The following is a 70,739-nucleotide window of genomic DNA, read 5'->3' as shown; positions in this document are numbered from 1 at the left end:
CAAATTCCGAGTGAGGGGAGCTGAGTTCAAATTCTGACACAATTTTTTGCTACCACTTGCTAAATATGTGGCAAGTCACGCCAGCCTCTAGATCTCAATTTCATCTCTAATATGAAGGGAGGTGAATCGAGTTATCTTTAAGTCCAAATCCTACAGTGGCTTTGGAATATTATTCCCATGACTCAGCTTCATTATTTGTCAGTCAATTAAGCATTTATTAAGTGCCTACTATTTATTAAGTGCCAGGCACTGTGCTAAGTGCTGGAGATGTAAGAAAGATAAAAAATAATCCTTGCGTTCAAGGAGCTCATAGTCTGAGGGGAGAATCAACAAACTGTGTGTACAGGATAAATAGAAAGTACTAGAACTAAAAAGGAATGAGAATTCATATTACTACATAATAATATATAAATTGAAATGTAATAGTATATAAATATCAATATATAAAATATGTAATAATAATAATAACCTAACTTTCCTCAGAAGGACTCTGTGAGGTGGATAACACGGATTTATACCTATTTTACAGATGAGAAAGTTGAGAATCAAAGAGACAAATTGATCTATCAACTCTTCAGAAGTCAGAGCTAGCATAGACCTTTGGGATCATCTAATTGCAGTCTGCTCAGGCTATGGCAAATGGGAGGAGAGAGGCTCGGGGATGGAAGAGGACTGGCCCAGGTTCACATAAACGGGTAAGCGGCAGAGCTAGGATTCGAACTCAGGGCTCTTGCCTCCTTTGTCATTTGTTGTCCTGTGTGGCCTCTCTGTGGCCACTCTGTGTGAAAGCTTTGTCTTGGTCCACTTTTCAGCTCCCTTTTATTTGCTGTTTTCTCCTATTAGAAGCTCTGTGAGGGCAGGGATTATCTTTCTAGGATTTAGTACCAAGCCTGGCACATAGTAAATTCTTAATCAATTCTTGTGGCTGTGCACTTGACTTAATTAATTGATTAATAAGAAAGATGAGTCTAAGCCCTCAGGGAGTCTCTGGTCTCCCTTCAAGGAGCTTCCATTACTCACAAGGCCACAGGAACTCCAAGCTACCTGGGCCTTGGATGGTTTCTTCAGGTGAGCAGGTATTAGGGATGGAGAACAGGAAGGTGACCTTGCCTAGAACTGGAGGGAGGCAGATTTGCGCTTGTACATCTCTTGTTGGAGGTCTTGAAACGGGTTCATTTAACGATGGAGGATCCCACTCTCTGGGCCAGCAAGAATATCAGCGTCATTGCCCGCCCGCTCATGTCTCAGTTGCTGCCTGAATCCCTACTGCAGCACCCATTAGTCAGCACCCTCCCTGAGCTCAGATGGGCATCCTGCCCGCCCTTTGGCAACAATGGAGGACTCCTGTCCAGGCCCTCTGCGCCCATTTGTTCCTATTTGAGGGTGAATCTTCTCTTCGATGGTGATGTCAGGATGTGGGGAGTGGAGGGCTATCCCAGATCTGACCTCAGGACCTGGCTAAGTCAAACTCAAGAATTTCTCATCTAGGGGGCCGCTAGGTGGCGCAGTGGATAGAGCACCAGCCCTGAATTCAGGAGGACCCGAGTTCAAATCTGATCTCTGACACTTAACCCTTCCTAGCTGTGTGACCCTGGGCAAGTCACTTAACCCCAGCCTCAGGGGAAAAAAAAAAAAAAAAAAAAAAAAAAAGAATTTCTCATCTTGATTCCCCAAGTTTCCTAAGGTTAGATACTAGCACTGATCCGAGATGGACAAGACATGGAACACAAAGAGGCTGGAAAGGGCAGCTGCTCACTAAGCAAATAGTCGATGAGGTTCAGCAGGAAGAATATTGGACTAGACGCTTGGGTTCTTTCAGGGGTATACATCAATCATATGATCATTTCTTCCTTGTCTACTTCAAAGGGTTTTTGTAAAGATAAAATGAGAGGATAGAGTTCCACATGGGAGATCTCTGGCTAATTGAGTTGAGATTGTAGAAAGTCAAGTGTTAGAAACAGAAACAATGGAGTGTTAAGGCAGTTGACTTTTCACTTTGTAAAGGGTTCCGCCTTTCCAATTTTTGCAAGATTCCTTTTGTAACTTGTAAAGGGTATGAGACTCACACCCTGAGTGACCCATTCGTGGATTATATAAGGGGCACAAAAAACAAGGAGTGGTCATTCACAGCTTGTAAAGAAAGTGTAAAGACGATGTAGTTACATTTGTGGGTCCTTCAGGAATATGAAGAAGCACCTCCATCAGCTTGATGGAATTGTAGCTGGCTAGCCATTGGCTGGCTGAGGGATCACCCAAGCCCCTGGTGACCACTCTAAAGCCTGCCAGCTCTGCAGAGGAAAGATGCTCTCTGTGAAGCCAAGGAATTCATCCTGGAAGCAGAGAAGAGAGCCAGACATGGAAGAAATCACTCCTTGCCTTTTCCCTTGTGCCTTTCTTTTTAAGTAGGGGGCAAAAGGGGAAAACACTTCTCTCTTTTTTTCTTCATTCTTTCTCTCTCTGTCTCTTTCTTTTCTCTCTCTCCTCTCTTCTCTTCCTTTCTCTCTCTGTGTCTTTTCCCCCCCTTCACTATCTTTGTCTGTCTTTCTGTCTCTTTCTGTCTGTCTTTCTCCCCTCATCTCAATGGCAATAATTCTGAGGCTGACTGTGGGAAGTAAACAAAGGAAAGTCTAGGGTGTTGAAATGCTGCTGGCTTTCTGTACTGGTGCTGGAGAAATAATGGTCTTGAAGGGGTTGGGAAGAAGGGCGGAGCAATATGACTCTCAATGTTCCTGGTGTTCCTGAATGGCATCTTTATATTCCTTTATGTTATAGTTGTTTCTAGGGAAGTCTTGAGCACCAGGCTCTGAGATCTGTCTGAGATCTCAAGCAAAAAGAACAATGTCAAAGGACTATTCAGTGATGGCCGGATAACAAAGTCAGTATGTATAATAATTTTAATGTAATAATTTTAAATATTATCTCATTTAAGCTTTACAACAATTTGGAGAGGCAGGTGTTATTATCTCTATTACACAGATGAAAAAACTGAAAGGTTAAGTAGCTTGGCCAGAGTCATACATTTAGTCAGTTATCTATGGCAAGATTCGAACCCAGAGCCTCCATGAATCCAAATCCATTGGCCCACCTGGGCCAATGTCTTCCTCTGTTTTTCTCTAGTGGAATCAGAAGCTATGTGACCCTTGCCTGTCCCTGACCTATCCTCATGTGATTTCTCGTTACCTACATGAAACCATGGCATGTAATTTTACCCCAGCTGATGGGATTAGAGGCTGGTCTATGGGGTGGATTAATAAAAAATAATCTGGGATCAAGATCAGATCTCCAAATATTATAAAGATTAGAGCTAGATCTATCAGAGAGGTTCAGTCTATTTTTCAAGTATGATCTCCATCTTTGAACTTTCCTTTGGCCCCAATTTGTAATTTAAGTCAATTAGGAGGTCAGAAGGCATTGTGTAAGTATTTACTATGTGAGCTTGGTATTGGGGATACCCAAAAGGAAAAGCCAATTCTTGCCTTCAGGAATCTTCCAATCTAATGGGAAAAAGAACATGCAAATAACTAAATACATAGATAATATATAGAGAGTAGATGGATAGACATGCAGAGAAGTCACTAGAATGGGAATCTGGAAAGACCTCCTGCAAAAGATGGAATTTTATCTCCGTTTTAAAAGAATAGGCTAACCTATATTGGATTGCTTGCTATCTATGGGAAAGGGTGAGAGAGAGGGAGAGAGAAAAATTTGGAACACAAGGTTTTGCAAAAGTGAATGTTAAAAAGTATCTTTGCATATGTTTGGAAATAAAAGACTATTAAAATAAATAAGTAAATAAAAAGAAAGAAAGAATTTAGGGAATTCTAAAAAGCAAAAGTAAGGAGAAATAACATTCCAGGAATGGGGGCAGCCAGTGCAGAGACACGGACATGAGAGATGGAGTTGAGGAACAGCAAATGAATCAGTGCACTAGATTTTGGGCTATATAGAGGAAAGTAAAATCTAAGACTTCCTTGCAAAGCCAGGTAATAGAGAGCTTTAAATGCAAAATAAAAGACTTTATGCTTTGTCCTGGAGGTAAATGGGAGTCAGTAAAATGTATTCATTGGGGGGAGGGATGATATGGCCAGACCTATGCAGGGAAGGGCCTTGAGTCCATATTAAGTGAAGATTAGTTGGAAGATCATGCAATGTTTCATTTGAAAAATGGAAGACTCAAGGAAACCATGAAGATGATTGTTCTCAGGTACCTGAAAGCAGTTATATGGAACACATTTATTATTCAGTGTGGCCCCAAAGGGCTGAACTAGGATTTTCAAAAAGGAAAATGTAGGTTTCCCATCAGGAAGTGCTTCCCAATAACCAGAGGTATCTATCTCAGAAGGGAAAAGGCTTCTTTTGGTAGACAGCGGGCACCCCTTCCTGGAAGAGTTCAAGGCTAGAGACCTGGGTTTCTTTTTTGGATCATGATGTGCTTTCCTAAAATTTTGTGATTCTGATATGACTCAGTGCATGATCTTGATTGGGCTTCAGTCTATGCCTAGAGTTAGGTCTCAGGCTAGGACCAGGATTACTGCTCATTCTTCAAACAGATGGGGGCTCAATCTGTGGTGACCCGGGCTAGGGTTGTAACCAGGGGCACAACTCAGCAATTGAACTTTCATTCAGACTCAGTCTGTCCTGTGGCTTAGAGTACTTTATCTCCGGTAAAGATGAGAACTCAACAAGTGACCTGGGGCCATGGGTCAAGTTGTACCTGAAATTAGCCCCTTGGTTTTGACCATTGTTATAATGGTCTCAGTCTCTGGTTGGTTTTAGATCTCCTATAACGAATATCAAACCTCTGTCTTTATAGAGTTTAAGTTCAGTCCCAATAGGACTGTGACTCAAGGTGGGTCCAGTCTATTGCCATGGAGAAGTCCCAGTCTGGGACGTGGAATATGGTTCCACCATATAATTTGACGACCAAGAAAACAGTCATCTGAGTCTGAATGAAGAGAGAGAACTCACCTAGGATTAGGAACAGAGTTCCCCTGTATTCTTCTTTGATTAGACCACATCTTGAGTATTGTTTTTAGTTTTGGGTTGTAACACCCATTTTAGGAAAGCCACTAATAAAATGGGGAGCAGAGAATATATTGATATAATACCTCTCCCATTTGTCTCCTCTACCCTGTTTCTACCACCATCACCACCCAAGTTCAGACCTTCGTCATTCGAACTCCTCGTCAAAGTCTATCCTGCCTTAGTTTCTTCCCTCTCCAATTCATTCAGCATACATTGACTAAATAAATTTCTACATACCCCATTCCCTTATTCAGAAATCTTTAATGGACCCCTTCTACCCATAGGATAAAGTTCAAAGTCTTTAATCTTCAAGGAACTCATCTTATTTTCCACGTAGTACTTAATAAAAATATAACAATTCAGTTGTATAATATTCTAAGACTTGATCAAACACGTTTTGTTCAAGCTACATTCTTATCCTTCCTTGTCTTCCTTTTTCTCACACCATCTTCTCTTCTTGGGATACTCTCAACCAACTCTCTCAGCCCAGGAAAATCCTCCCTCTCTTTTTGGCACAGTATCTCCTCCAGAAAAATGATTCTGTCTCAGGAATACTGGCTTTAAAATTAAAGGCATCCTCAGTTCAAATCCAAGGTCTGTCACTTACTAGTTGAGTGACCTTTGGCAAATCACTTCTGGACCTCAGTTCCTTCTCCTAAACAGAAAAGAGTTGTACTTGGTCTCTAAGATCTTTTCTAGTTTTAAATATCTTGATCCTTTCCTGAAAAAGGAAAAGGAAAGAGAATAGAAGAGAGGAATAGGGGGAGGCGGGGAGCAAGGAAGGAGCCAGTGGCTCATCAGAATTGGGGAATTTAACAACTTGGGTAAGTCTGCCCCTTGACCCTACAGAGGGAGAAAATAATTGTTGACAGGGTTGGAAAAAATGTTCTCATTGTGAACATAAACAGGCAGGCCAGGCTTCCAACCACCACCAGATGTGACTGGAAAATGTTTAGGATCGGAGTCAACATATGAAATTTCCATCAAACTTTTTATTAATCAGGATGCTTTTTTTGCATCCCCAGCTTGATGTTGCTAAATAGCAGAGACCACTCTAGTGACCTTATTGGAAGGACTGCTGCTTTTCCCCCTGGGGTGGGTGAGCCAGCCCCCAAATCAGGGCTAGAGAGGGAGCTCTTTCCTTCTCTGGATCCCTGGCAGCTCTTTAGCTTCCTCGTGTGTTCAAGTAGCATGAACTCCCCGTCCCTGGAGAGAACAGGCTGGCAGCTCCCTGGGTGAGTGGGAGTCAGGGGAATGATGGCCCCAGGGCCATGACCAGGATTTCTTTCATTTGGTGCAAAACTACTTAGGAGGAGGGTCCGGGGAGATGGCAGTGAGACAGAGGGCAGTCCAACCAGAGGGAGAGGTGCTGGGAGAAGGGGTGCCCCCCCATAGAGTACAACCTGTGCCCCGAGAGTTGCTCCCCTCCCTGTTGGCATTCTGGGGCAAAGGGCCAGGTGCCTTCCCCTAGTTCTGTCTCTGGCAAGGGCATGAGGCGAGCAAGGGGAAGATGATGTGGTCCTCGCCTCTCGGGATTCCTGGTCTGTTGGAGAAAGCAAAGGCTACAACTGAAGCTCCTAATGTTCAGATAATGACAGCTTTGGTTACCCATTAAAATAGCTCAAACTAAGGACGTTTAGCTTGGGGGGGGTAGAATTGGGGAGAACATCCTGGTCACAGGGAGTTTCCATCCCATCTTCATCCTCAGGCCAAGGGCTCCCTAAGGATAGGCTGCCTGTCCTCTCAGGTCAGGGGCTCTCAGAGGGCAAGAGCTCTCTCCCACTGGAACCAGGAGCTTCCTGATGACAGCAGACAGTGTGTGTGCATGTGTGGCGGTCAGACGCAGGGAAATGTCCAGTGCAGGCTTTGGCCAACAATGGCCTTTCTTAAGTGACCAGTGGCTTTCCCTCTACAAAGAGGGAGTCCAGGAGGTTAAAAAACCTCAGGACTGACCAGAGCTCCCATGACGAGACTCTATGGCAGAGTCCTGAGCTGTTTTCCCTGATGTGTGGTAACCTTCCCCTTTTCCTTTCCTAGGTCACACACACACACACACACACACACACACACACACACACACACACCCTTCTCCCCCCAAAGCCCACACGTGCGCCTGCCACATGCAGACACACGGCACCATGTCAGCCTCCAGCTTGTCCAGATCCCCTTTGGCCTGGGCAAGGCAAGCCAAATTCAGGACAGCTGGTTCCAGAGGTTCTGGGCAAGAGACAGCGGTGACCTCTTTTATGGGATGGAAGGATCGTAAAGAATGGAGAGAGCCACTAAAGGAGCTGAGAAACTTGGACGAAATTCTCTTCCAGGAGGGGGAGGGAAAGAATCCCAGAGTGTCCCAGCTGCAGGGCCTCTGGAGGTCCCCCTACCTGGCTTCTTGGGCCTGTAGGTCTGCTCTAACCCACTGGTCATAAAGGATAAACTAAAGGTCTCACCCGGTCTGAGAGATCCCTTTCCAATGAGGAACAAGCTTAGAGCATCAAGTAGTCCTCCCTCCTTCCCCTTCATCACTGATTCCACATAGGTAGGAAGTCCCCCTAGCTCCAAACCTAAGGTTCTTAACCCTTTTTATACCACAGACCTCTTTGACAGTCTAATGAACCTATGAACTTCTTACCAGAATAATACTTTCAAATAACTGAAGGCAATGCTGGATTTCAGTTAGACTTCAGTGAAAATTAAGATGTATTTTTTTTCTCATCCAATTTCACAAACTCCTCTGTCATCTCTCCACTGATTCCTTGGGTCAGGAACTCCTATTCTAGATTCTGGAGTCTTTTTTGATCCTTTTCCACCAATCAATTAATTGTTTATTCCGTATCTCTCCCACTCCAAGCATTGAACAATCGGCCATGGGGAGATTGAGCTTTACCCAGATGATCTGATAGAAATTTCTTCTCCCACAGAACTGGAAGATGGTAACTCTTCCTTTTGGTAATTAGCAGTCATTCCTGATTGCAATCACCTCATCTCTTGACCTTCCCCAGGTCCCTAGCCACCATCCCCAGGGCTTTGTAATTGGAATCTTTCCTCCAGGATTAACCTTCTCCCAGCCCTAAGGGGGTGAGGACCAGACTTTCTGAGGGATGGAATTTCCCCCTGTTCTGGAATGACCCTCTCCCAACTTCTTGATAGATGGCTTGGAATGTCCTTTGTCCTGCCATGCTATGTCCCCTACCACAAAATATAAATTTTAATCCTCAGGCACAATTATGGCTTTAGTGCTTAGTAAATTAAACTAAATAGAATATTTGAATCCTGTCTCCTGAACTGGACCTTCAAATTTCTGAGGCAACAACTTATTTATTTCCTCAATAGTTCCCCTTCTCCTTCCTTAGGGCTAGAGAACTTCCATTCACTCTCTCTCACCTCAGTATCCTTCTAACTGCATTTATTCTGCATGCATTGTCATGGTGGAGAAGAAAAGATATACCCAACAGAAGTACCTGCAAGGCTGAATGTCTCCAAATCAGCTTCACAAGTACAGGATGAGGGTGGGATAGGAAGGAGCATAAGTCATGGATTATATAAGAAATCGCACGAAAAATGTCTGAGGGTCTCAGCACTCAAAGCAGCTAAAACAATCCAAAGGTCCATTAAGAAAGACACAGTGTCGACAGCTGGATGGATAAAGGGTCCTGCTGTCCTCTCCCTTGACTGACCACATTGGAACTACTGCATCTGGTTCTGGGTGTAAGTTTCAGAAAAGATATCATCAGATTGGAGTGAATCCAATGGAGTGCAAACAAGATGGTGTCATTTGACACAGGCTTTGAGGAACAGATCAAAGACCAAGGACAGCACCCAGGAAGACATGTCAGATCCTCTGCTACTGGTGTAGTTTCAGAAAGAACCAAGGAATGGTTGATATGCTGCTTGTTGCTCAAAAACTCCAGAAAAAAATGCCAGGAGCAGAAGAGAGGTCTGTACATCTGTTTATCTATTTGACATCTGGGCCTTGGAGGATCAGTTGAATGAAAGGGTTGCAGAAGAGGGAGAAGACTTGTGTTGTGAGGCTTTGAGGTATTTGATCTGTTCCTCAAAGCCAGTGTCTCATGAGCTTCTCATCACCACCACTGTCTTCTGGATTACTTAAATGCCACAAAATGTTATACATGCACTCCCACAGAAATCCCTGGCATTTCACAGATTATGTCATTGTAAGGAGAAGGATGTGTGAGTGACAAAGGCTAGGTTTGGTGTAGGGTGCTGGACTGATCATAGACTAATCCTTTTCAACTATTCAGTCACAAAGGCAAGATGACTATCGGGAGACAAAGTCAACAGATTAGAGAGCTTCTCTGAAAGTGAGTAGCTCCTCGCTAACTGGGAAGAATTACTGAGTTGGCAACAGTGGAGTAGAAAAAGAATAGGTAGCTTTCAGGGATTTGTTGTATAGCACTGAATTTATAGAACACTTGCAAAGATCAGGATTAGTTTGACCAAAATGATGAGGAAATTCAGAAGTTGCTAAATGAAAAATGAGAAGTCCACAGATTTATCAGCAGTATAGGTTGTCTGTATCTAAGAAGGCAGAATTTAATTTCATCTAAAATAAAATGCAAGCAAAGCTTAGAGATATGTAGGATTCTTGGCTCAGTAAGAAGGAACGATATTCAATTTTACGCTGATAGTAATAATCCAAAGAGCTTTTATGATGCCTTGAAATCTATTTATGAGCCAAAGACATCTCAACTAACAGTGGTGATGGAGCCACACTGATTACTGATAGGACATGATCCTGGAGAGATGGGCTAAACACTTCCCTAATCAATCAATACTGAAGTCATCGTCCATTTACCTAAGATTAAAGTCAATTGCTCTCTAGCCAAATTTCCAACTGAAGTCAAGATTGTAAATGCCATTAGGCACCTATCATGTGGCAAAGCACCTGGTGCTGATTCTATTCCAGCTAAGACTTACAAAGCAGAGGGTTCACTGCTCAACAAAAGCTAACTGAAATCTTCTGGATGAGACAGCAAAAAGAGGTTATCCCCCAGGAGTTCAAGGATGCTCCATTGCTCATCTCTACAAAGGAAAAGGAAATTGGTTGTCTGTGACAATAGACGGAAAAACATTGCCTATGACAGTTGTGATGAAGAGAAGGTATTATCTCTCCCTTAGTCATTACTTGCCAGAATCCTCTTTAACTAAATGATTCTTCACCTGGAAGGTGGTCATCTACCCGTGTAGTTTCAGAAAGAACCAAGGAATGGTTGATATGCTGCTTGTGGCTCAAAAACTCCAGAAAAAACACCAGGAGCAGAAGAGAGGTCTGTACATCTGTTTGTTGATGACCAAGGCCTTTGATATTGTCAGTTGTGACTTATAGAATGTCAGGAAAAATTTGGTTGCCTGAAGAAGTCCATCATTATTGTACATTAGTTCCATGATAGCATGCTTGCTTGGGTTCTGGATAATGGACAATGCTACCTAGTTGTCAATGGAACAAAACAGGGCTGCATGCTTGCTCCCATGCTTTTTGATATAATGTTTTCATTGATGTTTTCAGATGCCTTCCATAAGGACAAAATGGCAACAAAGTTAACTACTGCACTCCAGGGAAATTTTAAAAAACTAACTTGGAAAGGCTACAAGCCAAGATTAAAGTGGAGGGAGAGTTAATGTCCAATTTTCTCTTTGCAGATGATTGTGCGTTCAATGCAGTCCCTGAGTCTGAAATGCAATAGAATGTGGATGAATTCTCTGCCGTTTATGCTAATTTTGACCTGACAATTAACACCAAGAAAACAAAGGTCTTCCACCAGCCAGCACCATACCACCCATTTGTGGAACCATGGTTACAGCAAATGGAGAAATTATTAATGCAGAGGATTAAGTTCACTTATCTTAGCAGCCAAGCCCAGCTTCTGGAAGGCTCCAAAAGAAAGTGTGGGAGAGAAGTATCAGGCTGCCCACCAAATTAAAGGTCTATGGTTATTGTGCCGACTTCATTACTGTATCCCTGTCATACCTGGACGGTCTTCCTAGAGCAAGCAGGAAACCACATCTCTTCCATTCGGATTGTCTTAGGAAGATTCTGAAAATCGCCTGCAGGATAAGATACCAGTCACTGAGGTCCTCTCTTGAGCTAAACTGTCAAGCATGCAGATTCTGCTGCAGAGAACACAACTCTGATGGGCTGGCCACATTATTCTAATGTCAAACATATGTTTGCTTAAAAGACTACTTTGTGGAAAACTCATACAAGGCAAGTCTCACATAGAGGTCAGCAGTACAGAAACATTCTAAAGATCTCTCTGGAAGAACTTTGGAATAGATTGTAAAACCGGGGGACATGGCACAGGACCGCCCAGTATGGCCTGCCCACATCAAAGAAGGCTCCGTGCTCCATGGGCAAAGCAGAATTCAGCAGCTCAAAGGAAATATGAGATGCATAAAGACATCTCCACGTGAAATAGTTCATGTGGACTATTCATGCCCAACCTGTGGTGGAGCCTTCCAAGCCCACATCGGTCTGATCCATCAGGTGGACGCACTTTACAATGACCCCATCACAGCAATATCATTTTGGTCTTCTTCCAGTCGGACAACAACTAACCAACTAATAGAAGGAGCAAGGTCGGGGGTGGGGAGGTAGGGGTGGCTGGGGGGGATGGAGATGTGGCCCAGGATGAAGTTATATTGTAGATTCTGACTTGAACTCTTCACTAAGAGATGTCCTGAAGAGATGTCCTCCTTTTGCTGTGGGAGGGACTTTTTTGTAGGGAGGTTGGGCTAAGAAAGCAGCCTGCATTAGTGGAAAGAGAATTGGACTTGGAAGCAGGACACCATGCTTCCCGGGTGATTTGGGGAAAAGCATTTCACCTAAGTTTCTATTTCCTCTTCTGTAAAATGGGAATAATGGTGCTTGTAAAGGAAGGAAACACCTTGACAGCCAAGAAAGTTGACACTGCTAGAGTTGCTGCTACTAGTATAGGGAATATAGCAGAATTAGGATAGATAAAGGAGGAGGAAGAACTCATAGTTGAGAAGTAAGAAGGAGTACAATCTGGTAGTGTTCTGCTTTTAAGCCAATTATTTGAAAAATAGTTGCTAAACTCCCTTTATTTCTACCTGCTTAAATGAAGGAGCACAATTAGCACATTCTGAATTTCAGTCTTCCAGGGAAATGCCTCCTTTGCTGCACCCTAAATTGGGCTCTGATGGTGTGGAAAGCACTTTGTAAATTTTAACTCTGTACCAAAATGGCAACTTTTAAGCCTGTAAGACTATTTCAGCATTGTCTCCCCCAGAATGAGCAGCTTTGTTTACTTAATCATTCAGTTCTTTTTCCAAGAGTTGTCCTGAAGGACTTACAGGATTGCCCTTGGTATCCACAACCAACTCCAGTTAGGAGCCAATCAGGAAGAACATAGAGGAGATGCATGGGGAAAGTTTGCACCCAAGTAAAACTAGTCCTCGCAGCCAAAGCTTTTGTGTTAACAACAAAAGATAAATTTAAGACCTGTTCAGTAGGACGGAGCATCCCAGCAATTCATTTCATTTCAAAACCATTTGGGGACTGCGCCTGTGAGGGATGCTGGGACCATCTTTTGCATGTATGTGGGGAATGGAGGGGATGATGCCTTTGGGGGTGGGGCCGTAGACAGAGGGTCTGTACTTTCAGAACATGGCAAAGTTTGGGGTAGGGGGCTCGATGAAAGGGAAAGGGAGCACTAGACTTAGTACCAGCCTCCAGCTCTGTGAGATACATAGGCATCTCGAAAGCAACAGGTCCAAAACTGAACCTGTCTCTTTTCCCCAAACTAACCCCTCTTCCTAACACATCTCTCTTTGAAGGGCCCCATCCTTTTTCCAGTTTCAGAGTCACCTTTAACTCTTCATTGTTCCCCAAACCCCCCCATATTTAAACAATGACCAAATTCTAGCATTAAGAGACCAAGAGCACCATGGACAAAAGCACTCCACTAGGAGAAGATCAATCAGTCGTAATTTCCTCCTTTACCAGGTTTAGAACTGAAAGAAAACTGAGAGAAAGCAGTTAGCTAGTGCTACGTCTTCATTTTACAGAGGACAAGGCAGAAAGGGAAGAGCAGGGAGCGGAATCCATATGCAAACTCTCCCCTTCTGACCCCAAATTCTGGTTCATTCGGAAACACAAGTCAGGAGATCTCGGGAGAAAACCGGTGCTTATGAGTAGCTCGCCCATAGCAAGTCCAGGTCTCAGTTTCTCCCAGCTGTAAAAACGAGTGGGTCAGACTGGGTCACTACTAGGAGTCCCTCCCATACCCAGCCTTCTCCATTCTCCAGAAACACGGCAAGAATTCGGTCAATCCCAATCCAGTTGTCCTTGTCTCTGGGAAGGGGGGCTGGCCAGCCTGACTATTGCACTCTGTCCCATCTGCGAGGGACAGTGGTCATTTCAGGCCCTGACATTCTGACTTCTCGGGAAGATTCCTTACACACACACACACACACACACACACACTGGAATTCCTCCAAGGGAGGTCAGAAGTGGGGGTACTTCCTCCAGCCCCACGTGCCTCTCCCATGTTCTTGCTCCCACCTTCCTGTATGGCCGTCCAGCCCCTTATCTCTCCCGGCGGCCACGTGTCCCCCCAGACCCACGCCCGCATTGTCCCAGCTTCCGGAGCATCGGAGTCTCTCCCCAGAGTTCCTTTGCCTGTCAGAGGGAAGATGGGAGCGAGGGGGGAAGAAGGTTGCTGATTCATCACCCCAACCCAAGGCCTTCCCAGGCTGACCTCAGAAGATAAAATGGTCCCCGCGTTGGGAAAGAGCACATTGTGATTCCCCTGCCTTAAGTTACAGCCTACCACTCATCATGGAAGAATCATTTTTTCACCCTGCGGGCCCTGCTTTGCTCATTAGTCTGTGGTGGGAGGGTTGAAAAACACAAGGAGGATGGGGAGGGGGTGGGTGGGGAAGAGGGAGGCTGGTTTTTTCGATTAACCCGTGTTACTACTACCCACTCAGACGCACTGGGCAGCTCTGCTGTGTAGCCTCGGTGGAAATAAAAAAACCCGAGAGATCCGAGTTTGAGTCACACTCCCAAGCCCACGACCCAGCTGTGTGATCTTGAGCAAAAACGCTGAAGGTCTCACGTCTCCAGTCACCCCACCTGCAAAAGGCAGAGGTTAGTCAGAGGGCTTCTGAAGCTGGTTACCCCATTGTTAAAGCTGTGGTCCATCCGGGAATGTCAATTTCCTCATCTGCAAAATTAGGGGGTCATGTGGGATCAACTCAAAGATATCCCATTCTAAGATTCTACTGATTTGTTCTGTGATCTTGGAAAGTCACTTCCTCTCTGGCATTCAATTTCTACCTAAATCCAAGGCTGCCATCAGGTCTTTCTGCCTCCTACATCCCACCCAAAACATCTCTCACCTACTGGGTAAAGCCTGAAACGCCACCATTAGCAGCCATATGGTGCAGTAGAAAAAGCACTGAGATTATCATCAGGAGACTAGAGGACCAGCTGGGACTCTAGCTCTTACTAAGTCTGTGGGTGAAACTACTTCCTCTCCGAACCTCAGTTGCCTCATCTGTAGGACTGAAATAATACTCCCACCTCATAGGATTTTTGTTAGGAAAATGTTTTAAATCCTATCGAAGTTGGAGTCATTGAGGTTTTTTATTCATTGACTTCATATAAGTTCTTAATACTTAATTTCCTAATATCCATAAGCCTCAGTGTTCTCATTTGCAATCCTGTTTTTCTTCCCTCTCAGGGGAGTTTTGGGGATCAGATAAGATAGCATGTAAAAATACTTTAAAAACATAAAGTACTTAGTAACATAAGGTACCTTGTTATTATTTACTTGTGTACTGGCATTGAATCCTCCATAGAAAGTTAGAAATAAGTAGAATGAAAGTGAATAGAGATAGAAGCTAAATTGTTTTCCAGAAGTCCCCCTTTGTAATCCTGGTCTCCCCCACTCCGATCCAGGGTTAGCCCACTCATCTACAGTGAACTTCACGCAGAAATCCAATGGAAATCAGCTCATTTATCTGGAGACAAAACCCATTATAGAAGTACAGACAGCAAGTAAACAAGGTTTAAGGACCAGTGATGCTCGTTTGCCAGGCACTTTGAGGCAGGGGAGAGGGAAGAAATGTAACAGGGGATAAATTCACCCTGTCCCAGTTTGACAGCAAATTCTTTCCACCAGATCACTTCTTAAGTAGGTCAGTGAGAAAGACAAGACTCCAACTGCTCATGATTATATTCGGTTTGGGGTAACAGCACCCTTCCTTGCAATCCATTGATAGGCTCGAGAGGACAGGCTAAAAGGGTTCTGAACTTCCCCTGTCTGACACTGGCCTCCATACGAGAAAAACTGCGCTTTCCATCCGTCCCCTTTGCCCACATGGGATGTCAGAGAGAAATGAAAAGTCCTGCAAAGTCAGGAGTAGAAAGGGTGCTCAACTTAAACTGACTTGTTTGTATCATCTTCCACATACTTGTATGCGTATAGGTTATTTCTCTGAGTAGAATGTAAACTTTTTGAGGACAAGGATCATTTCTCCTTTTTTTGTATTCTCAATGCTTGGATCATCAAAAAGACATAATAAAAATCTGATAGATGATTACTGGTTGATTCTATCTGCAGTTATAAGACCTGGATTCAAATACTCCTGCTGCTGGATAATCTCGGCAACATTAGAAGATCCACAAGATTTTTCTGGCTCTAAAATCCTATTATCCACTAAAAACATGCCATGATGTGCAATAAATATAGCATATTTATTGGATAGCATTGGATAGATTGCTCTGAGTGAAGAAGGCAGGACTAGCCAATAATTCTTATGCAAAGAACCTAGGGGTTTTAGGGGACATGGTGAACAACAAAGTGGACTTTTCTTAGGAAATAATAGGGATAGGGAAGCAATAAAGAATCAATGAATAATAGGGGGATTAGTCTAGCTCTATGTGCAGGAAGGAGAGAGTTAGACAGAGAACAGAGGGACCACAATGGAAGAAAGAGGATAGTCAGAATGACCTAGATTCATATGTTTCGGGTGAAAAGAGAAGAGGGTGTAGTTAATTGATAATAAATATATAAACAGATAGAAATGGAGACTGAACATAAATCAATACATGCTATGTTCATTTTTTTCTTATTTTTTTCTCGTGCTTTTTTCCTTTTGTTCTAATTTTTCTTTTCCTGCATCATTAAATACACATAAAGAAATGTGTATTTAAAAATTAATGTATATGTATAACCAGAAAAAAGGAAAAATAAATAAATACTTCTATTTGTCTTAATAAATATTTATAGCAGGGAGGCATTATTATTGTTAGACTTTGTCACTCTTTCTTCACACCCAGCAAACACATTCCCGGCAAATTCCAAAGTATATCTCAGCTTAGGAAAATCTGAGAAATGCTGGCCTAATAATAAGCTCCTGTTTCCAGAACACAGTATTACATACACTGAAAAGTGCACAGCCTTGCACAGCAGGTAATGAAGGGAGCAACAATAATCACAACTCCCATTTCTGTAGCATTTTAAGATTTACAAAGCCTCTTTAGAGTATCTTGTCCCCATTTTACAGAGGAGGAAACTGAGGCACAAAAAAGTTGTTTGAATTGAAGAATGCTACCTTGTGTCATTGAGTCGGCAATTTCAGTAGCAGCAGCATTGTTGTTGCTGTTTAGTCATTCAGTCCTACCTCTCTTTGTGACTCTATTTGGGATTGTCTTGGTAAATTAAATGGACTGGTTGGCCATTCCCTTCTCCAGCCCACTTTGCAGATGAGGAAACTGAAGCAAACTGAATTAAGTGACTTGCCCAGGGTCATATGGCTGGTAAATGTCTGAGAAAGGATTTCGACTCAGGTCTTCCTGACTCCAGGACCTTCTGTGTTCTATCCACTGCATCACCTAGCTGTTCTGTAAACATCTTAAACTCATCATGTCCCAAACCAAGCTCCTTGTCTTTACCCCAGACTCTCCCTGCTCCCCAACTTCTCTATTACAGTCAAGGACACCACTGTTCTGTTCTCTAACTTGGTCCCTTCCTATTTTATCCACCTCCTAACCTGGTCCCTTCCTCTTTTATCCCCCTTCATGTATTCTACAATTCAGGGACACTAGCCTCCTTCCTGTTTCTGACACAAGGCATTCATCTCCCGACTCCAGACATATATGCTGGCTTTCCCCAGGCTTGGAATTCTTTCTCTTCTCACCTCTACCTCCTGGCTTCCTTCAAGTCTCTTACTTTCTCCAAGAACTCTTTCCTCATCCTCTTGGATGCTCATGCTTTCCCTTCATAGTTATCCTGGTATCGATCTTGCTTGTGCACAGTTATTTGCATGTTGTCTTCCCCATCACACTAAATTCCATGAGGATGAGGAATTGTTCTTACCTTTCTTGGTATTTCCAATGCTTAGCAGAGGACCTGATACATTGCAAGGGAGATAATATTATTATCATCCCACTTTACAGATGGGAAATTCAGTTCTGTTCAATAAGTACATATCAAGTTCCTGTAAATACAAAGTAATTTGAGGAGGAAGAGAATATTAGTTAGTGGGGGATCCCAGAGAAAGTGGCATTTGAACTGAGTTTAGAAGTATGATAAGAATTGTAAGAGATAGAGATGAGGAGAATATATATGCTAGCATGGGAGAAGGTCTGTGTAAATGATGCAGAAAATACAGTGTAGAAAAAGGCAGGGGTATACTTGTAAATGTTTCTGGAAAAACTATACACACAATACACCTTTAATTTGCATTTTTCTCTATAACTTAAGTCTAGACAGTTAACAAAACAATAAATCAAATCCTTATTTGTTGTCATTTAGTCATTTCAGTCACGTCCAATTCTTGGGAAAGATACTGGAATGGTTTTACCTTTCCTTCTCTGGCTCATTTCAGAGATGAAGAACTGAAGCAAGTAGCTTGAGTGACTTGTCCATGGTCACACACCTATTAAGTGTCTGAGGCTGGATTTAAACATAAAGATGAATTTCCGTGATTCCAAGCCCTGTGTTCCATCCAATATACCACCTAGCTGCCCCCTCCTTATAACATTTGCTGATTTCCAAAGTGACTTCCAAACTTCCTCTGAAAATTGAACAACCAGCTCTTATGAGCTGGTTCAAGTGGATTCCAGCAAGCCAACGAGTCCAGGAAACAGCTTGTAGTTCCAATGAGGGGGCACACAGAGTGCACGAAGTGATGTAATATGAAACAAGGTTGGAGAGTCTCATTGTGGAGGGCTAGAGGTAGTTTGTACTTTATTTTAAAGAAAATAGGGAGGCGTTGAGCTTTTCTGAGCAGTGCCTTAGGAAGAGTGTTTTGATATTACTACGGAGGATAGACTGGAGAAAGGGAGACTGGGGAAGAAGGGAAAGGAGTGAGAATGCTACTGCAATAGACCACATGAAAAAATTTGATTGTCTGAATCAGGGTGGTTATAGTATGAGAAGAGAGAAGAAAGAAATCGTGGGAAATTTTTTTGAGGTAAAATTGACCAATGTTTGTCAATTGTTAAGTTCTTACTAAGTGCTAATGAGATAATGAGATATTAGGTTCTTACTAGGTGCTAAGTCGGTACTTAACAATTCTCTAGTTCCGGCCTTTGGGGGGAGTTTTACCCCTTTGAACTTCTGGGGAGGAGCTTACATGCTTAGGAGGAGCAAGTTCATTGGTTGAAGTATTTTTTTCCCAGAAGCCCTTGACTTATTCCATGCCCATTCTCTGGGAGGATAAAGGAGGCAACATTGAGCAAGGGAGAGGACTCTCTACTCTAGGTCAGAGTTGGTGGCTCTCTACAGGAAGAAGAATCTGGCCGGGAGATTGAGTTGAGACAGCAGATCTCCTCCCAGAGAGCAATGGGCAGTTTCTGGAGACAACAGAACTTTATAGTCAATGAGCTGAGCAAGAGTGAACAGTTAAGAATAAGTCCTAGATTTCAAACCTTGGATATTTAAGCATTGCTGGCAAATTGAACAGAAATAGGGTAATTTTGAGGAGGTTCAAGTTAGGGTGAAAGATAGTTTCATTATCATGTTCATTTTAATAATGGATACCTCAATAGCCAATTGGACAATGCTAGATCAGAGTTCAGAAAGAGATTAGGATTTGATGTATAAATTTGCATCTAGATGGAGTTGATATTAAATCAAAGGAACAGGTAAAAGATGAGAATAAGAATCAACTTCTCCCTATACCTGAACTCACCTGAACTTAGAAAGTAAGAGAAGTGATGGGGAAGCTGGGGCTGCTGGGTCAAGAACAGTCTCCAGAGCTAGGCAAGAATATTGATAGTATGGTATCCCTCCTAAACATCTGCTTCCAGGCCTTCTTTCCCTTTGGGCCAGGGACATATTAAAGTTTGGTTTTACACTTTCCCAAAAGGAACTTCATCTCCAGAACCCACCGTCCTAATGGGTGGATTGCCTCATATCTTCTCCACTGAGTCCACCCTCCCACCCCCCTTTTGGGAACCAGATTGAATGGCATGCTGTGCCCCTACCACATGACTGGGGGCAGCCATTGATGGACCGCCTGTGTCTTTAAAACTCTCAAAACATTTGCTGTCTTTGGACCGTTCCCTTTTTTTCTACCTTCTCTTCCAGCTGCTTCACCCAGCAAAGATGCCATGAACCGAGCCTTCCCTTTGACCTCAGCTCTGAGAACTGGGTCTGATTGATGCTTGTTTCCATTCTATCCCCACAGGACTGGGACTTAGAGTCGTGATGGCCTTGGAGCCAGGAGAGCAGGTAGTACAACCAGAAGTCAGGAACTCAGGCCCAAAGAAGGGTTTGGACTTGGAACTGGTGCTGTGTTCTATGGGTTGAGCTCAGCTATGAAACTAAGCTGCTTCCCCTGCCCTATAAACTGAGGTGGTACAAAGCATGTTTGTTTATTTGTAATTATGTCTTCTGAAATAAATATTCCTTTGTTTAAAAAAAAAAAAAGTCCAGGATTAGTCACAGAAGGTGCTTAATACATAAATGCTTGGTAGGAGGTAGAGAGGAGATAAAATCTCAATTTCCGCCCTTGGGCTGCCTTTGCTCTAATAGGAGAGATGAGAAAGATCTTGGTCTAATGGGGGAAGGTGGCTGCCCACAGGAGGAGACCCTAAAATGCACACATCACTTAAATCTCTGAATGAATTTGGGTATCCTAATGCCTTGGCATGTGGGTAGAAGCTAAGAAGAGAAGGCATCCATCTTCAAGACTTCACGGATCTCCATGATTCACTTGGGCAAGTGAGTCTTTCAAAGGGAACTGGCCCGTGATGGCCTATTAAGAAGGCAGTAGGAAAAAGCAGGAATGGTTCCTTCAACCAGCACATTGCAACCTCTAGGCACTGGGGGCTTCATAAGTTACTGTGGCCAAAATATTCGTCCTCAGGGGCTGACCTTCCGGTGGCATCTCCTTCCCCAGTTAGATGGGCAGCTCTTGGGTGGTGGATGAATGATATGTCACAAGACCCATACTCAAAATCCTTCCAGCATGGTGGTATCCATTAAAGTTTTCACTCTCCTAGAAATGCTTGCAAGAGCCCAGGGTCACCTCCACACCATAGGAAGGAATCAGGGCTGAATTCCATCAATAAATCCATCCATCACACTATGAGATGTTGGTCGGGGAAGACAAAATGTGACTTCTTAAGAATGGGAAGTGACAGGTCCCCCATCCTCGGCCCTGTTCCCTCCCCTGAAGGCGGTGGGAAGAGGAGGAAGAGGAGGTAGAGGAATAAGAAAGGCAAGATTTAAATGTTATCTGCAATGTACTTTGCATGTATCATTTCATCCTCACAACATTGGGACTTTTTGTCAATGGCATGGTACAATGGATAGAGCACAAGACCTGGAGCAGGAAGACTCATTTTCTTGAATTCAAATCCAACCTCAGACACTAAAAAGTAAACTGTGTAACCCTGAACAAGTCACTTAACCCTATTTGCCTCAGTTTTTCCATCTGTAAAATGGGCTGGGGGAAAAAAAACGGTAAACCTAGATCCTGTATCTTTGCCAAGAAAGCCCTAGATGGGGGTCACAAAGAGATGGATGTAACTGGAGATGATTGAGCAACAACAACAATCATTTGGTCCTCATCACAACCTTGTAGCCATCTCCCCCACAGTAGACATTTGAGGACACCAAGACAGGTTAAGTGACTTGTCCAGGATCATACAGCTAGTAAGGATCTGAGGGAGGATTTAAACTCAAGACTTCCTGAATTCTACTCTACCCCATGTCCATTCTGGACGCCACAATTCTAGAGGGATAATGGTAATTTAGGGAGCAGGCAGAGATCACCCAGGTTGATGAGAGGGACTGGAAGCCATGTCATATGGTTTCATTAAAGTGACTGAGGACATTAGCCAGGAGGACATAAGACTTAAAAGGGACATCACTAGTCTTCAAATATTTGAAAACCTGTCTCATAAATACATATTAAAATGCATATGTTTAACAGAAGTACTTGCCATCTAGGAGAGAGGGTTGGAGGAAGGGAGGGAGAAATTTTAGAACACAAGATTTTGTAAGGGCGAATGTTGAAAATTATCCGTAATAACCTGTTTGGGGTTAGATTTGGTTTTAAGTCCCAGGAGGATCTTCGCCCTTATCTTACCTAAATTTTGCAGGTATCCCAGCACCTTGAACACAGAAGAGACTTCCTAAATAGCTGGTGATCTTTCCCTAAAAGGGGGCAAATAGAAAAAGTCCGGGTGCCAAATGTTCCATATGCTGTCAGATGTATTTGCCATGTCAGCTGGTTTTGCTTAACTTTTTCTTTATCACTGGATGGGTCGGGGCTGGGTGGTAGGGGGAGCTACACAATCCAGATTGCCTGTGATGTCAAAACACCAGGCATCAATAAAAATCTAATTTTTTTTCAGAAATGGCTGCTGAACTTAATTGAATTGAGGTTGACTCTCTAAATCCTTGTCTAGCTCCAGATTCCTCAGTGCTGGGGAATATAGGCTTTGACAGCACAATTCTTTTTGGATGTTTTTCCCATGTTGTGGTGTAGACACACCCCTTGGATGTCCATGGAATTAAGCCTGTCTGCCCTGAGGACAAATACAGAACTCCATCACTTTCTCCTTTACAACAATTTAATTAGATCATTGCAACCTCAGTCCTCCTGACCTGTGGCCCCCTCAGTGCCCACCACCCCATCCAGGAAATTCAGACTCTGGCTTCCATACATGAGCAGCCAGTTCCCTTTCATCCCCTTCTCATGCCTTGTCTGTCCAAGGACCCAGTATTCATCTGTATCCCTCACCACCACTCCCATTGGGGGACAGGACAGATGGAGGGAGAAGAGGGTCAAGCTCTCAGACTGAGAAGGCACTTGGAGGAAGATGCTAGGAAGGGAGGAAAGAGCAGGAGGGACAGTCATTGGGTTCTCAGGACACGGAGAAGCAGCAGTACAGTTGATAGAGTCATCCAAGAAATGGCAATGATTGTTGATCTGGAGATGATCACGGATTGGATGCTATAAGAGATCCATGTGGAGAAGTATGGAACTCGGGCAAAAACGCCAGGGTATAAAGGGATGGAGCATCCTTTGCCCCAGGTCACCACCCCTATCTGGAACCAGGTGTCATTGAATTTGCAGACAAGGGGTCCTCCAGAATCGCCCTGGAAAGAGGAAGGGGAGAATTAGTTAATAATGAGTTGGGGCAGTGGGAAAGCATGAAGCTTGATTCTTGTCATGGGGTCATTGATGAAATTGTGGGGTGAACCTTACAGAGGTTCCTGGGTTTAATCTCCTCATTTTACAGATGATAAACCAAGGCAGAAAAGTTAAATGATTTGCCTAGAGTCACCACAATAATTGTCTGAGGCTAGTTTTGAATCCAGCTTCTCCTGACTCTAAACCCAGTGCTCCATAAGTTCAATTATGTTCATCAAGTTCAATAAAGAACTAACAGTGAATTGGATCTAGAAGAAATATCCAATGAGGCTGAAATCCTCATTCCTACAGTTGTAGGATTTAGTCAGGAGAGATCAGGAGAGATCTTAGACATCAGTCCAACCTCTTCATTTGGCAAATGGGAAAACTGGACCTCAAGTTAAGTATCTTTCCCTAGTGAAACACAAATGCTGAGAATCAGTGTTTGATCCAAGACCTTTGATGTCAGCTCCTATGTTTCTTCATTTTGCCTAGATTTCCACTTGTGAACAACTGTTCCCTTCCCATTCTCTACCCATACCCCATAAGTGCCTTCTACATATCTTTGACCATGACTTTAAGTGGCTCCCTTTTCTTTCATTCAAAGCTCCCATATTCTGATGCCATTTTTTTATCCAGCCCCATCCCCTTTTCCTTCCTTCTATAGACTCCATGTCCTAGCCAGACTGTCTTACCCTTTGTCTTTCCCATCATTCCCTCTTCCTTTCTCTCCAAACCCATCAAACTTCAGCTCAAACATACCTCCTTCAAATAGCTGTCCTTGATGCCCCTATTTGAGATAGTTTTAGATTTCCTCCTAAGACATCTTTGATGCATTTGGTACATATTATGTCTTCTACTTAACTGGAAATCTGCTCCTTCCTCTACTAGACTTTGACTTCCTTCCTTGCAGGAACCACTGGGTAGATCACAGTGTTGTATTTCTGCTTCCCTCCACCTCTCTTCCCAGCAGAGTACACTTTATATTTTAGGCACTTAATACATGACAGATTTATTCATAGTTGGAATAAACCTTGGAATGGAATATTGGAATGAGGTCATCAGATCCAACCATATTAGACTAACCTCTCTTTTTATTCTGGTTTCTTCCATCTTTGTGACTTGGTTCATATGAGGTATTCCATGATTAGAATGGATTTCCCCTCTAGGGTAAAAACTTCTCCATCATTTTACAGAGGGAAAAACTGAAGTTCAGAGAGTTGAATGATTTGCCCAAAGTAAAAAATTACCAGTAAGAGGCAAAATTTGAATCCAGTTCTTTCTGACTCCAATTATAGCAGTCTGTTCACCATGTGTCATGAATACCCATGATTTTCATGAGTTGAAGCTTACCCATCCCACTCACCAGGACTGCTCTGAATCTCTTCCTGCCTTCTGAACTGTCCAACTACATATACCTGCCCAAGGTATATATTTTCTTTTTTTCTTAATTGGCCAGCCCAAACTGAACCTCCTGGTGAACCTGGTCCCTTGTTCCCCTGGGCCAGCTCAGTCCAGCAGCACTTACCTGGCAGGGGCTCTTCATGAGGGACAGGTCAGTAGCACAAATCATGTCTTCTTGGATGAAGAATATGCTCCCATAGAGGATTTGACACAAAAACTGATCCAGAAGAGGAACTTCAGTCTCTTGAAGAATGTCTACCATTGCACCTGGGAGGGTAGTATCATAGAGCTTTAGCATTGGAAGGCACCTTCAGGAGCCTGTAGCCTGATCCTGCTGTTTTCCATTGAGCAACCTAAGGAGCCTTGGAGGGGAAGGGGAGCTGGTCGTGGTCACATAGGAAGTTAGAGGCAAAAACAAGACTCTTTTCTCCACTCTTTCCACCTCTCTTGCAAAATGCTGTTCTGGCCAGGGGTTAACAAGCCCTCTTAATAGATGAGTGACCAGAGAGAGAGAGGTAGGTGATAGAGAGGAACGTGGCCTGGGAGGTAGGAGAGTCAAGAAAAAATAGATTGTAATTTCACCCTTAGGAGCTAGGTGATCACACATTTCCTCACTGGGAAAATGGGAAAAATGATGTCTATAGTACCTATCTGGTAGGGTTATTGGAAGGCAAAAATAATATATGTAAAATGCTTTGCAAATCTTTAAGGCTTACATAAAATACATATTATTATGTTGTTGTAATATATTGTCACATATACGTATTGTTACATATTATTATGATTATGATTAATCACGAGCAAAAAAAAATGTGGGGACTGAAGAAAAGTGTGGAATTTCAAGAGTCTCTAACTGGCTTTGATCCATATGTCACATAAGAGTAGGAACTATACTAGGGTATCTTTGGAAACATCTTATCTTCCTTTATGTTAGTCTCCTTCATTAGAATGGAAGCTTCCTGAGAGCAGGGACAGTCTTGGATAGATTGTTTTTTTTCTATCCACTGCTTACCACAGAGCCTGGGGTATAGTAAATGCTCAATAAATGCTCTATGCAATACAAAACTAGAAGCTTTGGGAGTGAGTACAAGGACTATCTTAGCTCAACTTTCTATTTCCTACAGAATTTAACCCAGTTCCCAGAACAGAGTAGATGCCTAAAATAAATTTTAAGGAATCTCTCTGCCGTCAGTTTCTACCCCTTTAAATTCATCTGGCACATACAGTGCTGAGGAATCTCCCTAAGGCTTCCCTTAGATGCATCTGTGGTGTACTGACAAACCATCGATGATTCTCTATTGTCAACTGAATATTTAGTTTCCCATCATCCCTTTGCAAAAAAAGTGAAGAAATTTACAGAGTACTTTCTTGCCTGTGAGAAATAAAAGTGTAAAATGACAAAGTGCCGTAGTGATTGTATATGTGTTTTTGTGGTAAGTTTGTGTATGTCTGTGTCTGTTGTGTATGTATATGAGCATGTTTATATGTATATATACATACATACACACTTTAAAATTTACATTTCCTCACTGGGAAAATGGGAAAAATGATGTCTATAGTACCTATCTGGTAGGGTTATTTAAAATTTACATACATGCATGTATGTGTATGTGTTGTGCAAGCCACCATTTCCTCATCTGGAAAATGGGGTTAATAATCTTTGCACTAGTTACTCCACGGGTTATTTGTGAGTAAAGTGTTTGGTAATTGCAGGTTATTATGAGGATGCACATGGTCTTATGACAGATGACTAATGACTAACCGATGAATAAATGAAGAGATATAAAGCTAGACAGACAGAAGCATATGTAGATAGGGAAACAGCTTTAGAAGAGATATATGTATGGCTAAATTTATGGATTGGGTACAAAAAGCTATGTATAGACACCCAGAAAACATTGGTAGAATGGGGCTGGCTAGGTTTGCGGATCGAAATGGCTACATGGGAAGAGAGTGATGCCTTCCTGGATCTGACCTTGCCTTCATTTTTGCAAATGTGGACTACAGCATTTGGATAACATGTAACCAATAAAATCTACATGCCCAGGTCTGACTTCCACTAATTTCCATCCCATCTCAATATTCAGAGCAATGCTTAGAATATAGTAGGTGCTTAATAATTGCTCGTTGACCTCTACAGATTCATCTCTCTGCTCTAGTCATATTACTTTCCTTCAATTTTCCAATGTTTCTTTCTCTCTCCTCCTTCCTTTAAGGAACCTTCCTTGGCAGCCTTTCCCTGTCAAAGATCATTCTTGTACAATAGAAGTTATTCACTAATTCTGGACTCAGGGCGCATTATTTCAACTAAGCTTTGTAGAATCACAGAATGTTAGAGATGAAAGGAATCTTATTAAAGGGGGTTAGAATCTGGGGTCCATTTTAAGATTTTTTTTAATTTTGGTAACTATTTCAATATAATTGATTTAACTTTTTTTTAGTGTGGATAACTGATCTCCTTTGTAAACTCGTTTTCTTGAATGCATTTAAGAATATCATGCAAGGAAGGGATCCATGACACCAGTCTACTTACGGGTTCCATGACACAAATGAGGTAAAGACCTCTTGTCTTAAAGAACACAACATGGGATTATGGGAGGGTATTTAAAACACAGAACACCAGTTTTATTGGCTGCAAAGGAAACTGTTGTCCAGCACAGGCTGAACCTAATGACCTGGAGGATTTTCCAACTCTGAGATTTTGTGTTTCCATGAGCATTGAATATCAGAGCTGAAAGTGACCTCAGAGATTGTCAGGTCCACTGCCCTCCAACCTGAATCTCCTGGACATAGCCAACATGAACTCTAATTTTCTTTGAATGTGAAGCACTCATCACTCTACTTTTGCTAGATCTCTTCATCCACAATAACTGCCCCTCTTTTCTCTACATCTCTAAATCTTAAACTGCTTTCAGGACTCAACAATACTTCCACATCTCCCATAGAATCTTTGCTACATATTTAATTCATTCTAATTCAATAAATGTTGATTAAGCAGGCACAATGTATAAGGTCCTATGCTGGTATATAATAATGCATAAGACACCTTTTCCACCCTCAGAAAGTTTTCATATAATTAGAGTCTCAAGAATAAGACTTGAGCCCTAATAAGTGACAGCAGATCACAAGTGGGACAATTTGGTGAAAGAGTGGATAGAGTTTCTAGATGGAAAAAAAGTTTATAATGTCAATTATGTTAGTTAAATAATTAATGAATCATACTAATAGATTTTAATTATGGAACAGATATTCCAAAATGTGTGAGTTTGTGGCTAAGATCTAGAGTGGAAAATTGAAGGGAAAAGAAGAAAAAAGGAGGGAAACCTGTAAGTCTTTCCTGTGCACCCAGCACTGTGCTAAGCAGGTGCTATTATGATTCCCATTTTACAGCTAAGGAAACTGAGGGGGACAGAAGTAAGGGCTTCCAACTGGGACTGGAGAAGAGTATGAGGTAGAACATATCAGCCATTGAGGAATTAATGAGTCCAGGCAGAGCATCAGTTATTGGAGACAGGGCCAAAGAGGGAGGTAGTAGGGAGCTGCAGAAAGTTTTGGAGTGAGGAAGTTAACATGGTCCACCTGTGCCTTAGGATAATTATTTGGACAATTTTGTGGATAATCTTTGGATAGGGAAAGTGAAAGAGATCAGGAATTCCATCTAATGGGGAATTACAGAAGTCTAAACTAGTGGTGAGAAGGGTTTGAAGTAAGATAAAGTGATGCTGGGGGAGGAAGGGATGGAGAAAGACATTTTTTCTGAGGAAAAAAATAATGCACCTCAGCCACAGAACAGGTGGTGAGGAAGAAGGAAATGTTCTCCCCAACAGGCCTCCAGGATAGGTAGTGAGAGGATATAACTCTCCCTAGAAGCACATGCACTCTCCCTCTGGGGCCACCATCCTCATCCTTAAGTCCTGGTCCTATCATGTGGCTCTCAATACTGTGATACCCCTTTCTTCTTCCATAAACTCCCCAGGAAGGGAGGGGGCAGCCTTCTTTGGGGAATAGGCAGTTCCTCTTCCAAGACCTCTGCACAATTGGGGGACCTACTCCACTTGAACTTGAACTCTTCCTACTCCCCCCAAACCCCACAGCTGTGTGGGCCAAAGTAAAAGAATCTGCTTCCTGACCCTGGGGTTTGTGTTGGGGGGGGAGGTGGGGGAACCAGGGTTCAGTGCATTTACCCCCTCGGTGCTTTCTTGTACTCTTCCCAGCCCACCCCCCCAAACTCCGACTTTTATGTCTACCCACCTGATTCTCTCATCTTTCCCCACCCAGTAACCCAGCACGTCTTTGCGGTTTCTAGATTGATGTTAGACTTGGGGAGGCAGACAGGGAAGACGAAGTAAGAGAGTTTCAGAGCCTTGCTCAGCTGCACCAAGGCGATGTCGTTCCCATTTGGGTGAGTGAGCTTGTATTGCGGGTGGATGATCACCTGCTTGATCTCGCGCTTCTGAATGTGCCTGTTGATAGACCTTAGGTCTGTCAGGCCCACATATATTTTGAAGTAGTCCAGCAGATCCAGGGCCCTGGGGAGTTGGGAAGAAAAAGGTACCTGAGTCTGGGGGCGACTCCATGAAGTCCCACCTCCTCCAGGGAGTCTTGCTCTGACTGCTACTAGCCCACCACAGACTATCTTTTCTCTGCCCTTCTATGGCACTAAGACATGGGAGTCACAGCATATACTCTTATAACATTATATCATTATATTACAATATCATATGATAATATTATTATAATGATAACCAAACCCAGCCCATCATAAGCTCTCTCTTTGGGGAGGCAGCATGGATGCTTGGCGGATGGAGTGCCAGTCCCACTGGATTTGGAAGCTGGGATGACCCGGATTCAAATCCTGGTTCGAGTGACCTCAGGCAAATCACAATCTCTGAGACTCAGTTTCCCTATCTGTAAATGTTGGGTTGGATTATTTCTATATGGTCTGTTCAAATTCAAATCTGTGATAATATGATCCTTCCCTTAACTCTACTAGCAAAGCCTGGCATTGATTCAAATGTGTATTGGTGAACTCCTAGAAAAGGCAAAGAATGTGGAGTCAGAAGATGTGAGTTCAAATCTTCCTTCTAATATTGAGTAGCTGCCACCTTGGGCTGGTTTGCTGTTCTAAGTCTGTTTCCTTGCTGTGAGATGCTGTTCTAAGTCTCAGTTTCCTTGCTGTAGGAGGCTGTTCTAAATCTCAGTTTACTTGCCTGTGGGATGCTGTTCTAAGTCTCAGTTTTCCTTGCCTATGGGATGCTGTTCTAAGTCTCAGTTTCCTTGCCTGTGGAATGCTGTTCTAAGTCTCCGTTTCCTTGCCTGTGGGATGCTGTTCTAAATCTCAGTTTCCTTGCCGGTAGGATGCTGTTCTAAGTCTCAGTTTCCTTGCCGGTAGGATGCTGTTCTCTCAGTTCCCTTGCCTGTGGGATGCTGTTCTAAGTCTCCGTTTCCTTGCCTGTGGGATGCTGTTCTAAATCTCAGTTTCCTTGCCGGTAGGATGCTGTTCTAAGTCTCAGTTTCCTTGCCGGTAGGATGCTGTTCTCTCAGTTCCCTTGCCTGTGGGATGCTGTTCTAAGTCTCAGTTCCCTTGCCTGTGGGATGCTGTTCTAAGTCTCAGTTCCCTTGCCTGTGGGATGCTGTTCTAAGTCTCAGTTCCCTTGCCTGTGGGATGCTGTTCTAAGTCTCAGTTCCCTTGCCTGTGGGATGCTGTTCTAAGTCTCAGTTTCCTTGCCGGTAGGATGCTGTTCTAAGTCTCAGTTCCCTTGCCTGTGGGATGCTGTTCTAAGTCTCCGTTTCCTTGCCTGTGGGATGCTGTTCTAAGTCTCAGTTTCCTTGCCGGTAGGATGCTGTTCTAAGTCTCAGTTTCCTTGCCGGTAGGATGCTGTTCTCTCAGTTCCCTTGCCTGTGGGATGCTGTTCTAAGTCTCAGTTCCCTTGCCTGTGGGATGCTGTTCTAAGTCTCAGTTCCCTTGCCTGTGGGATGCTGTTCTAAGTCTCAGTTCCCTTGCCTGTGGGATGCTGTTCTAAGTCTCAGTTTCCTTGCCGGTAGGATGCTGTTCTAAGTCTCAGTTTCCTTGCCGGTAGGATGCTGTTCTCTCAGTTCCCTTGCCTGTGGGATGCTGTTCTCTCAGTTCCCTTGCCTGTGGGATGCTGTTCTAAGTCTCAGTTCCCTTGCCTGTGGGATGCTGTTATAAGTCTCAGTTTCCTTGCCGGTAGGATGCTGTTCTAAGTCTCTGTTTCCTTGCCGGTAGGATGCTGTTCTAAGTCTCTGTTTCCTTGCCGGTAGGATGCTGTTCTCTCAGTTCCCTTGCCTGTGGGATGCTGTTCTAAGTCTCAGTTTCCTTGCCGGTAGGATGCTGTTCTAAGTCTCAGTTTCCTTGCCGATAGGATGCTGTTCTAAGTCTCAGTTTCCTTGCCGGTAGGATGCTGTTCTAAGTCTCATTCCCTTGCCTGTGGGATGCTGTTATAAGTCTCAGTTTCCTTGCCGGTAGGATGCTGTTCTAAGTCTCTGTTTCCTTGCCGGTAGGATGCTGTTCTAAGTCTCTGTTTCCTTGCCGGTAGGATGCTGTTCTCTCAGTTCCCTTGCCTGTGGGATGCTGTTCTAAGTCTCAGTTTCCTTGCCGGTAGGATGCTGTTCTAAGTCTCAGTTTCCTTGCCGGTAGGATGCTTTTCTAAGTCTCAGTTTCCTTGCCTGTGGGATGCTGTTCTAAGTCTCAGTTTACTTGCCTGTGGGATGCTGTTCTAAGTCTCAGTTTCCTTGCCGGTAGGATGCTGTTCTAAGTCTCAGTTCCCTTGCCTGTGGGATGCTGTTCTAAGTCTCAGTTTTCCTTACCTATGGGATGCTGTTCTAAGTCTCAGTTTCCTTGCCTGTGGAATGCTGTTCTAAGTCTCCGTTTCCTTGCCGGTAGGATGCTCTTCTAAGTCTCCGTTTCCTTGCTGGTAGGATGCTGTTCTCTCAGTTCCCTTGCCTGTGGAATGCTGTTCTAAGTCTCCGTTTCCTTGCCTGTGGGATGCTGTTCTAAGTCTCAGTTTCCTTGCCGGTAGGATGCTGTTCTAAGTCTCAGTTTCCTTGCCGGTAGGATGCCGTTCTCTCAGTTCCCTTGCCTGTGGGATGCTGTTCTAAGTCTCAGTTTCCTTGCCGGTAGGATGCTGTTCTAAGTCTCAGTTTCCTTGCCGGTAGGATGCTGTTCTCTCAGTTCCCTTGCCTGTGGGATGCTGTTCTAAGTCTCAGTTTCCTTGCCGGTAGGATGCTGTTCTAAGTCTCAGTTTCCTTGCCGGTAGGATGCTGTTCTAAGTCTCATTCCCTTGCCTGTGGGATGCTGTTCTAAGTCTCAGTTTCCTTGCCGGTAGGATGCTGTTCTAAGGCTCTGTTTCCTTGCCGGTAGGATGCTGTTCTCTCAGTTCCCTTGCCTGTGGGATGCTGTTCTAAGTCTCAGTTTCCTTGCCGGTAGGATGCTGTTCTAAGTCTCAGTTTCCTTGCCGGTAGGATGCTGTTCTAAGTCTCAGTTCCCTTGCCTGTGGGATGCTGTTCTAAGTCTCAGTTTCCTTGCCTGTGGAATGCTGTTCTAAGTCTCCGTTTCCTTGCCTGTGGGATGCTGTTCTAAGTCTCAGTTTCCTTGCCGGTAGGATGCTGTTCTAAGTCTCCGTTTCCTTGCCGGTAGGATGCTGTTCTCTCAGTTCCCTTGCCGGTGGGATGCTGTTCTAAGTCTCAGTTCCCTTGCCTGTGGGATGCTGTTCTAAGTCTCAGTTCCCTTGCTTGTGGGATGCTGTTCTAAGTCTCAGTTCCCTTGCCTGTGGGATGCTGTTCTAAGTCTCAGTTCCCTTGCCTGTGGGATGCTGTTCTAAGTCTCAGTTTCCTTGCCGGTGGGATGCTGTTCTAAGTCTCAGTTTCCTTGCCGGTAGGATGCTGTTCTCTCAGTTCCCTTGCCTGTGGGATGCTGTTCTCTCAGTTCCCTTGCCTGTGGGATGCTGTTCTAAGTCTCAGTTCCCTTGCCTGTGGGATGCTGTTCTAAGTCTCAGTTTCCTTGCCGATAGGATGCTGTTCTAAGTCTCAGTTTCCTTGCCGGTAGGATGCTGTTCTAAGTCTCATTCCCTTGCCTGTGGGATGCTGTTATAAGTCTCAGTTTCCTTGCCGGTAGGATGCTGTTCTAAGTCTCTGTTTCCTTGCCGGTAGGATGCTGTTCTAAGTCTCTGTTTCCTTGCCGGTAGGATGCTGTTCTCTCAGTTCCCTTGCCTGTGGGATGCTGTTCTAAGTCTCAGTTTCCTTGCCAGTAGGATGCTGTTCTAAGTCTCAGTTTCCTTGCCGGTAGGATGCTGTTCTAAGTCTCAGTTTCCTTGCCTGTGGGATGCTGTTCTAAGTCTCAGTTTCCTTGCCGGTAGGATGCTGTTCTAAGTCTCTGTTTCCTTGCCGGTAGGATGCTGTTCTAAGTCTGTTTCCTTGCCGGTAGGATGCTGTTCTCTCAGTTCCCTTGCCTGTGGGATGCTGTTCTAAGTCTCAGTTTCCTTGCCAGTAGGATGCTGTTCTAAGTCTCAGTTTCCTTGCCTGTGGGATGCTGTTCTAAGTCTCAGTTTCCTTGCCTGTGGGATGCTGTTCTAAGTCTCAGTTTCCTTGCCGGTAGGATGCTGTTCTAAGTCTCAGTTCCCTTGCCTGTGGGATGCTGTTCTAAGTCTCAGTTTTCCTTACCTATGGGATGCTGTTCTAAGTCTCAGTTTCCTTGCCTGTGGAATGCTGTTCTAAGTCTCCGTTTCCTTGCCGGTAGGATGCTCTTCTAAGTCTCCGTTTCCTTGCTGGTAGGATGCTGTTCTCTCAGTTCCCTTGCCTGTGGAATGCTGTTCTAAGTCTCCGTTTCCTTGCCTGTGGGATGCTGTTCTAAGTCTCAGTTCCCTTGCCTGTGGGATGCTGTTCTAAGTCTCAGTTTCCTTGCCGGTAGGATGCTGTTCTAAGTCTCAGTTTCCTTGCCGGTAGGATGCTGTTCTCTCAGTTCCCTTGCCTGTGGGATGCTGTTCTCTCAGTTCCCTTGCCTGTGGGATGCTGTTCTAAGTCTCAGTTCCCTTGCCTGTGGGATGCTGTTCTAAGTCTCAGTTTCCTTGCCGATAGGATGCTGTTCTAAGTCTCAGTTTCCTTGCCGGTAGGATGCTGTTCTAAGTCTCATTCCCTTGCCTGTGGGATGCTGTTCTAAGTCTCAGTTTCCTTGCCGGTAGGATGCTGTTCTAAGTCTCTGTTTCCTTGCCGGTAGGATGCTGTTCTCTCAGTTCCCTTGCCTGTGGGATGCTGTTCTAAGTCTCAGTTTCCTTGCCGGTAGGATGCTGTTCTAAGTCTCAGTTCCCTTGCCGGTAGGATGCTGTTCTAAGTCTCAGTTTACTTGCCTGTGGGATGCTGTTCTAAGTCTCAGTTTCCTTGCCGGTAGGATGCTGTTCTAAGTCTCAGTTCCCTTGCCTGTGGGATGCTGTTCTAAGTCTCAGTTTCCTTGCCGGTAGGATGCTGTTCTAAGTCTCAGTTTCCTTGCCGGTAGGATGCTGTTCTAAGTCTCTGTTTCCTTGCCGGTAGGATGCTGTTCTAAGTCTCATTCCCTTGCCTGTGGGATGCTGTTCTAAGTCTCAGTTTCCTTGCCGGTAGGATGCTGTTCTAAGTCTCTGTTTCCTTGCCGGTAGGATGCTGTTCTCTCAGTTCCCTTGCCTGTGGGATGCTGTTCTAAGTCTCAGTTTCCTTGCCGGTAGGATGCTGTTCTAAGTCTCAGTTCCCTTGCCGGTAGGATGCTGTTCTAAGTCTCAGTTTACTTGCCTGTGGGATGCTGTTCTAAGTCTCAGTTTCCTTGCCGGTAGGATGCTGTTCTAAGTCTCAGTTCCCTTGCCTGTGGGATGCTGTTCTAAGTCTCAGTTTCCTTGCCGGTAGGATGCTGTTCTAAGTCTCAGTTTCCTTGCCGGTAGGATGCTGTTCTAAGTCTCAGTTCCCTTGCCTGTGGGATGCTGTTCTAAGTCTCAGTTTCCTTGCCGGTAGGATGCTGTTCTAAGTCTCAGTTTCCTTGCCGGTAGGATGCTGTTCTAAGTTTCAGTTCCCTTGCCTGTGGGATGCTGTTCTAAGTCTCCGTTTCCTTGCCGGTAGGATGCTGTTCTCTCAGTTCCCTTGCCTGTGGGATGCTGTTTGTGCATCTCCAAGAGGTATGTCTGTAGCCATGAACTCCTAAGGCTGCTTATAAGGAGCAAATGTGTTGCAGATGCACAAGTACCCCTTGTAAACATAAGCTGGTCTGTTTGTGAGCTATCTTAAGCTCACTCTTCTCTAGGGTTTTCAGCATGGACAGCAGTTTGTGGGGGCTAATTTCCAGTCATGTGTGACTCCTCAGTTGAACCAGAAAAAGTGAGCACCTATGGAACCTCTTAAAAAAAGCAGAGGCAGTGTTCGCCTGGCTTTGTCCTGACGGTAGTTCTTAAGATGACCAGAAGTAACACAGTGAGGGACAGGATCACCTTTCCTGTCCCGAGGTCATGGGGGACCATGACTCACTCATACAGAACCGAACTCTGTGGACACTTAGCCAAGCTTGGAATTTTTTCTTTCCTGATCTTCATCACCTGACTTCTTCAAGTTACTAAAATCCCACCTCCCACAGGATTTCTCCTCTACTGATTTCCCCTTAACTCTAGAACCTTTGTCTCTTTTACATATTTCCAATTTATGCCTTATGTATCTTGTTTATACATGGTTCTTTGCACATTGACTCTTCTACTAGATTGCAAGCTCCCTGAGGACAGGCACTGTCTTTTACCTCTATCTCGTTGTGTTCATACCTATCCAACTTTCCACTGGGATTTTCTTGGCAAAGATACTGTTTGTCATTTTCTTCTCCAGGAGATTAAGGCAAACAAGGGTTAAATGACTACTGCAAGACCATACAGCCAGTGAGCATTTGATACTGGATTTGAAGTCAGATCTTCCGGACTCTAAGCCAAACTCTATCCACTGAGCCACTGAGTTGTTTTTGGCTGACTCTTAATAAATGCTTATTGACTTACTAACTTAATGTCCAGCATTCTCTAGCCACTACAACACAAATAAAGGGGTCAAATGGCTTGCTTGTGGTCACAGAGTCAGTTGGGGAAGCCAGCTTTTTTATTATCGGTACAAGAATCTTTTCATTCAGAAAACTGGATTTTCTTAAGTTCAGAAAACAAAATGTTTCCTTCTCAGTGAAGCTGGATAGTAGCAAAAATTCCTTCCAGACTATATTTTTAAAATATTTATAGATATTTCCAATTTTTCTATCATCCACACACACAGAAAAATTGGTTCCTCTGCCTTCTTCTTTCCAGAGAGCCAAAGAATAAAAAATTTTGATAAAAATTTTTTTATCAAAACTAATTAACCTATTACTTAATGCTGGCTGAAATGAGAAAGAAGCCAAATATATGTTGGTAATTATACGATAGGCCATAGATCTCCAGCAGACAGAAGGCTGGTAAGGTGACCATTGCTACACAGATAATTTCAACAAGAATCTAAAGTAGGAAACTGAGTATCCGGGGTGAGCAGCACACGAGGTGCCCTCCACTGAGGAAGAGGAGGAGGAGTGTAGAGGGCCAGTATTGAACAATGCCATGAACAGCCAGTGTCTGGTCCAGGGATTACTTCGAGGCCTATTCTCTGTTAGGGAGAACTATATTGGCTCACCATCTCTCTAACAACTGTAAATAGCGTAGCTGTGGTACTCATCATTATCGACACAACTGTAAATGGTTGTGATATTTATCAATAACCAGCAGAAATTATCATACTAGTGTATCTGCCTCAAGGATGTCTTTGATTAATTGGACAGTTAAAGTGCCTTGTTCCTGTCACATGCATTCTCCATCAAGATTATCCTAACTTTACCACGCATGTCTTCGCAGATGCTGCAGAAATCATCTTCCACAGATCTGATCATGCCACTGCCAGCCTTTTGGGGATGTTCAGTAGCAACTAGTGCCTCCTAAAGAAGAGTCCATTTTTTCCTTGGCATTCAAGGAGCACCATTTCTACTTCGCTCCACTCCCCTCCATCTCGGAGGCTGGACAGTTCTGCTCTTGTCATCAGGAGGCAGTGCCTCCCGTGGGTGGCCGAGGGCCGTAATGAATGAATGAATTCCATTCTTCTCTCCCCGCTGACCGTTCCGGACTCTCCTCCCCCTGACTTTGCCCGGGCTGCGCCATGCCTGAAATGCTCTCTCCACCTCTTCACCTGAGGAATTCTCTCATTCTTTACAGTCAACTCAAACGCTGCCTTTTTCCCTCCTCGATCCTGATCCTCGCTGTTGGTAACAACACATTTTCTGTCACATTTTCTCCCTTCCCTGGAGCATTTTTAATACTAAATAATGTAATCCAGTTGTCCATTTTTTATCTAATCTCCCGGCTCAAGACAAAGTCCTTTAAGGACAGAAGCCATCGCTTAACTAGATTTCTGCTTCCTTCTCCAGGAAGGAGCAGACTGAATGAGCTGCGATGGTGGAACAGGAAAATACAAGATGGGTTGATACTGGGAGAAAGGGATGCGCCTGCTCAGTTGTCACCAGGTGCTTTTGGGAGTAGCCACTCCGCAGGTGATCGATCTCTGCAGGTGAGTTCGGCCAGATTGTGGCCTCCTGCCTTCCAGGTCCCCACCCCCACCCCCGCCCCAAGTCCCACGTGACTGAAGCCTCCAGTACTCACTGGTCAAAGCAGTGCGCCGCTGTGAGCACCCAGTGCTTGCTCAGGATGGAGCCTCCGCACGCGTGGTAGCCCCTGAAGAAAAGGGTCACTTGCCACGGCCATTTCCCCTTGAGGGCATCCTGGCCCCCGATGATCTTCCCTTCCGGGAAGGGTCGCCCGCACTCTGGGAAAAGAAAGTCACAGGGTCAGAGCCATGGAGAGAAAATAAATACCAGTGTGTGAGAGAGACAGAGAGCTGCTAGAGAGACAGAGACAGATAGAGACAGAGGGACATGGAATGAGGAGAGACAGAGAGATGATAGAGAGACAGAGACAGAGACAAAGAGACATGGAATGAGGAGAGACAGATGATAGAGAGACAAACAGAGACAAAGAGACATGGAATGAGGAGAGACAGAGAGATGATAGAGAGACAGAGACAGAGACAAAGAGACATGGAATGAGGAGAGACAGATGATAGAGAGACAAACAGAGACAAAGAGACATGGAATGAGGAGAGACAGAGAGATGATAGAGAGACAGAGACAGATAAGAGACAGAGGGACATGGAATGAGGAGAGACAGAGAGATGATAGAGAGACAGAGACAGACAGAGACCGAGAGACATACAAAGAGATGGCAGCGAGTCAGAATGGAGGAGAGAGAGGGGAGAGGAGGAGGAGAGGGCGAAACAGACAGGTTCGGGAATAGAAGCTGAAGGAGAGAATGGATCAGACAGTGGGGGAGGAGGGAAGCAGAGGAAGAGGAGGATGGCAGCAGAGCAGGAGAGCTCTTGTAGAAGAGTGTTCTAGGCCGGAGGGGCCCCGTGGGTGGGTGATCGGCAGGGGGCGCTTTCCCCCCCCTCGAGGGCAGGCTGGGAGAGGGGGCCTCGCACTTCGGGGAGGATTTCAGAAACTGGGTCTCCTACCTGAATTGCTTTTCCAGCAGCCACAGCCTGGGAGAAATAAGAGAGACATGAGCTGTACCGGGAGAGGGGTGGAAGGAGGGGGGGTGGGAAGGCAATGGGGAAGGGTGCGAAATTAGGAGGGGACACAGCGGGAGGTAAGGGTCCAGGTGTCTCTCAGAAACGGCTTCTCTCTGCATGAAGGGGCTCTCAGAGACCCCCCCAAACCACTGAAATCAGAAGCCCTGGACAGAAAGGGAAAGAAATGAGGGAAGCGATGGAGAGGCGGCAGGGCGGGGAGGGGAGAGAAAGAAGATAAGACAGTGGGGACCGCTATGGGGGACCAGATAAAGGGGGAGGTGTCCTGGAGAGGACAGAACCAAGTTACCAGGAAAGGGGGGCTTGTGTGTGGGAGAGTGGTCAGGGAGAGGTGAAAGAGCAGGGAGGAGGGAGATGCCCAGCAAGAGGTCAGGGAGGAGGAGGGGCCAGCCGGAGGTGAGAGGGCTAGGAACAGGGGCCAAGGGGGGGGAGGGGACGGCGGAGGCGAGAGGGCCAGGAGCAGACACCTAGGGGGGGAGGGGAGGGGACGGCGGAGGCGAGAGGGCCAGGAGCAGGGGCCAGGGGGGGAGGGGATGGCGGAGGTGAGAGGGCCAGGAGCAGACAGCTAGAGGGGGGGGGGAGAGGACGGCCGGAGGTGAGAGGGCTAGGAACAGGGGCCAAGGGGGGGAGGGGACGGCGGAGGCGAGAGGGCCAGGAGCAGACACCTAGGGGGGGAGGGGAGGGGATGGCGGAGGCAAGAGGGCCAGGAGCAAACACCTAGGGGGGGAGGGAAGGGGACGGCGGAGGCAAGAGGGCCAGGAGCAGGGGCCAGGGGGGGAGGGGATGGCGGAGGTGAGAGGGCCAGGAGCAGGGGCCAAGGGGGGAGGGGAGGGGACAGCGGAGGTGAGAGGGCCAGGAGCAGGGGCCAAGGGGGGAGGGGAGGGGACGGCGGAGGTGAGAGGGCCAGGAGCAGGGGCCAAGGGGGGGAGGGGAGGGGACGGCGGAGGTGAGAGGGCCAGGAGCAGGGAAGGGGGGGAGGGGACAGCGGAGGTGAGAGGGCCAGGAGCAGGGCCCAAGGGGGGGAGGGGACAGCGGAGGTGAGAGGGCCAGGAGCAGGGAAGGGGGGGAGGGGTCAGCGGAGGTGAGAGGGCTAGGAGCAGACACCTAGGGGGGAGGGGAGGGGACAGCGGAGGTGAGAGGGCCAGGAGCAGGGATCAAGTGGAGCGGGGAGGGGGCCAGGAGGGGAACAGAAGCCTCACTGGGCAGCAGCAGCAGCAGCAGCAGCAGCAGCAGCAAAGGCGGCCCCAACAGGGGGCCCAGGCGTCCCGGGGCTGCCCGCCGCCTCCCCTCCAGAAGGAACCTGGAGGAGCTCATGTCTGTGTGCTGGCCCGCTCCGACCCTCTGCGCTCCTGCTGTGGGGATGTCCAGGCCCCTTGCAGAGGGCGCCCCCTAGGCCTGGCTCTGAGCACAAGCAGGGCTCTCCAGGAGCGCAATCTCGCCATGGCGGGCTCACTGCCTCCCCGGGTTCTAGAAGCCTCCCTAGAAGTCCTTCTATCCCCCCCCACCGAGCCTTCCTCCCCGGCCTCCTACTTCGCTAGGGGTGGGCATGGGGGAGTGGGCTGAGAACAGCCCCCATAAAGCTGGACTTTGGGGAGCCCCCGCAGTGGCAGTGCGAGGGCCCCAGCCCCCTGCAGGAGACTGAGCAGACGTCGCCCCCTGCACTGTAGGAGGAGACCAAAAGGGCTTCATGAGACGGGAGCCTCTGTCAGGCCCCTTTGGGCAGAAGTGGCTGCCCGAGCCCAGCCCAGCATGGCTGGATCACAAGCACCGATGCAGTGTCCTGCCGGAAGGAGGCGCCTCTGTCCGGCAGGGCCTCTCGGATCCCGGCCCCATCTTGGTCAGACTCGCCCCCATCTTGGTCAGACTCGCCGCCATCTTGGGAAAGGGTAGACACAGATCTCTGTCTGTCCCGGGAGGCTCTCCCGAAGGTGGCCCGAGCCTCAGGCTGTGAGACACAGGCATGAGAATGAGGAGGCTGTGAGCCAGGAGGAAGGCAGGTGGCCCACAAGGCCTGGCTGCGGGGAAGAGTAGCTCGGGCCCGCCTGAGGCCCCGCCAACGCGTTCCCTTTATTCCTGAGTAAGGCTGCAGGGAGGGAGCCCAGCATTCCTTTCCCTCTTTCCCCGAGGCCCGGACTCTCCCTCACGTGGCCTGTGTGGAGCAGAGAGCTCATACAAGGCTTCCTTTCCTCGAGGCATTCGAGGTCCGCCATTACAGTACGGACGGCTGGCTGGGCCAGAGGGAGCACGGCGGCAGGCCAGACTGAGCACAGCGGCGGCCCAGATCAGACGGGGCTTTTAGGGACAAGGAGCAACACTAAGAAAACAAGCTCACGGAGTCCAGTCTTGGGCAATATAAGTTGACAAAAGAAATAGTTCAAAATAAGCTATGACTTCCCCACAAGCTAAAAAGGGGAAAGGCCCCGCGGGCATCTGCCTAGAGCTCACTCCGCATCTCCCAGAGACTCATGCCCCATGGGCCCCGGCAAGCTCTGGGTGACAGCTGATCCGCTGTCAGTGCCCGCCTCCCGCGTCCCAGGGGAGCAGCACTTGGGCCAAGCGAGGCTGAGGCCCTTTCTTTGCTCTGGTGCTGGATGAGGTGCGTGGCCCCGTTTTACTGTTACCCCCAAAAGCTCATCACTGAGCCCTTTCTTCTGGACCCTACATTCCAGAAACCACATCAAAGGTCCCTCCAGGAAATGACGTCATCCAACTCTGCCCACAGAGCATCAGACACTGTCTCCTCCCGCCACCTGCAGAGCCCTGATTGCACTGACTGCCACGTTTGGCCAGTGAGCCCCGCTTCCACCGTACCCCCACTGGAATTTCACCAGTTGGTCTGTCAGCACCTATGTGGTGATGTGCCCAGGGAGTCCATCCGGGAATCTTTCGGACCGTCAGCAGCATTCTGGGCGTGGCGAGCCTGAGCTTTGTCCCCTCGCCCTCGTCCACCCCCGTTACTGCCTGCCCACCTGAGCTTTCCGAGCCCCCGAATCCGTCTCTGCTCCGCGGGGAGGGCTCTCCATGCGTCACTGAAGGGCCTCGCCGTGGGGAGGCCCATCGCCATTCCCACCACCACCCCGTTCTCTACATTTGCATCGCTTTATCACAATGGGAGCCACATTGTCACTACTGACTGTACCAAGTGCCGGACTCGGGTCAGTCCTTGGTAGTTCAGGTCCAGAATTTGAAGTAAGGGAGATCTACAGGTCATTTAACAATGATTTACTTAGCCATAGCTTGCAAAGGGTACACAACAAGGGGAATCTCAGGCTGTCCCTCCCCATCCTGAAATCTACCTGGGGAGCAGGGCAGAGTGAGGGGCCTGAGAGTCCCCAGCTCCATTTGGAAGGATCTTTCTATGTCCTTATGTGGCCGACCCTTTCACCTTGGCCTGAGTCTATCAGAAAGTCATTAACTGCAAAGACTGAGCCTCAGCCCTCTGGGCCAATCATATCTTGGGGACAACTTCCTCACCTGCTGAGGAACAGACTAGCTCAGCATAGTGGGAGGCGTGGCAGAAAATTCCAATGCACAAAACATGGCGGGCGTTCATACCTTTGCTCAGGTGTGACCCTATGTCTAGAGTGCCTTCCAATTGTAGAAATCAAAGGTCACCTCCTCCAAGGCTTCCCTGACCTTCCGGATGTATGGCAATCTTCCTCCTGATATTTCCTGTAGCCCCTTTTCTTTGCCCTTCTCTAATGCACTCATCATGAAACACTGTGTAGCACATTTATTAGCACTAATGTTAGCACATTAGCACTACACACATTAGTGGGTAGTTAATAGCATCTCTGTCTCATTCCTCCACCCCAAGCACTAGGTTGTAAATTCTTTGGGAGGAGGGGCCACATCTTAACTAAACACCGTGTCTTCCCCTCTGCCCAGAATATCACTGTGGACACAGGAAAATTAATGTTTTTGTTGCATTATCATTCTCTGTACATACATACAATTCTGGTATAGGCAGGCACTGGGAGTGATTGATGATGGAGGATACCAAGAGGAACTGAGCTGAACCAAAAGGAGAAGGGAGGATGATGTCCTGAAAGTCCGTTTCCTCTCCAGCTGCCAGCCTGGCTTAGGAGAGCCGGGGAATACCTGGTACAACTAGGGCAATGATGCACACAAAGACAATGCACCTGTCAAGTTCTGAGACCCAGAGGCAGAGAGCGAGGCCAGCACAGGAGGCTGTGCGAGTCTGGGTCGTTCTCTGCTGTCGGACTGTAGGGTGCTCTGAGTCACCGTGGCACCCCAGACACTGACCCACAGAGGAAGCTTGTCATAAGTGGAAAACCCTGGAGCAGCTGGAGTCAGAGTGGGATGGGAAGTTGATCCAGGGATGGCCACACGGACTGGGTACATTGGTAATAAGTTACTCTGATCTGTTTCTAGCCTTCTGACTTAGAGTTTAGTAAGAGAGAATGAAAGAAGCATTTATCTTTATTTTCCCCTTTTAATTGCTTTACTTTTTTCTGATTATACATGTACATTTTTTCTTTTTTTTTTTCACTTGATTTTTAAATACACATTTTTTTAAATGAATCATGTTGGGAGAGAAAAAGCAGAACAAAACCATGAGAGGAAAAAAAAGGGGGGGGGAAGTGAACCTAGAATGTGTTGATTTACATTCAATCTCCACAGTTCTCTCTGGATGCAGACGGCATTTTCTATCCAAAGTGTATCGGGATCACTTGGATCACTGAACCACTGAGAAGAAGCAGGAACCTCTGATTTGGGTCTGTCTCCAACCTAAGACATCTTGTTCATGGCCTCCAATATAATCTTCCCAGTGCATGTTTGACTCTATTCCTGACCCAAAGCCTTGACTCTTTTACATCAGCTGAAGCATAAAAAATTCGACTCCAACCCTCCATTTTAAGTCCGTGTGTATCTCTCATTCTTAAATGTCTTTCTTGTAGTTCCTCATTGCCAAAGAATAAAATACAATTTCCTCTGCATCACATTTAATATCTCCACTCTACGACCCCAACTAAGCATTCTGGTCTTATTTCCCCCTTCCTCCTTTTTAAGAACTCAATACTTGGGGGCAGCTAGGTGGCGCAGTGGATAGAGCACCAGCCTTGAATTCAGGAGGACCCGAGTTCAAATCTTATCTCAGACACTTAACACTTCCTAGCTGTGTGACCCTGGGCAAGTCACTTAACCCCAGACTCAAAAAAAAAAACAAAAAAAAAACTCAATAGTCCCCAGTCTCATCCTACCCATATGTATTGGGACAGGTCATTCCCCCAATATCTGAAACACATTTCCTTTCCATCTCCATATATGGAAGCACTTTCTTTTTCTCCTGAGGCACAGCTCCTGCACTTCTCCTTCAGAATGACTCCTGCCCACCAATTTTCTATGAACTTTCCCTTCCCAAATATTCCCAGAACATGTTATCTGGATTTCTCTATTCCCACCATCCCACTATGCTTTGGTTTTTAATCTATATACAAGATTGTGGGTCATACCTTGAAACCTCATTCCAGAAGGGGCATTTTCCACCTTTGTATTCCCAGGATTCAGCAGGAAAACTGGCATAGTAGGCAATGACTTTTACTAATTTAAATTACATGTATTTATATAAAATTATATATTGCCAATGTATATAAATTATAAAATTATAAATATTATGTTATTTTAGAATGTATTATATAAATTATAGCATGTGAATATGAAATATAATTAATTTACATATTAAAATATATAGCTTATGTACATGTATAAAATATATGTATATAGAATGTATATGTATAAATATATTTTGTGTGTTTTGTGTGTTCATGCATTTACATATATACATGTGTACTCATGCTTATATGTATATATGCATGCATACTGTCTCACTAAAGCTCTGTTCTAACCCATGATCAAAGCTTGGAGGTGACTGCAAGGTTACATCAAGGAAACCCAAGTTCTAGAAGCCCCCACAGGTCAAGAAAGGATCTTGGATCCTGGCAACAAATGGGGGTCCCTTGTCATTTCTCCCAAAATCACCTCAGCCAAAGTTGGAGGGGTCTGGAGCTAGACTGACCACTGGGTGATGATTTTTTTGGCCTCATTAACCCTGAAAGCTCATGCAGCAAGTTAAAGAGTGTCTCTGTCATTGGAGAATGGCCGTGACATTAACTTTTCTTGTAGCTGAAGTCAATACAGAGTCAGAGGAGTGTATCTGGAAGGGATTTTGGAGGTCATCCAGCAAAGATCATAGACCAGCAAAGGCCTCAGGGGCCAGATAGTCCAACCCCCTCATTTTACAGATGATGAAACTGAGGTCAGAGAAGCTTGGTGACCTCCAAGGTCATATCCCTAGTATAGAGCTAAGTCAGAATTTGAACCCAGTTTCTCTGCCTCCTGAGCAAGGAACCTTTCCATTTATTCACTTGAATGAGCATAATTAATGCATTAAGTTCTGACTTCCCATTATGAATTGTAAAGATTGTAACCACAGATTATCAAAGAAGAAAAGTGCCTTGGAGTTCATCCAATGCAACCTCCTGCCTATTACAAGGATTAATAATTGCACCAGCCAGTTAATTGATTGGAAAACACACACATACACAACAACAACAACAACAACACAACGATTTGGAAACAAGCAGAAAAAAACAATTCATTCCTGACCTAACTTTAATTTTGTTTAACTTTTTTTGGTGGTTTCCTGTAATTGGAGAGGTAGTATTCATTTCAACAAGCATTTATTAAATGTCTACTGTTTATCTAGCACTGTGCTAAGCACAGACAAAACAATTACTTTCCTGTGAGAATGTGTGATATTCTACTAGTAAGAAACATTATACAGATAAGTAATATATACCATCCACAAGCATTTATTGAGCACCTACTGTATGTACACTTCCTGTATGTGCTAGGTTCTGATGACAAAGACAAACTAGGAAGGATTTTGGGTCTTGAGGTAGAATGTTTGGTTACGATTCTAAATCCTAATACTGTCTGTATAAACATGGGTGGATCATTTAACTCGAATAAGTCTCAACGTTCTCATTTGTAAAATGGGGAAATCTGGATCTTGAGGTAAAAGACCTAACTATAGATTCCAGATCCTAATACTGTCTTTATAAATGTGAGTGTATCATTTAACTTGAATAAGTTTCAATGTTCTCATTTGTAAAATGGGGACATCTGTACCATCTATGTTAGGGTTATGAGAAAAGTCTTTTCCAAATTTGCTGTGTTATAGGAATGGAAGTCATTACCACATCCTTGGATGTGAGATGCCAACTGTTATCCATGAAGGGAATTACAGAACTCCATAGTCTTCCTCATAGCAACAATTTAATGGGTGCATCAAAGTCCTGGTGCTTTTTTAAGTACTCAAAGACTGTGTTTTTTCCAGAATCCCAGGCTCAAAGTTTTCATCTCCCCAAGAAGAAGAATCTTCCCTGTTGGCACCCCCAGACATTCTATCACCTCACCTCCCCACTGACACCTTAGGGGACAGACCCTAAGACCCTCCTGGAGTCCGCCTGCAACCCAGCGGCAGAAGAGAGAGCCAGGAAGAGGGGGAAAGTGAGATCAGGTTGGGAGAGGAGTGTGGGAGAGGAGGAGGGTTAAAGGGGAGCTCAGGGCACTTCTGGGGATGCTGGTGGAAGGGGTGGTCACATCTGGAGATCCTGGCAGAGCAGCAGTGGCAGAACAGAGACCAGGAAGGGCAGAAAGGTCTTCCCGACTGAGCTGCAGCTTGCTGAAGGGGAAATTCTTGATACCTGAGCAATGATGCTCACACCTGGAGCTTTGGTTGGAGATGTTTTGTGTCCCAATTTCTTGGTCTCCCCAATCCAGTCCAGATAATAGGATACTCTAGAGAAAACGCTCGGAGAAACAGGTATGTTACACGGCATCCCCCAGCTTGCAATTCCCACCTGCATCCAGGTCTCTGAAAATTCACAGACAAGTGGCCCTCCAGAATCTCCCTGGGGAAGAGAGGAAAATGACTGGTAAGAATGGAGGGTAAAAGGAAGTGTTTGGAGCAGTCTGACCCTTCCCCAGACAAGGACAATCACCGACCCACAGAATCCTAGAATGTCACAGCTGGAGGACTCTTTAAGCCATAGAAAGTAAGAATTGCAAGGGATTTTACAGAGCATGCATGCTAAGTCCCTCACTTTACAGATAAGGGAACTGAGGCTGAGAGAAGGGCTGGTCACTGTCCAGTCCAGAGCTAAAATATGAGGCCTTTCCTAGACTTGCCAAACACGATGTGGAACCTAGTGGCATAGAATTATATCCAAGAGACTGCTTTATCCATTGATTCAGCAAATATTAATTAATGTATTAGTTAAATTACAATTTTATTTTATTATTATATTATAAATTAAATTATTAATTTAATTGATTTATTAAGTTTCTCCTATATATAAATAAGGCAATACAGGAATTTGAAGCCTGGATAAACCTTCAGGGCGGGCCAGGCAATTTTCTCCATGTTTATGTTTCTCTTCCACCCCTTTTTCTTCTATCCAGATTTCCAAGACATGAATCTGTGCCCCCTCCATAGTTGGTTCATTCTATTCCAAGATGGTGAATAAAATAACAGGAATACTGATCAAAGGAATCCGGAGCCTCAAGTCTAGTCAAAATTCTGGTACTTACTATCTATGTGACCTTGGAAAAGTGGCTTTCTCTCTCTGGGTCACAGATTACTTATGTGGAAAATGAGAGTTAGAACGAAAATCCTGTAATTCTGAAATTATAACTCAGAAAGAAGTCAATTTGCATGTGTCAGAGGAATCCAGGGATTAATTAGGGATTGTGCACAGCAAGCAGACAAGGAGGCATGGATCTGACCAAAATGGTGGAGGCTTTGGCCAGATGGGACTCTAAAATGTGCAGTGAATCTGGGGGCCCAGGAGGAGTACAGCACGTCACTCACCAGACAGATTGCCCTTTGATGGATGATGTCTCCAGCACACAGCATGTCATCCTTGATGTCGTATGTCAAGTTGTCCCTCATTGGAACCCCATAAAACAAATTGCATAAATGACTGTTAATGAGAGGGATCTCAGCCTCTTGGAGATAGGATCCTTCTGGCAGGAGCACTGTCAACAAGAAGGAGACACAGTCAGAGCTGCCGTACTTCTGACCATTTCGCCCACAGCGACATCTCTCACAAGGGCCCGGCACAAGCCTCTGTTTCAGATAAGAATACAAGCCAGGCAGGCAGCCAGGTGTGTAAAGCATAAGGTCAGGAAGACCAGAGTTAAAAATCTGATCTTGGACACCTACTAGCCATGTGACTTCTGCCTCAGTTTCCTCATATGTAAAATACAGATAATCATATCCTGCCAAAGTTATTGTGAGGATCCAATGAGATAGCTGAAAGCACTTTGCCCAGTGCCTGGCATAGAGGAGGTTCTATACCAATAGTATGAGGATGTAGTGAGGATAATCATGATGTAGACTTGTGTTTCTCAGTCTGATTCCATCTCTGAGATTTTCCATAGACCATTCTTACTTCTAAGAATTCCCTCCCTCCTTTTTACCAGGTGATGATTTTAATACCTTAAAAGCCTATCCCTCTACAAAACGCCATCTGCATCAAGAAAAAGAACTATGGCAATTGAATGTAAATCAACATATTCTATGTTTGTTGTTTTCTCTCCTGTGGTCTTTCCTTCATTCTGATTTTTCTCTCCCAAAATGATTCATAAAGAAATGTGTATTAAAAAGTTAATATGAAAAAAGCCTATCACCTCTATATACTTCCTCCAGGAAGCTTTTCCAGGTTAATGCCATCTGTCCAGATCCAAACCTGGAAATGCAGTTTAGAAGTAGAAGAGAACTTACATATCTTGAAGCACAACCAATGTCCTCATTATGGAGGAGGAAACTGTGGACCATCAGAGTGAAATGGGGAAGAAAGAACAAGCACTAGAAGAAGGAGGAGGAGGAGAAGGAGAAGAAGAAAAAAAGAAGAAGCAGAAGCAGAAGAAGAAGAAGAAGAAGAAGAAGAAGAAGAAGAAGAAGAAGAAGAAGAAGAAGAAGAAGAAGAAGAAGAAGAAGAAGAAGAAGAAGAAGCAGAAGAAGAAGCAGAAGAAGCAGAAGAAGAAGAAGAAGAAGAAGAAGAAGAAGAAGAAGAAGAAGAAGAAGAAGAAGAAGAAGCAGAAGAAGAAGAAGCAGAAGAAGAAGAAGAAGAAAGAAGAAGAAGAAAGAAGAAGAAGAAGAAGAAGAAGAAGAAGAAGAAGAAGAAGAAGAAGAAAGAAGAAGAAGAAGAAGAAGAAGAAGAAGAAGAAGAAGAAGAAGAAGAAGAAGAAGAAGAAGAAGAAGAAGAAGAAGAAGAAAGGAGGAGGAGGAAGAGGAGGAGGAGGAGGAGGAGGAGGAGGAGGAGGAGGAGGAGGAGGAGGAGGAGGAGGAGGAGGAGGAGAGGAAGAAATAGTTCCCATAAAGGTTTCCCTCAGCTTGCCCAATACACACCAAAAATAAATATTTCCCAGAAAAAGCAAACAAAAGAAAAATCTGACATAATGAGTTGATAATTGGAATAAAAAGCAAACTAAAGAAGAGTCCAGAAGGAACATAAAATGAATGAACATGAAAGGCACTAGAAATGAAATTGGAACTCTCACGAGGGATATCATTACAGATAATAAAACAGAAAATGAAATACGTCTATGAAATTAATAAAGAACAAAACAAGATCATGAGAATGCAACCACTTGAGAGTATCCAAAAAGAATATATGAAAATTATGTATTTTCTGAAAAATAGATGTCATTGATTGGAGAACAAAGTGATTTAAAAAAAAATTAGAAGCAACAGAAAAATAAGCACAATAACCTCATTTGAAAATACAGTAAAATTCTTTTTTTTAATGACAGATATGGAAGACAATGCTTGGAGAAATAGTCTATCTGACTCTAAGAAAAATGCAAAGAAATAAAAAGTCTCATAATCATATTTTAGGAATTTGTAAAATAAATAAATAAATAAAATTCCCAGAAATACTAAAATCAAGTAACAGATTACAAGTTGATAGAATTCACAGAACATCAGTAAAGAATCTATTTGTGGCAGCCCTCTTTGTAGTGGCCAGAAACTGAGTGGATGCCCAACAATTGGAGAATGGCTGAATAAGTTATGGTATATGAATATTTTGGAATATTATTGTTCTGTAAAAAATGACTACTGGGATGATTTCAGAAAGGCCTGGAGAGACTTACATGAATTGATGCTGAGTGAAATGAGCAGGACCAGGAGATCATTATATACTTCAACAACAATACTATATGATGATCAATTCTGATGGACATGACCATCTTCAATAATGAGATGAATCAAATCAGTTCCAATAGAGCAGTAATGAACTGAACCAGCTACACCCAGCGAAAGAACTCTGGGAAATGAGTGTGAACCACTACATAGAATTCCCAATTCCTCTATTTTTGTCCACCTGCATTTTTTATTTCCTTCACAGACTAATTGTACACTATTTCAAAGTCCGATTTTTTTTGTACATCAAAATATCTGTTTGGACATGTATACATCTATTGTATTTAACTTATACTTTAACATATTTAACATGTATTAGTCAACCTGCCATCTGGGTGGGGGGAAAGAAGGGGAAAAATTGGAACAAAAGGTTTTTCAATTGTCAATGCTGAAAATTTACTCATGCATATATCTGGTAAATAAAAAGCTATAATAAAAAAAGAATCTATTCACATAGGCATGTCTACATTAAGCCACAAGACTACAATGACAAGATGATTTTGTCAAGAAGACAATCAAGACAGTCAAAAAGAAATGTGTCCCATGTAAAAGCTTGTTAATATTAACTGCTCAGGATTTTAGTCCAAACCAATAAATTAGAAAAACAACTAGAATTTGATATAATGAAAATCAAGAGAAATTTAATTTAATTTCAAAATCAGTCACCAGCAAAACTGATCATATGTTTTAAGATGAAAAATTAAGAGCTAACAATAATACCTGAAGTATGGAAGTTGAATATATGAAACATCAAGAAACCAGCACATACATGAGGAATAAAATTAAAATAAATAACTGAGTTGTAATAACAAAAGATATGAGAGTAACAAGATTACAATATCACATCCTAGTGTGTCATAGAATAAAAATTATTTTTATTGTTTTAGCAAGCAAAATTTGTTCAAAGAGTTTATTTAAAAGACAAGCAAACAGTTGATGGGCTGAAGAAATGCTGCTTATTTAATAAGTGACTCCTATCCTTTAAAAAATTAAAGTGTATTATATACATTGGTGAACAAGGGCAAGAAAATTATATTTGAGAGGGCTCAGGGTATCTGGACAGTTTCCTAGACACAGGACAATACTTAAAGTTAAAGAGGAGGTAAAGGAGGTGGGGGAGAAGTTTACTGGAATACATTTTTCCTTATTTCAAGAGTTTTGAAAAAGATAGTTTTAAAATAGAGGTATTCACATCAAACTGACTTCTATATATAAGAATGGATTGGACCAACAAGTATTTTGATATAATGACCATTATAGGATGAGAAATTAAAAGCACTTTTTTAATTAACTAGAAAATTTCACTGAAGAGAAAAAAGAGGAAGTAAGTAGAAGAGAGAGGAATCAATTGATTATTGTTGTTGCAGTAGAATAACAAGAGTAGCATGGGGAAGATATAAATTTCCAGAGAACAACACTTCCATCTCAAACAAGGGAAAAGTGTTTCCTCTCCCCCAACCGCCCCCCCCCAAAAAAAAGCTTGGTAAAAAAAACACAGCCTTTTCTTCTTCCTTCTATTTCTTTTTCAATGGAAGGCCCTTTTTAATTGGTTTTTCAACACTACAGGAAAATATATTTTTAATAGGTTTTGCCAGGTACCCTTAATCCCTGGCCAAGAACCTATCCTTTCTACATTTAAGCTACAGTACAGAAATCCAAATCTCATTCTCATATACCATCTCTTTAACCAATGATTCACTTTCAAATATTCTTCTTGTCCCATATTGGCAACAGAAATGGAAACACCATATATATCCCTATAGTCTTCATTTTTTTTTATAGAACATAGATTCTTACAGATCTTTCTACACTCTTTCTGCAAATTCCATTTACCCCCAATATGACAGGTACAGGAATGGTTAGCAAACATCAGGTTTGACAAGTTTTAAAAGGTTCTCAGTCATGTTCTAGATATATGTTCTAGCAAGACCCCTCTTTCATTAATATTAGATTATACTCCTTTCTTACAAAATAAAATAATATAATAAAGTATGATTGATGATAATCCAAAATTAACAAGTTTAACCCTTAATGTTAAAGTCTCCCATAAATAAACAAAAAATGGGTTATTAATGGAATACTCAATAATATATTGCCCACAAAAATATATATATAATATGCAAAAACACATATAAATTTAAAAGTAGACAAAACAAAATTTACATATGTGAATTTAATGACATAATGATTAAATTTATAAAAACACATTCTTTCCTAGATTGATTTAGATGCCATATGAGGATCCTGCTAAGCTTAGAAATAACATCATTATTTCCATTACTCTATTCTTCCTCCAAAGATCTGAAATCCCTAGGATCAAATAGAATATCTCCTATTTGACTATTAAAGACGACATCCCTATTTCCAATCTTCTCATTCTTTACACTTTTCAAACTCATTCCATTTCTCAACATCTTGTATTTTAACTGACTTTCCCCCATGCTCCTTATCCCCATGTCTTGGAATTCCTAGTTTCCTTCAAGTATTAACTAAAATCCCATGTCCCAACACAAGCCTTTTCTGATCTTCCCTTAATGCTTAGTTGATCATCTCCTATTTATCTTGAATATATTTTGTTGGTACAGTTATGAGCATGGTGTCTCCCTCATTAGGCTATAATCTCCTTGTAAGTAGAAACCAGCTTTTACCTTTCTTTGTACATTCAACTCAGTGCATTTCTTGGCATATACTAGGTGCTTAATAAATGCTTGTTGAATGACTGTTTTGCCTCACCTGTTTCTGAAAGAGTACCCCAGCCTGTCATCCAGCAAGAAGATTTCCCTTCATAATATAACCCAGGAGTGGGCAGGCAAATAGGGAGGATGTATGAGGAGAAGCCAACTGGAGAACTTAGTTCCAACAGGGCAATATCACTTCCAAATGGGTGATTCTTGGAAAAATCGGGGTGTCTGAAAATTGTTCTCACTGAGAGCTGGAGAGAGTGAGTGTTTCTCTCATACAACTTGCTGTAGCCTACAAAGACTTTATACATACTTGGATCAGTGGACCTGCAGGAAAAAGAAAGATCTCACATTACTATTGAATATGTCCAAGGCTTCTGAAGTGAATCATCCTGTAAGTCATAGAAAGAGGTACAAGGTACTTATCTGGTCCAATCCTATCCAAATCTCAGTTCTATCTGTCTCTAAAAGTGATCACCCAGCTTCTAGTTAAAGATCTTCCATGACAGGAAACTCTATAACTCTGCTTTCTGTTCCCTCCCTCAGTTACCACCAATCTACTCCATTTGGCAATGCCTCAAATTGGAAGTTCTTCCTCATGTTAGACAAAATATGCTTCTCTGAGACCTTCAGCCATCATTCCTAGTTCTGACTTTTAGAACCAAGCAGAAAAAGCCTAATCATTCTTTTATATAAAACATTTAAGATATTTGAGGGCAGGGCATATGAACTCACTAGAACAATGGATTTTCTTTCTTTCTTTCTTTCTTTTCCTAATTGTTAAGTGACTTGCCCAAGCTCACACAGCTAGGATGTTTTAAGATCAGATTTGAGCTCAGGTCCTCCTGACTTCAGGACTGGTGCTCTATCCACTGAGCCACCCAGCTGTTCCGAACAATGGATTTTCATAAGACACAAAGACTAGGTCCCTTAGTCATGATAACTTTTCTCTGGACACTCCAGGATGACTACAGAGTGGGCAGAACTGGGCATAATATTTCAAAAAAGATATGAACACTGTACAGTCTGATGATTGTCTCCCTTGTTCTGGATAGTAAGTTTCTTTTAATGAAAACTTTAAAAAACTGTTATGTGCCATATGATTGATTAATTAATATTGGGCTTGTGGCTCACTAATATTCTCAGATATTTGACACATGGATTATTATTTAACCACATACCACTACCTGTACTTCTTAATTTGATTTTTCTTGAGCGAAATATAAAATTATACATTTATGTTTGTCCAGTTTCATCTTTAAATTTTTTTTAATTTATGTCTTCTGGACTTTTTTTACACCATCATGGTTATCCCAGTATCCCTCCCTCTCCCAGATTAATTTCATTTCATGAGAGTTAGCCCATAATTCTAGTCTGTTAAAAATCTTTTTGGATTCTGATTATCTTGTCTAAGGTGTGAGTTATTCCTTTGAGTTCTGAACTTGATAAATGGGCCATGGGTGAACTCTAATCCCCTATTCCTCTGTTATTTTCTCAAATCCTTATTCCTCCTCTGGTTTCATTTTACACCTTTTCAATTCCACATTATTCCCTACTCTCCAATCTCTTAACTGTTCGTCCCATCACAATTTATCCCTTGCCAAATCCCAGGATTGAATTTAACTCACCTTCTTCCCCTCATTCCTATCCACATGCTGCTGAACAAATCTGGAAGAAGTCACACACCTGAGCTGACCACACACTACAAATCTGTGTTACCCAACCTCATATGGGTCTTTACTTCAGCAAAGCAACACTTTAATCCTTCCCAATGATTTTCTATTCTTATTCCCCATAAAACTATTCCAAATATTCTTTCTTGAAGTCATCCCCTTAATCGTCAGTAAAGGATCTCACCTCTTTATTTAAAAGGTAGAGACCATTTGTTGTGAGCTCCCTCTTCTACTCTTCATTTCAAAACCCTATGACATTATCCCTCTTCTTCTTGCTAAAGTAAACCCTTTAGTCTACGTCTCCGATCCCATCCTTTCCTTTTCTTCAGTGATGGATCCCTCAGTCATTCCTTCACTCTGTAATCTCTCCCTATGCAGTAGCTCCTTCACTATTGTCTTCAAATATATCCCAGGTCTCATCCTTATTTTTATTAGAGTCCAACATTTCCTCAAGCTACCATCTCATATCACTTCCCTTTTTCAGTCAGATTCTTAGAAAAGTTATCTATATTTGCTTTCTTCTGACTCCCCAATCTTTTGTAATCTGGTTTCTGACTTCATCAACTCATCAAACATTAATCAACTCCAAAGTTACAGGAATCTTTTGATTGCTAAATCTGTGGTTCTTTTCTCATCCTCTTGACCACTCTCTTCTTTTGGAATTCTTCGTTATGGAATTTTAGTAACCCTATTCTCTTTCTCCTGCCTGCGTGATCCTTCTCCGTCTTTTTTGGCATACCATCCACATCATGACCTCTAATAGCAAGGACATTGCAAGTGTCCCCCAAGGCTCCCTTCTGACCCTTTTCTCTCTACATTTTTTTTCTCTTTTCTCTCTACATTTTCTTTCTTGGTGACCTCAGTAGCTCCCCTGGTTTTAATTATCATCTCAATGCAGTTAATTTAACCACTCAGTGTCCCAGGCATTTCTCTAAAACTGTAAATTAATTAGATGTCATTGAAACAATGGAGAAAGTTTCCCTATAAGGAATTCCCCACACTAATGAAATAACTAGTCTTAATCAAAACAAATCAGACTATATTTCACTATCATTATGAAATTAAGGATTCAAATCCACATGGATTTCTATGTGGATTTCTGTTAAACAAAAACATATATATGTATATGTGTGTATATATGTAAATTTTAATTTATATATTAATGTATTTTATATACTAGACGGGGGCTCTCTTCAGTCACCTCGATCTATATATTGCTCTGGAAGGGAAAGTGAGGCAAGTGACCTCGCCAAGCCCTTCCTCACTTAAATCCAATTGACTTGCATGTCATGGCATCACATTTCTGATGTCATGGTCCTCTTCAAAAACGAAGGATAGATAACAACATGATAGATAGATAGATAGATAGACAGACAGATAGATGGGTAGGTAATAGATAGATAGATGGATGGGTAGATAGATAGATAGGTGATTGATAGATGATGGATAAATGGATAGATGGATGGATAGATAGATATTACTATCTTATTCTGATAAGCAATTATTGGAAAATTTTCTCTCAAGAGGTTACTACTGCAGTTGGCTTATTCACATACATAATGCTACTTATTATTGGCTCTGAATGCGGAGTATGATAGTTTCAGATCTCATTCCTAGATTCTGGGGTAAGTTTTCATTTGGATCTGCCATTCTATGATTTAATTCAAAAAGAAAAGGTATAGTCCAACTTGAATTAGATAAGGAAGAAATCACCATGAGCACTAAAAACATACTGAAGGAAGTAAAATTTAACTGGTTCTGAAAAAATGAATACGATTGGATAGAGTATGAGGAAGGAGATTCTAATGCGAAAGGATGCCCTATTCGAGACTTAAAAGGGAGGTACAGGCTTCTTTCTTTGTGGGATCTTTGAAATGAGGATATAAAAATGGACTTTACAAGGACTAGTGAGGAATTGTGGCTAGGTAGCATCTGAAAAAGATCTTGAGGATCTTAGTAGCCCATTAATTCCAAAGCATCAATAGAGTGATATGACCATAAAAGAATGTCACCTCAGGTTGAATTGAGAGGCGAGGCTTCCAGAAATAAAAACTTCATAGTCCGTCTATACTCTAACCTGGCCAGATCCCATCTGAAGCACGGTGTCCAAAGTTTAGAAAGGACATTGATGAACTAGAACTATCCAGAGGAAAACAACCAGGAGAATGACACAAGACTGTGTCATGTAAGAACAGGTGAGAGAAAGTGGGAAAGTTTAGCCAGGAGAAGTTAGCTGTTTTCAGGGATTTAGAGGATTATCCAGTGGATGGACTGACCTTCTTGTAATGGAGTCACAGGGAGGGGACAGGAGTAATAGGTGGAAATCAGAAGGATGCATGTTAAGGTTTAGGTTTAGGCAGGAAGCTCATACTAACGTTAAAAGTAAAAAATGAGCTAAAAGTAGAAAGAGCCTCCTGGAAGGGTGAGGAGATCTCCTTTATTGCAAGCATACCCTCCCCTTGGAACACTCTCCTCTCCTACTAGCCCCAGCATCTGATCCCTTTGGGTGATCTCTCTTCAAACTTCATGGCTTCCTGCAGCCCCTTCCCTGAAAAGGTCAGTCAGGGCTTGTGATGTCCCTCCACAATAGCACTCTTCACACTATAATAAAGGGTTGGAGGGGATTTTAGTGAATGTTTTTGTCAAGTACCCACAACATGGCAAGTGTCGTAGATGCAGAGAATATAAGGGCAAAAATATCCGTGCCTCAGGGAGCTTATATTCTAACATGAGGACACAGCCCATACAGATGGGAAAGAATGGCCAGGGAAGGGGGTTTGGGTCTGAATCATAGGAGAGGAAGGTGGAGACTCAGAGAGTCCATTGTTGTCCTTTTCTATAGCGGATAACAATTATTTGATCGTTGTTCTCAAAGCAAGGCTGGAGGGAAGCAGAGCAGGGAGGGAGGACAATTTTGATACGTTCCTTTTTTTGTTTTTCCTTGTAAATCAGCAACACACTAGGATATCTGAGCCTCATTTATAGACACCTACAGCTGTGGGACCCCAATGGACTACTCACTTGCTGGCAATTACCTGAGCCAAGGCAATAGACAAACCCGTCATGATTTTTCCAGGAAAGCCAAGGCACTCTGTCCCTACAGTATTCTTTCCCACCCCAAGATCTCCCTCCATCCAGGGCTCATCTTTCCCCAAAACAATAGCCACTCACTTTTGGAAGCAGTGGGCTGCTGTGAGTATCCACTGGGAGTCAATAAGGGAACCTCCACAAATGAAACTTCCTCTGTACCACAGGCCGACTTGCCAAGGCCACTTCCCCTCAAGAGCAGACTGGCCCCCCATAATTTTCCCAGACAACTTGGGTTTTCCGCACACTGTGTGGAAAGAAGCAACAAAAGAAAAGAAATTAGAGACTCCAATAGACAAAAACCCTAAGTTTGGCTCTAATACAAGGTGGGATTGACTCATGGACTTTGTCTCCTTATCAAGGGCAGGGCTGACCATTTCTGTGATGTGATTTTAGGGAACCCCTCCAAATCCAACTCAACTGCTTGATCCCAAAATGAGTATAGAAAAGGAACTGGATGTAAGAATCAGACAAGCTGCTTTAAGATCTCCCTTCTCATTTATTTCTCTGACATTCATTTTCCTCCCCTATAATTGGTATTAATATTTGCACCAACATGGCTAATATGGACATTTGTTTTGTATGACTTTACCTGTATAACCAGTATTGTACTGCTTGCTCTCTCAGTGGGCATGGGAGGGGCAGAAGGGAGAAAGAATTTGGAACTCATTTTTTCCCAAAAAAAAGGACATTACAATATTTTCATATGATTGAGAAATGTTTAATAAAATAAATATGAAAAAATAAAACTTGCATCACCTATTTCATAAGTTTTAGGAGGAAAAGCGCTCTCAATTTTCTCCTCTAAAATAGGATTAAGTATATTTGCGTCACCTATTTCATAAGTTTTGGAATGAAAAATGCTTTACAAATTGTGCTGTGCTCCAGAAATGTGAATTCTAGGTAGTATTCTGTATCTCAGAAGACAGAATACATACGGAAGAGGTCACAGATCCATGAAAGCATAACTGTATAAAAACAATGCATTTTCATGGTACAGAATATAGCTTCCAGAATTAAGAGAAAGGGGGAGGTTGACCACCACAGATCAGACTTGAGCCCTGAACAAAGTTCTAAGTCCTGAACAAAGAGAAGACACTCGAAAGACAAGGATCAGAAGACCTGGGCTCAGATCCCATATCTAGCATGGTCACTCTGTGATAAAAGACTAGACACAGCCTTTCAAAGTCTCAGCTTCCTTACCTCTAAAATAAGGATAATAAATGGCATGTCATTCTCTACCTCAGTCATTGTGAGGAGAGAATTATAAGTCTGAAAGGCCCAGAAAAAGGGAACTAGTCAGAATTTTTTTAAAGAGATGCTCATCTCTTGGGAATGACTAAATAAAGCCTGGTTAATGGATGGAATGAAATAGGACTAGACTATAAGAAACAAGGCAATAGAGCAGCACATGAAGACCAAATAAAATAAGCGAGATCACAGAAGCCATATACCCAAATAGTACAACAATCTACATGGAAAGGAGAATGGCAACAATAATAAAAATGTCAAGTGGTCTGAAGTGATAATAACTAAGCTTGACCCCAAATAAAAAACCTGAGAAGGCATCTCCTTGTCCTCCTTGGAGAGGGAGGGGATTATAGATAAGGAACAGTACATATAATATCATAACTGGTTGATGTGTGGACTAATTTTACTGAACGTTTTTTTTTAATCTTTTTAAATTCATCAGTATAAGAAATGGTGAGGGGAGAAAGTATTTTGAGAAACAAAGGAGAAGTAAAAACAAAAGATATCAGCAAAAGTTGTTTTATGACAGCTATTATCATGATGGCTAACTTTGTGGTCAAAGGAAAAGATTTTCTGAAAAATTTATTATTTTGCATGTGCGATAATCCTGGTTCACTTCCCTGGAGCCCAGGTTCCTAGTTTCCGTCTCATACTTTGCTTCCTTCGGGGCTGTCCTGGAGTCTTTTCCTTCTTTGATCTCAGATTCCCCCTCCTCTCTCTGATTTGATTATTTTCTCTTACTTTAAACATTTATTTATACATAGACACACATTTGTCTCCCTTCAGTGGCTGGTACTCCCTGAATTCTCAGGTATTTTGGTCCCAGATCCCAAAGAGTAATTCTAGAAGAGAAATGAATCTTACCTTTATCAAGGTCACTGCCATAGGATCCTACAGACAGAACATTCAGGAAAAGAAGGGACAAGAAAAAAAAAAGCAGATGAGGGGAGGCATTTCCAGTTGTTCATAAAGATATCTGATTTGTGTTTAATCTTAGTCTCCTCTAAAGCATTCAAATCCTAACTAACTATTGCTCCCACCACCACTTTACTCCTTGTCCCCCTCCAATGCATCTCTTGGTCCACCTTCCCAGGTATCACTCTTGGCTCTTAGTGCTCTAATCTCAAAATCTCACATCATACTTTTTCCTTCTAATAGGATGTAAGCTTCCTGAAGGGAGAGGTTGTTTAATTTTTGTCTCTGTATCCTCCTCACCCGGTATTTAATAGGCATATAATAAATGCTTGTAGATTGAATGAGTTCGCTTTCCCATACTTCTTCACGGCATTGACCCTAATGGAATACAGACTCTGGTAGGGCTTGAGTGTAGACTGTGTCCAACAGAAGACCACACTAAGAACCTGGCTCTGAATGATTTCTGACCATGCAGGATGAGAAAGTACAGACAAGACTCCCGGGAGCATAGTTTAAATCAGAAGTCATCAAGTCCAACTTACTCATTTGACATTTGACATAGGGGGAAAGTGAGTCAGAGATAAAGTAACTTGCTCAAAAACATGCAGCAAATAAATATCAGAGCCCAAAATTGAATCCAGGAATTCTAACTTGAAATCCTACACTCTTCCAAATATACCAAGAAACAACCCATGTAGCAACAACCCATATACTGGACCACATGAGGAAAGGGAAAGGATCTTATTTAACCACCTCTTTTCTCTCTCCCAGCAGAAGGCTCTATACTTAATATTTGTTCAGTCATTTAAGCCACATCTGATTCTTCATGATCCCATTTAGGGTTTTCTTGGCAAAAATACTGGAATGGTCCGCCGTTGCCTCTTCCAGCTCATATTACAGATGAGGAAACTGAGGCAGACTTGCCCCAAGTCACAAGCTAGTAAGTGTCTGAAACAAGATTTGAATTAAGGAAGATGAGTCTCCTTGATTCCAAGCTTAGTGCTTTATTCATTGCATCATCTAGGAACTCCTCTATATTTAATACTAATGAGTGTATTTTGTTGTTAATGGGTGGAATGTTAGAGCTCAGACCTTAACACATCCTTCTTGAGATTATGGTTTATCTCCTCAAAAGCTTGAGGGTGTTATAATTATAAAATTAATAAAAAATATTTATGTAACCAAAAATATATATATTTATACAAAAAAAAAAAAAAGCCTGGGGATGATAAGGAGGATAGATTATAGATTTAGAGAAGGGAAGAATCCAAGCGGCAATTCCGCCCAATCCCTTCATTACAGAATGGAGGAAACTCAGTGAAATTCCATGCTTTCCCCAATGTCAAATAGGTAGTCAATTTCAGAACCAGAATTTGAACTCTGGTCCTTTGGCTCCTAAATGGGCATGCTTTCCCACTGTCATACTGCTAGGTGGAGAGTATAAATATCCACTGGTTGGACTTGATGTTCTGTATACTGGAAAACTTTGACAATGCCAGATAGCAAATAGATAGATGAATTCCTTGGGGATTTTCAAGGTTATCAAGAACAAGGCTTCCCATTACCGAAGGTCTCTCACCTAGTTAGGATCTCAAACCCTATATTTGCCAAAAGGCCACGTGCCTCCCATCACAGACTCTGAGAGGAGAGGGAGTTATCACAGAGATCATACCCCAGTAACAAACCTAGGCACTGAGATCTCTAGCCCTGATTTCTGCATCCCGACCTTGCTGATCTATTTGCTCATTTCCTACCAGCCAGTGGAAATTCATTTTGGTACAATTAATAAGCAAAGTGGTCATTTTCATTTAGGTATAATTTAAAAACTCCTTAACTATGTAAATTCTCCAAGTCTGGTCTTGGCTATAAAGATATTAAGTTCCTCCACTGAACTATTCAATTATTCCCCTGGAAGTATTTAAGCAAGAGCTGGGTGACCACTGACTTGAGATGTTAATGAAAGGATCACTATTCAGTCACAAGTTGGACCAGATGAACCGCTTGAGTCCTTTCCAGTTCTATGACTTTATAATTCAATTATACTCAAGTTTTGAGGTGACAGGGGATTTTTTTAAGGTTTTTTTTAATGCCATTTGGTGATCATTAGTTATTCTCAAATCTCAAATTCCTTTTCTTTGTTTTTATTTGTGCTATGCTTCTTTTATCCAATTTATAATCCAAATAACATTTTATATTTTCAGAATACCTCCCTGAGGGCAAAGATTATGTTTTTGCCTTTCTTGTATTCCCAAGGCTCAGCACAGTATGCCCTTAATAAAGGCTTGTTGACTGAATGCAGGCTGTCTTTCATAACTTTGCAAACCCAGGATATGTCCTAAAAATAAAAATAGGCCAGCACAGTGATGTTTTTTCTAACTTTAATCTCCAATTTTAAGTCACTGACTTCAACATTTCAAGAATCTATGATTTCATCATCATCTGCTCTTCTTCTGGTGCTCTGTCTCTCTCTGTGTGTCTCTCTGTCTTTGTCTCCCTTTTTCTCTCTCGGTCTCTCTCTGTCTCTGTCTCTGTCAGGAGATGGCCATGACATTCACTCCCAGGTAGTCAAAATCCCAGCACTGAGCCTCTCTATATTGAGCCAAATTGGGGCTCTCACTGCCAACATGCAATCCATTTCCAGTTCTATACTCAGAAACTTTCCAGTTTGATGGAAACTTGTGTTCTATTAACACAGCCTACAAAAACTCAGCCTCTCCTGTGGTAGGGCATGGAAAATGGAAATGAAAATGTGAAAGAAAAAAAAACACTGGTAATTAAAAAATAATCGAGTAAACCTGTTTTCGATTTGTGGGGTTGGGGAGGAAGTTGACAAAAAAAATTTTAATAATTTTTAAAATGTTGCCACAATATTGAGAATTTGTTGGATTCTTTTTTTGGAAGAGGGAAGGGACTTTTAAAAGCATTACAGCTTAGCAGGTAAGTCCCCAGAGTCGTGATATACATCCATCCAGCTGTCCACAGGGATAAAGCTACCTTGTTGTAATTTAAAGCTATCTCTCTCATTTCCATTCCAGTTTAAGCCCCCGTGACTTTACAACTCAGATCGTTGTCTTGATGCCTTACGAAGTCCTAAGGCCAATATCTCCAGGTGCTAGATGATGTAGGGCACACAACACTGGGTAGGAATCAGGAGGACCTGAGTTCAAATTCTCCTTTAGACTCTTACTAACTGTGTGGCATCAGGTAAGTCACTTGACCTCCATCTACTTCAATTTCCTCAACTACAAAAGGCAGTCATAATAGCACCCACCTGGCAGGGTTGTTGTGAAGATAAGATAATGTTTGTACTGACACATAACAGGTGTTTAATAAGTTCATGTTCCCTTCCCTGGCTCCACTAAACCTTCCCCCCAAAAAGACTCTTCTTTTAATTTGAAGAAAATAAATACGATACAGTTACTGAGTTTTTTCTTCTTGTTATTTCAGTCATGTTGAACTATTAGTGATCTATGTGGGGTTTTCTTAGCAGAAATACTAGAGTGGTTTGCTTTTCTGTTTCTGTCTGTCTTTTTCAGTCTCTGTCTCTCTGTCTCTATCTCTGTCTCTGTCTGTTTTTCTCTGTGTGTCTTTCTCTATGTCTGTGTCTGTCTGTCTTTCCCTCCCTCTGTCTCTGTCTCTTTGTCTATCTCTGTCTCTCTATCTCTCCCCTCTCTTCCCTCTCTTATTGTAACCTCCTCTATCCGTCCTTCTCTGCTCTTTGAGGACATCCTTTATTTCTCAGACTTTCCTCCCTCTCTCCCTGGCAACCCTACAGTTGTCCAGCTCAGTTACTCTCAATGTGAATCCCCTTTCCCTTGTCTCACACTGCTAACACCATGGCAGTCCTCAGTTCATCATCAGCCTTCTCCACTCTGCTAGAGGACGTCAAGAAAGAGTGCCTGGTCATCCTGTTCTCTGCTCTCAAGTGGACCTTCCCCTGGGCAAGGCCGCTCTTTAATTCTCTGCTCTCTATCCTATTTCCCACAGTATCTATTCCTTTAAAAATTTTTTTTTTTTTTTTTTGCTTTTCCAAGTACATGCAAAGATACATATTCCCCTCTGCAAAACCTTGTATTCCAGATTTTTCTCCCTCTCCTCTCCCCAAGACAGCAAGCAATCTGGTATAGGTTAAACACGTGCAATTCTTCTAAATGTATTTCCATATTCATCACACAATTTCTATTTCTAAACCTCCTTTTTCTTCAAGATCCTTGAATTGCACTCCTTCCTCTCTAAATGCTCATCCATTTTCCAACTGATTCTAATCTCAAAGAATTGACTTCCTACCCATGCCCTTAAATTGCATCTCTCCCATCTCATTCCTACCCTCTTTCCATCAATAATTCCCTCCCATGGTCTCTCTCATCTTCATATCCTTAGAGGTTATATCTTCTCTCTCTCTCTCTCTGATTCTTTCATTCTCTCTCATTCATTCATTCTCTCTCATTCTTTCATTCTCTCTCTCTTCTCTCTCTCTCTCTGTCTCTCTGTCTGTCTCTCTCTCTTTCTCTGTCTCTGTCTGTCTCTCTGTCTCTCTGTCTGTCTCTCTCTTCTCTCTTCTCTCTCTCTCTCTCTCTCTCTCTCTCTCTCTCTCTCTCTCTCTCTCTCTCTCTCTCTCTCTCTCTCTCTCTCTCTCTCTCTCTCTCTTTCTCTTATCATGACCTCCTCTATCTATCCTAAAGCATACCTAAATCACCTTCATTTCTGAAAAGTCTTCATTTGACCCTACTATCCCTTCAACTTATCATGTTATATTTCTCCCCCATTTTACTGCCAAGCGCTAGCAAGAATTGTCTATTTTTTCTGACTCCACTTCCTCACCACCCACTCTCCCCACACTCCTTTAAAATCAGACTTCTCGCTGAATTTCTATTTGAAGTCACCAGCGATCTCATAAGAATTGTTTGCCACCATCCCAGAGAATGGGCAGTCCAGAGTCGACATGGAGAAGTCCTTCAGGGTCTCTCTTTTTCAGAAGATACAATATTGGCTGCACCAGGTGCTGCAATGCTATAGAAACTACTTCACTCCAGAAGTTTACTGTCTAGTGCATCACTTTGAGAAGTTCAATCCTAGCTATACACAGAAAAAAATAAGCTGATATGGAAGGTAAGGAGATAAGAGCAAACAGGTGATGAAACAAGAAGGGACTGAGATGACCTGGGATGATTAGGGATAAGGATTATCCTATTATTTAATGGGAAGACCTGGGAAGGATGGGCAGCTACTCGGTGGTGCAGTGGATAGAGCCCTGCAACTGGAGTATGGAAGATCTGAATTCAAATTCAGCCTCAGACCCTGGGGAAGTCCCTTGGCCCTGTTACCTCAGTTTCCTCATCTTTAAAATAAGCTGGAGAAGGAAATGAACTCTAGTATCTTTGCTAAGAAAATCCCAAATGAGGTCACAAAGAGTCAGCCAAGATTTAACAACAATAGAATAAGGATAATATAATTAGGAAGGGGTAGTATTATAAGGATAACTGAAAAGAATGAGATAATAGGAAAGGGGAGGTATGGATGAAGAGCCAAACTTGGGATAGGAATAATTAACATAATAATAAGAGGAAAATAACTAGAAGGGGATTAAGTAGGTGAGATAAAAGAGGTTGATGTTGTTGGAAAGGCCTGGGGGAACAAGAGTGAGTAAGGGTGTAGTTGGATTTTTAAAAAGGGAGGATGAGATAAGATCTCCGGGAAACAGCGAAATGGCCAACAACATGTAGGACAGAATAACAGAATAGGTGAGATTAGAGGGATGGGGAAAGATGGGTCATAATAAGCTGTGTGAGATATAGAAAGAAAGTAGGATAAATGGAGATGGGGAAAGATAAAAGGAAAGATGAAATAGCAAGAAAAAGAAAGAAAAAGAAAGAAAGAAAGAAAGAAAGAAAGAAAGAAAGAAAGAAAGAAAGAAAGAAAGAAAGAAAGAAAGAAAGAAAGAAAGAAAGAAAGAAAGAAAGAAAGAAAGAAAGAAAGAAAGAAAGGCCAAGTGAAATGGAGAGGGAGCAATACAGTGATGGGAAGGGATGAGAAAATGGTAGAGGTGATCTGATGGGAGGTTGTCAGATAACAATGGGGATCAGACAAGAAGAAGGGTGATGAAGAGGGAAGAGGTGAGCTAGGAAGAGAAAAATAATTGATGAGAAGAAGAATGAAGGAATTGAGATAACAGGGACCAGATGAAATAACTGAAAATGGAGAGGTCAGGGAAGATTCCCTGGAAGGAGTGAGATTAAAGAGAAGGCGCAAGATAGAACGAGGTGAAATCCTGGCCAAGAGGTGAGATAACAGAGAGGGAGAGGAGATGAAGAGAGGGCTGAGATAACAAGAGGCAGAAGAAAGCAAAGTGAGACAAAAATTAGAAGCGGTATAAAGGTGACGCGAGCAGAGATGGGGGAGGGAGGAGGGAGGGACGAGGAAGGATTGGCCCAAATGGGGAGAAGTTTACACTAAGAGAGAGGGCATCGACAGAAGTGGGAGAAAAGAGATAGGGGAAGACAATGGGTACGTGGCAAGAGGTGAGCTAAGTAGGAGATGGAGAGAGCGGAGGAGGAGGGAAACTGAGGGAAAGGGGTTTATGACAGAAGGCCGGGAAACACAATGAGTGAAATAATGAGCAGGATGCACATTACCAGAGTGAGTGATGGGAGTAAAATAAGAAGGAAGGAAGGAGAAAAGGCAAGGGTGAAAAAGCAGGGAAGGAGAAATAAACAAACAGCACTAGTAACGATGGAAAGGGGGGATGAAAGAGGAGTTTGACAAAGATCTGGGGGAAGGAAATAATAAAGCAGTGAAGAAAGAAAGAAGTTCCAGTAATGAGGGTAAGAAACAGATAACTGAGATGAAGGAGGTGAGACAGATCATGAGGAGGGGGTGGGACCCCCGGAGCCTCACTGGGTGCCAGTGGCGGCAGCAGCAGCAGCAGCAGGAGGGCGGGCAGGAGCCGCAGGCTGCCCAGAGGTGAACGAGTGCCCATGTCCCGCTCCTTGGGGTGCCCCGTCTCCGGGCAGCTTTCCTGGTAACTGAGAGGGTGCCTGCGGGGCTTCTACAGAGCGCCCCCTATGGCTGGGGCTGGGTAGAACCTAAAGGGGACATGACCTCCGGACCAGGGCAGGGCTGATAATGGCACCCCCTCCCCCCCTCCACCCCTGTTTCTCAGTCCCCCCCTCAGCATGACTATTCCTCTGACTAATCCTTGTCCAGATTTGCACCTTCTTCCCGGGCCTCTAGAGCACCCTCAGGGGGCTGGTCTATAAGGGCACCTTGTTTGGAGAAAAGCATCAGGATTTAATAAAAAGTGTGTTTAAAGTCAGAAAAACCCGTTGTGAGTCCTCCTGACTTATTGTGGTCTCCTTGTCCGTAGAGGGCTGGGCCAGAGACGTTCTGGCTCCTCATTGTGTAGTCCTGTGACCCCGGGGGCCCTGATCTAAGAGGAAGCAACCGGAGGGCCACAGGGACAATCCTGGGGCCTCAGGGGGCCCCTGCCTCTGGCCATCGTGGCCCTCCGTGAGGGAAAACAGACAGACGTCCCTGGCAGCGGGCGGGGGAGGGGGCTGCAGCCGTGTGCCCGGAAGGCACCCACGTCCCGTTCTGGGATTGGGAAATTGTGGACTGTAGGCAGCCCGTGTCAGGACCGCCCAGGCCAAATTCCAGAAAAACCTAGAAGACTTAAGGTGAGCTGATGCTGAGAGAAGCGGCAGTCCCGGAACACTGTGGTGATGGAACACCACAGCCCTCGCTTCTCGGCTACCCCGACTGGTGCAAGGCCACTGCCGCGGGCTTGGGATGGAAACCGGTCGGCATCCAGAGAAAGAACGGGGGAGACCGAATGCAGCTTTTCTCTTTCTCATGGTTTTTCCCTTCTCTGATTTTTCTTTCACAACATGACTAATATAGAAATACATTTAACATCATTGTACATGTATAACCTTAAAAAAAAAAAAAAAAAAGGAGCCGCCAGCTTGTGTCTCCTTGGCACTGTGTAGATTCAGGGTTCTCTTCTGCCTGAGACTTCCCTGCCCCAGGGAGGGAGACTTTTCCCATACTTTCGCGGCCATGAGCTAAGCAAGGCCTCGGGTTCTGCCCTTCACGGGAGGCGTAGAACAGAAAGGAGAGATGCGGAGAGCTCTCTGAAGGGGGCTTTCATGTACACTCGCAGCTTCTTGGAGAAGCATTAGCCTTGAGGAACAGAACTAAACAGACACTGAAAGAAGGGAAGTCCATCCCAGGAGCCCTGCAGAGGTCATCCTTAGGGGCCAGCGAAGGAGGCCGAGAGGTCAAGGAGAAGGATTCACGTGGAGATGATGTGGAAGATCAATTCAAACACACCCGAGTCAGCTCTTGCTGGAATTTGGGAGGGCTGGGGGACTGCTCGGCACTGCAGTGGGACTTAGGATAGGAACAGAAATCTGGAGAAAGTCCCTGAGGAAGGAGAATTGGATTGTTTATAAAATTAGGTACAAATCCTTTGTTTTTTGTAAAGTGAAATAAAGCCTGTTCTGTATTTGTTATTTTTGCTAGCCTGAACGCTCACAGAAGCAGCAAAAGGCCTATTTCTATGGTAACCCAGACAGAAGACAAATTCAGATATTCTCAGGAGAGACCAGGGCTGAGGGTAAACATGGGACAGATTCTTCTCAGAGGTATCCAGGGATTATAATGAATAGAGTACTGGGCTTGGAGTGAGGAAGACTTGAGTCTCAATTACCGTCTACTTGAGGGAGATATTTCTTGCTCATGGAGGGTCCCCTAAGTTCTATGTTTTCTTTCACAACTTGACTTTTATGAAAATGTTTTATATAACTTCACACATGGTTTCTTAATTGTGATCGGGGATAAAGGAGAGAACTTAGAACTCAAAAAAAATTTTTTTAGATTAAAGTATATGTTAAATACAATATATGTATACATATCCATACAGTTTTGTTGTACAAGAAAAATCAGACTTAGAAAAAAGGTAAAATTAACTTGAGAAGATCAAAAATGCAGGCGGACAAAAGCAGAGGGAGTGGAAATGCTATGTAGTGGTCCACACTCATTTCCCAGAGTTCTTTGGCTGGGTGTAGCTCGTTCTCTTCATTATTGAACAAATGGAACTGATTTGAGGACTCAAAATTTTTTAAAACAAATGTAAACATACTTTAACATATTTAACATGTATTGGTATACCTGCCATCTGGGGCAGGGGGTGGGGAGGAGGGAGGAAAAAGTTGGAACAGAAGGTTTTGCAAGGGTCAATGCTGAAAAATCACCCATGCATATATCTTGTGAATAAAAAGCTATAATAAAAAATGTAATTTTTGTTTGTTTTGAATGTAACAGGAAAAATACTAAATAAATCAAATACCAAAAAAATTGAAGAAAAAAAAAAGAGAGAGAGCCCCTTATACCAATAAACTACAGGTCTAGGCCCTGTGTGTATTAGGTCTAAAGGATGTCAAGTATCATGCAAAGAAAAGACTATATTGACGGGTCTGTTTTTAGTTCTTTTTAAATTTTAGGAGTGTTGTGATAAAATACATTACAATTGGGTATCATTGGAAAGAGAGCACAGTACCCTAAGAGGTTCTTGATCTGAGATTAGCAGACTGAGCCCCACTTCTTGCTCCTGCAGGTTCTACGTGGAGGGACTGTATTATTTAAACTAATAAACCTCAGCTTCCCAACTTCTCCAATTGGGATAAAATGAATCCAGCCATGCCCTCACTCATTACTGAAAGGAAAGGGATTTGGAACTCTCATCATGCTGTAAGAATGGGTGTCACCGCAGTGTCCTTGGCCATGAGACGCCCGCTATCATCACCACAAAGAAAAACTCCAAAGTCCTTTTAATTTTAGCAGTTTAAAGAAAGCATCCGTCCTGGTGCTTTTCTTCTTTTAACCTGTCTCAAGGACTGCCTGTCCCCAGACTCTCTGGCCCAGCACTGCTCCCACTCCCTTCCCCGTCCCACCCCCACAGTCCAGACACCCAGCACCTCCCCCACTACCCACTTCCACACCAGTCCCAGCTGCACTGCTGGAAAATTGGCCTGAAACACTCTTCCGTGGGGGACAGGCCTAAGGTAGTGTGATGGAGAAGACGGAGTAATGTAAGTGGGGAGGGAAGCCTGTGTGAAAGCAAGGGAAGATGGAGGAGAAGAGCCCAAGAAGACTTGGGGTGGAGGACTTCACGGGGCCATGAGGAGGTCCAGGCAGGACAGGAGGTGCAGGAACATGATCTGCAAAGGGACGAAGAGGATGGGGAAGGAGGAAGGGGGGCCTGATAGAGTCCAGGCCAGGTTCCCAACTTTCTCCTTTCTCTTTCTAAATGCCCAAGTTTCTAGAAGGGCAATTCTCTTGATCTTTTCGATCCAGTCCAGATAAGGGGCTAGCCTGATGAATACCGTCACATAAGTGGGGGAACACGGGGTGCTCCAGCTCACCAGGCCCATCTGCATCCAGATCTTCGAGAACTCACAGACAAGGGGGCTCCCAATCTCTCCCTGGGGAAGAGGGAAATAATTAGGGGAAAACTCAGGGAGGTGATTGGTCCAGCCCTGACCCACCCCCAGACAAGGACCGCCATCACCCAGGGGATCCTGGGCCACCCCCAGGAAAAGGAAGCCTCTCCCTTTACAGATCAGCAAAGTGAGACTCAGAAACAGGAAGGCGTGCCCTAGTAGACCGTTCTCCCCACTGTACAGCTCCTAGAGAGCCTACCAGCACAAGAACTCTAAGCACTCATCATCCTGGGTACAGAACGTTGGTGTAGGCACTAAGAGGATGGGAGCAGAGAGAATGCAGGTGTGGGCAGCCCCCTGCTCCCACCCTGCCAGGGCCTTGCCCTTCACCTTCCTCCCCGGATTCCCAGGAGAATCAGAGCCCTATCCTGTCAGACCAGGCCCCAGCCCCATCTGGCCCAGGCGAGGCAGCCAGGGACCATGAGACTAGTACTCCCTGGACCTGTGACTCTGAGTATCTCTTTGCTGATCTGTAAAGTTAGAAGAATAATCTTTGCCACAAAGCTACAGGAGCACAAATCATCTATAATAGAAATAGGAGCTACTGTTAAGGTGATTTTTCTCATTTCAGGTGGACATTGATCTCTCACACCTTCCTCCTAGAAAGACCGTCTCTTCCCCAGGGGGCCAGCCCTGTGCTAAATAAAGACGAAGATCTCTGCATCCTCCCCTCCCCGTAGCCTCTTTGGCCACCCTGATTCCAACCCTGCCCTTCCTGGTGGCCTCCTGCATACAACCAGCTTTTATTCATGTGCTGAGCACCATGCTTGGTGCTGGAGACACATGAACAGCCTGAAAGTGCCTCTGATCTTAAGCAAGGTTTGCTCTACAAGCCATTCTCCAATTGATAAATAGTTATAGGATATGAACCAGGAAATTTTCAGGAAAAGAAATTTAAATCATTTCTAGTTATATGGGAAAATGTTCTAAATCACTATTGATTAGAAAAATGCAAATTAAGACAACTCTAAAGTACCACTATATGCCTCTAAGATTGGCTAAGTTAACAGGAAAAAAATGATAAATGTTGGAGGGGATGTGGGAAGTTGTTGGTGGAGTTGTGAAAGAATCCAACCATTCTGAAGAGTAATTTGGAACTATGTCTAAAGAGCGAGCTATCTGTGCATACCTTTGATCCAGCAGTGTTATATCCCAAAGAGATCTTAAAGGAGGGAAAATGTGCAAAAATGTTTGTGGCAGCCCTTTTCGTAGTGGCAAGAAACTAGAAACTGAGTGGATGTCCATCCTTTGGAGAATGGCTGAACAAGTTGTAGCATATAAATGTTATGGAATATTAAAACAATCAGCAGGATGATTTCAGAGAGACCTGGGGAGACTTACATGAACTGATGCTGAATGAAGTGAGTAAATCAAAAGAACATTGTACATGGCAATAACAAGATTATGTGATGATCAATTCTGAGGCCTGGCTCTTTTCAACAAGGAGGAGATTTGGGCCAGTTCCAATAAACTTGAGATGGAAGAAGCCTTCTGCATCCACAGAATGAATTATGGAGGCTGAATGTGGATCAAAGCATAATGTTTTCACCTTTTTTGTTGTTTGTTTGCTTGCTTTTTTGCTTTCTCATTGTTTCCCTTTTTGATCTGACTTTTCTTGAGCAGCATGATAAATGTGGAAATATGTATAGAAGAATTGCACATATTT

At 43.6% G+C, this 70,739-nt stretch overlaps 3 protein-coding genes across 4 annotated transcripts in view; all 3 read right to left on the bottom strand.

Annotated features, from left to right (window-relative positions):
* Window positions 1–22,084: 22,084 nt before the first annotated feature.
* On the bottom strand, window positions 22,085–39,150 carry LOC141539133 (serine protease 38-like). Its single transcript, XM_074261482.1, has 6 exons — window positions 38,931–39,150; window positions 37,657–37,683; window positions 36,750–36,912; window positions 28,321–28,598; window positions 24,194–24,336; window positions 22,085–22,631 (listed from the first exon to the last, which is right to left on the bottom strand). Exons 1-6 carry the CDS (start codon window positions 39,043–39,045, stop codon window positions 22,386–22,388), a joined length of 972 nt encoding a protein of 323 aa, XP_074117583.1. The 5' UTR covers window positions 39,046–39,150; the 3' UTR covers window positions 22,085–22,385.
* A 5,864-nt stretch (window positions 39,151–45,014) lies between these two features.
* LOC141538977 (serine protease 27-like) lies at window positions 45,015–65,598 on the bottom strand. 2 transcript variants are annotated; one of them, XM_074261151.1, is made up of 6 exons: window positions 65,469–65,593; window positions 58,524–58,550; window positions 56,493–56,655; window positions 51,701–51,975; window positions 46,631–46,797; window positions 45,015–45,671 (listed from the first exon to the last, which is right to left on the bottom strand). In XM_074261151.1, the coding sequence occupies exons 1-6, from the start codon at window positions 65,548–65,550 to the stop codon at window positions 45,357–45,359; spliced, it is 1,029 nt and encodes a 342-aa protein (XP_074117252.1). In that variant the 5' UTR covers window positions 65,551–65,593; the 3' UTR covers window positions 45,015–45,356. The 2 variants fall into 2 exon arrangements, with proteins under 2 accessions (XP_074117252.1, XP_074117338.1); XM_074261237.1 differs by lacking the exon at window positions 58,524–58,550 and having other exon boundaries at window positions 65,455–65,598.
* Window positions 65,599–68,399: 2,801 nt separating this feature from the next.
* The window catches only part of LOC141551216 (testisin-like), a 14,288-nt gene continuing 11,948 nt past the window's right edge, over window positions 68,400–70,739 (bottom strand). The window contains exon 9 of the mRNA XM_074282605.1: window positions 68,400–69,055. Coding sequence (XP_074138706.1) covers window positions 68,741–69,055 — 315 coding nt within the window. The 3' untranslated portion in view covers window positions 68,400–68,740. The remainder of the gene's footprint in view (window positions 69,056–70,739) is intronic.

This window comes from Sminthopsis crassicaudata, chromosome 1 (assembly GCF_048593235.1).
Source record: "Sminthopsis crassicaudata isolate SCR6 chromosome 1, ASM4859323v1, whole genome shotgun sequence".
Lineage (NCBI taxonomy): Eukaryota > Metazoa > Chordata > Mammalia > Dasyuromorphia > Dasyuridae > Sminthopsis > Sminthopsis crassicaudata.
This window is presented reverse-complemented; position numbering and strand designations above follow the sequence as displayed.

Excerpts from the sequence above, each read along its gene's own strand:
- LOC141539133 (XM_074261482.1), bottom strand. The coding sequence starts at position 39,045 with ATGAGCTCCTCCAGGTTCCTTCTGGAGGGGAGGCGGCGGGCAGCCCCG. Across the intron at positions 24,337-28,320 it reads GGGAAAGATGAGAGAATCAG|GTGCAATGGTAGACATTCTT; the intron begins GTGGGTAGACAT and ends CTACCCTCCCAG. Across the intron at positions 22,632-24,193 it reads TCATGAAGAGCCCCTGCCAG|GGCGATTCTGGAGGACCCCT; the intron begins GTAAGTGCTGCT and ends TCCTCTTTCCAG.
- LOC141538977 (XM_074261151.1), bottom strand. The coding sequence starts at position 65,550 with ATGGGCACTCGTTCACCTCTGGGCAGCCTGCGGCTCCTGCCCGCCCTC. Across the intron at positions 56,656-58,523 it reads TGGCAGTGACCTTGATAAAG|TGTGCGGAAAACCCAAGTTG; the intron begins GTAAGATTCATT and ends CTTTCCACACAG. Across the intron at positions 51,976-56,492 it reads GCAGCCCACTGCTTCCAAAA|GTCCACTGATCCAAGTATGT; the intron begins GTGAGTGGCTAT and ends TTTTTCCTGCAG.